This window comes from Eulemur rufifrons, chromosome 16 (assembly GCF_041146395.1).
Source record: "Eulemur rufifrons isolate Redbay chromosome 16, OSU_ERuf_1, whole genome shotgun sequence".
NCBI lineage: Eukaryota > Metazoa > Chordata > Mammalia > Primates > Lemuridae > Eulemur > Eulemur rufifrons.
In genome coordinates this window covers 38,930,866-38,992,007 of record NC_090998.1, presented here as the reverse complement: position 1 = coordinate 38,992,007, position 61,142 = coordinate 38,930,866, and the positions used below count along the sequence as shown (strand labels likewise).

Below are 61,142 nucleotides of genomic sequence, written 5' to 3'. Positions count from 1 at the left end.
CTAGCTCACAGAAACCTCAAACTCCTCGGCTCAGGCGATCCTCCTGCCCCAGCCTCCCGAGTAGCTGAGACTAGAGGAGTAGGCCACCACATCCAACTAATTTTTTCTATTTTTAGTAGAGATGGGATCTCGGTTTTGCTTAGGTGGGTCTCGAACTCCTGACCTCAAGCAATTCTCCCACCTTGGCCTCCCAGAGTGCTAGGATTACAACAGGCTTAACCCACCGTGCCTGGCCAGGAATCCCTAGGTTTATCCTATCCCTGTAATCTTGTTTGAAGGAACAGTCCCATGTTGCTTAATGAAAGGGATACATTCTGAGAAACACAATGTTAAGTGATTTCAATGTGTAAACATCAGAGCGTATTTATACAAACCTACTTGGTATAGTATAGCCTACTACACACCTAGGCTGTAGCCTATTGCTCCTAGGCTACAGACCTGTATAGACTGTTACTGTACTGAATACTGTAGGCAGTTTTAACACCATGGTAAGTATTTGTGTATCTAAACATAGAAAAGGTACAGTAAAAATATAGTATTATAATCTTACGGGACCACTGTTGTATATGGGATCCTTTGTTTACTGAAACATCATTTTGCGGTGCATGACTATACTTTAAACAAAAAACAAGTCTCTAGGGACCAGAATGATACAGATTAAAAAAAAAAAAAGAGTTTACATCTGGCTGCCTGACTGCCTGGAACATCTTTCACTGCTGGAAGTGACTCTGGAGTGAGCTGGGATGATTAACTGAGGGCACCTGCATTTGGAACTCTGAAGCTGGTGAACAGAATGTATCTGAGATTGAACGTAAACAGTTGCAGGCTTAATATGTAACCGTGGAGAGAGGAGGCAACCTACTGGCTTTTTTCCCAGGAGGGGGCAGCTCTCACAGCAGGGCCCATATGCCTCAGCAAATTGACAGAGGATGGGTCCCATACCCCCCTTCACACACATGCCTACTATGCTTTATTTTTTTAAACTCTGTCCTAGATGCTACCTCTTTTCTTGTCTTTGCAAACCTAGTGTTGGCCTGGTTCCATATTTGCTGTTCTGTAGTATCTCCCCAAGGTGCCTTTTAAGTCACTAGTGTAGAGGAAGCAAATGGATTGTGTAATGTTAGTGAAAGTAAGACTACCCTATGCAGGAACTGATGGTCTATTAACGAAAGGAAATGGTCCTTTGTGTGAAAAGTTGGCAGCCATTTGCTTAGTTTTTGGTCTAAGCCAAGAGACCTTAGCCATGAAAATAATTCCAATATTAGCAAAAGGAAATATGTACCCACCTTCAACTTCTTTAATAGTACTTCATGTGGTGGCTCATGCCTGTAATCCTAGCACTCTAGGAGGCCAAGGTGGGAGGATCGCTTGAGGTCAGGAGTTCAGACCAGCCTGAGCAAGAGTGAGACCCTGTCTCTACAAAACAAAGAAAAATGAGCTGCTTCCTGTAGGCCCAGCTACTCAGGAGGCTGAGGCAGGAGGATTGCTTGAGCCCAGGAATTTGAGGTTGCAGTGAGCTATGATGATTTCACTGCACTCTAGCTGGGGCAATAGAGTGAGACTGTGTCTCAAAAAAAAAAAAAAAAATAGATACTTCATGTGAAATAGCTTGACTTTCAATTATATTTCCTTGGTATGAAAGATATGGAAAGGGGTTCAGTGCTTTGGAGTGGCTGTCACCCCCATCTTTTACTCCTAACCCTTCTGACACTGCCTCTTACTCTGCCTTTAATGCAGTTTAGCTTTATTCCGTTTGCTAATAAATTGAATCTTTAGAATCTTTAAATTGTGGTGTTTACTTCCATTCTCCTCAATCTCTGTAGGAGTAACTATTTGGGTTTATTACTGGTGTATGATTTCACCTTCCTCAAGAAGGTAAAAAAAATTTTTTTTTGAGTCCTAGGTAGAATGCCGTGGTGTCATAATAGCTCACTGCAGGCTCAAACTCCTGGGCTCAAGCGATCCTCCTGCCTCAGCCTCCCAAGTACCTGGGACTATAGGCACATACCACCACACCTGGCTAATTTTTTCTATTTTTGGTAGAGACTGGGTCTCACTCATGCTCAGGCTGGTCTCCAACTCCTCACCTCAAGTGATCCTCCTGCTTTGGCCTCTTAGAGTGCTAGGATGACAACAGCCTTGAGCCAGCACGTCCGGCCAAGAAGGTGAATTCTTTGCTTGCAGAGACAGAAGGCAAGAATGCGTCTGAGTTTCACTTAGAGAACTTTTAGGGTACACAACTGATTAACAGGAGAAAGAATAGTCATTTTTGCCTGTGAACTGAACCTGTAGCATTGAAAGGGGTCTTGTATTAAATTCATGCCTAAATTTTTAGCACAAAATGACAAGGAAAGCTGACTGAGTACAGGGAGTAAAGATAGCAGGCTTGCTATTTTTTTTTTTTTTTTTTTTTTTTTTTTGTTGAGACAGAGTCTCACTTTGTTGCCCAGGCTAGAGTGAGTGCCGTGGCGTCAGCTTAGCTCACAGCAACCTCAGACTCCTGGGCTTAAGCGATCCTACTGCCTCAGCCTCCCAAGTAGCTGGGACTACAGGCATGCGCCACTATGCCCGGCTAATTTTTTCTATATAGATTTTTAGTTGTCCATATAATGTCTTTCTATTTTTAGTAGAGACGGGGTCTCGCTCAGGCTGGTCTCGAACTCCTGACCTTGAGCAATCCACCCGCCTCGGCCTCCCAGAGTGCTAGGATTACAGGCGTGAGCCACCGCGCCCGGCCTAGGCTTGCTATTTTTGTTTCATTATGGTAGGGCCTACCTGCTCACCTATCTAGCTTCAGATGGATAGATACATACATATACATACACATACTGTATGTGATTTCCTATTGGAAAAGCATTTGGGGACCCCACTGCTGTGCATGGCATGCCAAATGGTTCTTTCAGTCATGCATTACCTTTTCTTAGGCTCTCAGCGTGAGCAGGGAAAGAGCTGGTGTGGAAGCCCAGATCTGAGAAGTGAAAGTGGCTCAAGAGTTCGGTGTTCAGTTTGGCACAGCTCACACAGTAGGTTCTCAATCAGTATGCTGTGATGATAGTCTTGGTGATGATTCAGGTTTTTGCCACTGGTGTGAAAAGCTTTTAGCATGCAGAGTTGGGACATGTTAGCCATTGTGCTTTTAGTGTAAACAGGGTTTAGAGAACGGCCACTTAACCTAAGAACTTAGTAATTTTTTTTAATGTGTTCCTTGTGCCTGATGTATTTTGTAAATAAGTGAAGACGCCAGGCCAGGAGGTCCCTAACTTGTGTGATTTATTAGACACTGGTTCTCAAAGCTGTATTTGTTGATGGTTTCTATTCACGAAGTCAGGCAGAAGGCAGCTTGACGTCACCAGGAATAACCTTGTAATGTGTGGGAGCTTTGTCCTCAGCAGTCGTGTGGGTTGGGGAAGGAGGCCACTTTTCAGGGACTCATAGTTGGAAGCAGGAATTTTTCCTTTTGTCTACCTTCTCCCTCTGTAACTCTTGCCAGGCTTCATTTAGCTGCATTGTTTTTTATACAGCCTTCCTCGCATATCTCACACAGTTGGGCACCATCTGTGTGCTAGGCTCAGACACATGTAAATGGATATTTAGACTTCTAATAAAGCACTTGCCAGTTAATATCTTCTCTGGTCATCACTGAAGATGGAATTAAGAAGTGATTCCCCATAAAGCCTCTAGGAAATTTAATATGATAATTTACCATATACAGAGTGCTTTCATTTATCATCTTGCTGGATCTCACCTCACCCATGTGAGGTGGGTAGGAAAGGTGATGCTATCCCAATTGACATTCAGAAAGATGATTTGGCTCAAATTCCCAACTAATGTGTAGTTTTCCTGGGGTTAGAACCTGGGAATTACAGTTCTTAGCCTGGAGGTCAGTCATGGTGCTTGTTATTTCAGACTTCTATAGCTTTATAGACCTGTTAATGTGTTATTAGGTACCTAAATGCTAGTAAATGGCCTTTGCTTAGAGCCACTGTTACTTGTAGCCCATGCAAGGAAATGTCTTTTTCTTCTGCTAAGTGAGCAACTATAAAATAAGCAAAGCTGTGGAGAGAAATGATTGTTTATATTTCAGGAGTTCTCCCCGTTATTGTACTAACTTTTGTTAAGTCACACCCAGTATAGAGCTGTATATTCCACTGAGGATAGTACATATGTAGATGTAGTTACGCACTTTCAATAGATCACCCAGAAAGAGCAGGGAGGCCCAGACTCTTGTGGAAGGCATTTGGGACAGAATTTCCTAGTGGTTGGGTTATTGTCTGGCAGAATGGAAGTCCTGGGCTTGTGATCCAGGGCTGTTTTCTGTGTGGAAGGAGGAAGGTGAGCTGTGTGAGTGCTTGAGGTTGCTCCTAGTGGTAGTCTGTTCTCAGGCCATCCACCCATGTGCATTGTGTGTGCTCTGAAGCTTAAAGCCAAGGACAGGCAAGTCTCTGAGCCAAAGCCATCAGCCTGCTTCTAGAAATGTGTCAGCGGATTAACTTATTGGCTTCCCTCCTGAGTGGCATTAGCTCTCACCCTGTCTCATGTTCACCATCTGGCTTTTGAGTAAGAAGTCTTCAAGTGATCTCTCTTCAGCAGCCTGCTCAGTGCCAGGGCTTTCCGAGGGCTGTTCAGCTTTCTCCCTCATCAACCCTGGGGCACATTGCGCTCCAAAAAGAGGTAGTCTATGTGTTGTGTCCACACACAGCATACTTGGGATCAGAATACTTTATACCTCAGAGGAAAAAAAACAGCTCAAAGGTGAATGAGTCTGGGTGGTTAGTGGCCTGAAGTCTTTTTGTTGTCAAAACTAACAAGTGGATCTGTCCTTAGGTTACTTGTTTTTTTCCTCCCTAGGGCTAGAATCACAAGGAACTTAGGTTAGTTTTTGAAATCGAATTGCTTGTACCATAGAGAAAGCTCTTTCTGCCTGTGATAGTTTGTCCAGATTTTATTAGAGGGAAGGATTCAAAGGGGCTGAGATTTTTTTCCCTCATTGGAAAGTAAAGCCTAGGGGTGGAGGTGTTTAACTGAACTACCTCCCCTCCTCCTAGGGAGCTAGCTGCTTTCTCCTCCTGGGTTAATATACATTGAATGGGGCTAAATGCTTGATGCTTCTGGACAGAGTCCAGCCCCTCAGCAGAGCAGCCGCACTGTGGAGATACAGCTGCTGGCATTAAAGGGCTAAGCCCTTTCCAGCTGCTTTTCTCTAAAGGGAACTGCCTGCAGTCGGCAGCTTAAGGGAGCTGTCTTAGCCAGATTAGGAGGAAATGACTAATCTCTGCATCTTCTCATGACACTGCTCTGGAGGCTCTAGGGAAAATAACCCAGTGGGATGGGAAGTAGTTGGATAATGGTATTGGAGTGCTAGCCTATTATCTCCTCAAAATTGTGGTCCCAGCTTGGTGTGGTCTATGTTTTCTGTTTCCTCCATGAAAAAAGTGGGCTTTTCTCCCCTGGCACTGAGGGAGAGGAGATATTCACTCTGTGGGGTGGCCTGAGTAGTTAAAATCTGGTGTAGCAATAGATGTGTGGAGTTGACAGCATATGAGAGCAATGGTATACATTCCCCCTAAGAGGAAGGAAGGAGAGAAGACTTGAGACCCTCTAATATGGATCCTACTTTGGTCTTCCATTCCTCTTTTCATTAAAACTCAAAGGCCGGACACAGTGCCTCACGCCTATAATCCTAGCACTTTGGGAGGCTGAGGCGGGAGGATTGCTTGAGCTCAGGAGTTCAAGACCGGCCTGAGCAGGAGTGAGGCCCTGTCTCTACAAAAAAGTAGAAAACTTAGCCGGGCATGGTGGCACACGCCTGTAGTCCCACCTACTCTGGAGGCTGAGGCAGGAGGATCGCTTGAGCTCTGGAGTTTGAAGTTGCTGTGAGTTATCATGATGCCACTGCACTGTACCCCGGGCAACAGAGTGAGACCTTGTCTCAGAAAACAGAAAAAAAATTTTAAAAGTCAATTTAAAGAGCCAAGATTTAAGGGAGAAATGATTATTTCATTGATTACAACATGTGCTTTAAAAATATATTATTAATATCTCTGAGAACCGGGACATCTTATAATCAATGGCATCTTACAAATATAATACAGTGTTTTTTCTTTCTTAGTGGCTCATAAAGTAGTGGTGCATCTCATAACCAAGGTCTGGGTTTGAAGTGTTAACTATTCACATGAGAGGCTGTTGGCTGGACTATATGTGCAGGCCAAGGAACATGCTACTTTGCTGTGGTCAAAGAGGTATTAAAACAGGGAGTTCAGGTCTGGAGGGAAGCTGCAGTAAGGGAAAAGCAGAGAAAACAAGGCTCAGCCCAAGACACCTGGCATGAAGAAGCAGACAAGCAATGTGTAGGGATAGGATCAAAATCTGTCCCAGTCATGACCCCCGGGAGCTATTACATGTAAGTCCTGAATGAGGGGAGGAGGGAAAAAGGCATTGTGAATCAGTGGTGGTATGACCAAAACAACAGTACATCCTGATGGAGGTCAGAGTGCTTTAACACTGCAGTCCCCAACCCCTGGGCCGTGGCCTGTGAGGAAACAGGCTGTGTATCACCGCCTGAGCTCCGAACCACACCCTCACATCCATGACACCCGCCCCCCATCCCCAGTCTGTGGAAAAATTATCTTCCATGAAACCGGCCCCAGTGCCAAAAAGGTTGGGGACCATTGTGACACCTGAGAGATTAGAGGTGTTAGACATTCTGTTTGGGCAGGGGGTTGGGAATGTTTGTTGCAATCCTTTGTCCAATTTGCTCACCCAATCCAGAATATCAGAGGAAGGTCTTTCCTCCCTTTAAGGTAGAAGGCTGTGATTTGGGGACCAACCAAAAAAAGGAAGCCTATCTCACAGGACAGAGAATAAAGATAAGGAACCTACTGCCCTGAAATGAAAAGTAGACTAAAAAAAATACAGTTTTGCTTAAGAAGGTCTTCCTGTTCAGACAGGTGTTCAAATAACTGTGACGTAATGTGTTTGGTGTGAGGATAGAGGTGGGCACAGTGCTGTGAGAGGAACTCAGAGGATAGCGGGAGCTGAAGGCTTAGAGAGCCTCAGAGGTTATGACAAAGCTGGAGCGCAGGATGAGTACGGCAGCTAGGGGGAACCAGAAGTATATTCCCAGGCAGAGGAAGCATCTCCAGCCTGTTGCTCCAGAACTGGACACCCCAACTGCTGGCCTGGCCTCTTCTCTTATCGGTGGGCTGGTCCTTGTTCCATCTGTCCATGGGGGGAGAGTGCTAGTTATTGATCCCTGCCTCTGTCTCTGGCCTCCTCCACTTCAAGCTTGGGCTATAGCTGTTCCTTTATCTGCCTTAATCAGAGCTCTGAAACATTGTTTTTCAGTTCCCCCCTTTCTGCTAATTAACCACAGCCTATTAATTAGTGCCATTGGACTCCCCACTCCCATGAACCCCATTCACTAACCATGCCTCACCTCCCCAGCTTTTGCTAAATATGTGACTGTGCCTTAGTGTAGCTGCCTCTCCCTGAGAAGTGATTACAGATCTTGGCTGTACTGACCCCCTGCCACAGCTGCCCAGAGTGGCCACAGCTTGGCCGGATGCTTCATCTTGATTAGCCCTTAACTTCTTCCCTCCCTTCCTCCCTCCCTGTCTTCCTCTTTGACATTGCGGGGGCACAAAGCTGTATGCTAAAATCTCTCTTAATATCAAACATCAAGCTCTTTTTTCCTCAGACCTGTTTCCTGCATTCCCTGGTGCTGCTTGGGTCATGGAGACAGTGCTGTGGGGCCAGAGGGACTGAGGCGATCCCCTCCCCTGACCTAGTGGATTCTCCCACCAAAACCCAGATCAGCTTGTTCCTGATCACTTGACCTCATTATAGATCATGGTGATTTTGGTCTGTGGTACCCCTTTAACCCTCAGCCCTGATGTTAGTTCCCTTTTTGTTTACTTGGTTTTCATGTGAAATTCCAAGTCCTCAAGTCCCAAGTCCCCTGCTTCTTTTCACCCCGTTCCCACCCCAACCAGCCTTGTCACCCTTATTCCCTGAATCTCCCCAAACCAACTCTCCCAGCTGTGATCACTTCAGTGCTCCATTTCTCTGTTCTGAGGAGGCACTTATTTCTGTTCCTTGTGTTTTAATTCTTGATGACTCTTTCCTCTGGGATTCTCCTCTTTCCCCAAACACACACACTCTCCCCTTAGCTCAAGCTAAGCCTGGGGTATGTGAAAGAAGTGATCCCTTCTTTAGATAGCCCAGGCCTCTTTAGAAACTGCAGGGGAAGCAGCTAAGCTCGTGGTAGATATAATACATTCTACCTTGATGATGATGGTGGTAAAATTAGCTACCAATGATTGAGATCTGCCTATATGTCAGGCGTGGTACTAAACACATCTCACATAGCTCTTCCAGCACCCTGTTGATTATACTCCATTTTCCAGACGAGGAAGGTGAGGCTTAGGATCCCTAAGTAACTTGCTCAAGTTCACATAGGTAGTAAGTGCCTAACTTGTATTTGACGTATTATTACGTAGTATTCTACGTTTATCTAGGTTTTTCTTTCTTTTTTAAAAAACTTTAGTCCACAGAATCCTTTGGGTCAAAGTGATTTTCTTTGGAAAGTGAAAGTCTCTGGATCACTGTGTTGCTCCTCCTCCTCCCATAGTCCCAGGAGACCAAATGTGTCTCAGAGCCTGGCCCCTTCTGGGCTTTTCTCCTTGGCACAGTATGGTCCTATATCAGGTCTGTCCTCTTTATACCTGAGGTAGCAGGTTAAAGATGAGCAGTGGGGATGGGAAGCAGGGGAAGCGATCGCCTAGGCTCTGAGCTCAGCATCATCTGCTCCTGCTAAGACAATCATCAACATAAAAGGCTAATTGTATTAATCACCAAGGCACCAGTCCTGAGTCCCCCTCCCTTTCGGGAGAATTATGAATTGCAATTGCAGATGGCTCCACTGATTGAAGGCAGTGCTCAGCAGGGAGAAGGGTCAGATCAGATTACACACCATTAATTAAAAACTTCCCCTGACAAACGGGAGGAAGGGAATACACACCAAGAGCTGGCCTGGTTGGGTCTCTGTCCTCCCCATGCCCCCTGCCCTGCCACAAACCCAGGGGCTGTGATGATGAAGCCTGCTTCCCCTAGCTGGAACCACTGAGATTCAGCTCCCCAGAGGCCAGCCCTTCCCTCATCTAAACAGATGGCCTGCTGTCCTATTAAAGGGCTCCAGAGGAGGAAAAGCTAACCTTTGGTTACTTATTTCCACGTCTAACCTTCGATGCTCTGCAGGTTCTAACCTAATTCCTCACTTCTCAAGCTTATTTCCTCTTGCTCTATCCTGACAGAAAACAGCTTTAAAGAACTATTCATGAAAATGGCCCCCCAGTTTTCTCTTCAGGCAACCACCTTACCCTTTTGGCCCATAAGTTCCTGGGGCAGACGTCATGGAGCCTGCTTTGGGATAGTGGATGGAGACTCAAACGTCTGGCTCTGCACCCTCTTCTCAGCCTCTGCTTGGAAGCACAGGCTTCTCAGCTGCTGTCATTTTGGCTTATTTGGAGTTGTAACTCCTGAATTTTCATCCTTGATCTATTACTGCCTCATTTCCCTCCCCAGCTGCACAGCCTCAGTCATTCATTCATCAAACTTTTATTGAGCACCCAGTGTGTGCTTGGCTCTGGGGACGCAGAGATAATTTGTTAAGGAGCTTAAGAGCCTACTGTATTAGTTCCACCAGCCCCTCTTCAGCCCTCTAGTTCCTGCTTCCTTCCTTCCTGTGGCTGCAGCTTGTGTAAGCCCCCCTGGAGCTCTATTTTGGAAAATTCTAAGCTGGGGAACCCTTAAGGGTCCATGCTTCTGAGCTGGGTGACCTTTAGCAAGTCAGCAATATCCTCCACACACACCACACACACACACACACACACACACACACACACCCCCAGCTGTCCCTGCTCATAAAGGGCACAGGCAGCCCTGGGCTCTGAGAGATTGAAGATGGATGAGTGGGACCCATCTTAGAGAGATGTGAGTAGTATCTGGACTGATGATGTTACAGAACGCTGAGCACAGCTGCTGGGGCCACGAGCACCAGGGACTCAGTTACTGCACTGGCCACAGGCTAGGGCCGTTACCCTGCCTTTGGAAGACTTTGGCAGCCTTTCCCCATCCCCAGCCCCTTGGGAGGCATCATGAAAAAAGGACCTATCTTTTATATGGATTTGGTCACTGCATCTCAGGGGGTGACCACGGTGATGACCGCCATAGAAATGAAAACTGACTTTTATTGGCCTGTCTCTTCATTCCAGGGTCCCTCCCCCAAACCCCCATACCCACAAAGCTCCCAGGTCAGCAGACCCAAGAGAGGAGGCAGGGTCATGGGTAAGTAGATCCAATGAAATGAGAGAAAAGCCTACTCTTTCTTCCCTCCCTCTCAATCATCTTCCTCTCTGCCCTCTTCCCTCCATTACCAACAGCAATTGTATTCAAACCCAGTAATTACAGTAACAGCAACAATAATCATCCTTTATTGGAGTTGTTTTTCTAGCATTTTCACTTCCAAAAGCGTCTTCCAATTTCTTGTTTTCACAGCAGTCTCTGGGAGAGGACTGTGTCCATTTTGTACCTGGGGAAGCTGAGATCCAGACAGGACCCCAAGTCATGGGCAGAGTAGATATAGAACAGCCTTTAAATCTTAACCAATTTGGACTTCAGTAGACCTTCAGAGGCACTGAACTTCAAATCTTGGTTTCCTGGGTCATTCTTGGGTTCCCACCATCTTTGGGACTTACTTGACTGCATTTTTTTGGGATCCCGGTAATGCTGAGAAGGAAGCAGGAGATGGCTTCTTTGGCCCAGGTTAAGAACTGGGGGCTGGGGTGGGGGCTTCCCCTCTCAGGATTGTTCCCATGAATGGCTGTAGGGTGGAAGTCAGGGCAGACAACTGGGGAGAGCTTACCCTGGGAAAGCCCTTTCTGGCTCAAACCTCTCTTCCTATATTCTGCCCCTCTGCCAACCGGAGGAAAGTTTCCTCTCTCTGTCAGCTCTTTCTAAGGGTGGGGTCTTCTCCTGAGCATTTCGAGAAGTGAGGAATAAAGATCTTTTGGGAGTTGGTCTCTGTCCTCAGGAAGCCCCCAGTCTGAGAGAGGAGTCATAGCTCCCCAGCTATCCCCAAGGGCAGGGAAATCCCTCTCAGGAGCTCAGAGGCTGTTCCAGGACCTGATTCTTCCAGGAAGCCTGTCCGCTCCTCCCCAAGGATTTCCCAAGGTCCCTGTAGCTCTCAGTATCTAAGCAGGGTGGTTGCCTGGTCTCCAGTTTCCTTTTTCCCAAAGACACAGGGATCTGGAGGCTCAGAACTCCCACTGGTGTCTAGTTGGGTGAGGGAAGGGAGGTAAGAGTGATCATGAAGTCCCCTGCCCCCCTCTGCTCTGTCTCATTAAGAGATGGGGAGGGGACTGGACAGATTTGCTTCCAGATTCTTTCTATCTAGAAATGTAATGCCAGGGAGAAGAGCTGGCACCCCCTGGCCACCCTGTTAGGACAAGGGATCAAGCCTCCCCATTGACACCCCTCCCAGGAAAACCTCAAGTTAGGCCATTCAAGGCACATTGCCCACTTACAGGGCTCCTCTCTGAATCCTGAAGGCGGGGGGCAAAGTCTATGCCGTTTCACACAGTCTCCATTTCCGTGTCCTCTGAACTGGATTGGGATTCTTTCTTCTGGGGCTCCACCCCTACCACTCTCTCTCCCTCCACAGTGCCTGTGAGGATGGCCAGTCGCTGGGCCAGGGTCTTGGTGTCAGGGAACAGGATAAAGTTGTAGATCAGTGAAGCCAGTACAGCTCCTGTCAGAGGTCCCACCCAGAAGACCTGAGAAGAAAGTAGACACCTACCCATGAGCTATCAGGATCATAGGGTGGCTTTGTGGCCTCTGCCTGCTTCCCTAGGGCTGACATGGTCTCCCGTCTTCCTCAACTGTCTGCAAGGTGGTAAATTTGAGAACCACAAGTCCTGCCTCCACACAAGGTGAGGGCACCTTGCCGTCCATGGAGCTGGGTCCAGAGGGCCAGACTCCTCTCCCCTCATGTCTCTTTCCTCCTGCCTCCCCCATTTTAGCCATGAGTCCTAGCTATTGCCGTTTCTGTCTCTGCTGGCGTATCTGTCTGTTTCTGTTTTGTCTTTTTCTTTATCCAAGTTTGAGAATTAATCCAGCTGGAGAAAGTGAATAAGGAAACAGCCAGGACTTAAGGCTCGGGCCAAAGCCATAGCTTCTGTCCTGGCCCACTTCTTGCCAGTCTCCTGGATCCCCTGGGTTATCAATGCTGGAAAGGAAGGAAGTACAAGCTGGGACGCTTACTCTGGCCTTCTGAGCTTAGGGGACCTCCACTCTGGGGTCAAAATGGTTGGGGGTGGGGGTTGTCTCCCCAAGTCTCTGTGGACCCACTGCTGGTAAAACCCAATGTCTACTGTCCCTACTCCAGCCCTCTCCCTTCCCCATGGCTGCCAGTAGAGAGGGTCTCACCCAGTGGACTGTGAACTTCCCAATGATGACAGCAGGACCGAAGGAGCGGGCTGGGTTCATAGAGCAGCCGGTGAAGTAGATCTGGGGAGCAAATGCAGGGCCAGGGTGTGAGGAGGCTTATGGCAGGCCTAGAAGGGGAGAGTCCCTTCTGTCCTGGCCCCAGCCTTGGCATCAGGCAGCACCATATCCTGGCCTCAAGGGATGTGGGGCTCAGGGAGGGATACTTCCTGGCCTTCAGGGCCCTGCAGCTTCCCCAGGGAGGGACCCAGTGTATCCATGTGCATGGTGTCCCCTTTGCCCCTTACCCCAATGAGGTGGCCCAGTGCCACAGAGATCCCAATCATGGTGGCTGGGGAGCCCGATGTCTGACGGCTGTCGGTGGAAGCAAAGACACAGAGTACCAGCTGCAGGGTCAAAACCAGCTCCACTGCCACTGCTTGGCCAATCGAGACGCTGTTCTGGACCTGGGCAGAGGGTTATGTTGGAGCAGATGCATGCTCTGCCCATGGCACGGTGAACCCCCAGGCTTGTTCCCCTCAGCTGTAAGGGGGGTGACACCTCATCACTGCTCAGCTCCAGGACTTGAGGAGATCTGTGCAGTGGAGCTCACATCAGCCCTGGACACTTGCTCCCTGCAGAAGTGAGTAGCACCCCTCCCACCCCACCAATTGGTTGGTTGGGGCCAGTGGTTCAGGAGCAGGAGGCAGGAGCCCAGGACTGCTGGGGAAGGGAAGGCTTGAGAAGCTGGGGATGCTTGTTTGAGAGGAGACTGGCGGTAGGAGCAGAAGGAGGAGACCTGGGGAAGTAGGTGGAACATAGATGGTTAGGGGAATGGGGTGGGGGAGTAGGCAGTCCTTGAGGTGCTGGGGAGGGAGGAAGTTGGGGAAAATGGAGGAGCAGAGGACACGGGGTAGAGCTTGGAGAGGAAAATGAAGTGCTTGCAGGATCCCCTTCCTCTACCCATAGCCCCAGTCCTCCCTTGGCCACGTCTATCCTTTAAATGCCTGGTCCTTCTCTGACTCCTTCCCCTTTTGCCTTCAACATCTGTTCCTCACACCACAATCCCATTCTATTCTTCCTAGACTAAGGCCAAGCCTGATTCCTCTGGGACCCAGCACCCAGCCCAGAGCAGGTGCGGAGCATGTGGCTGAATTGTTTCTTCCTCTGTTCTCTCTCCTCGGGTCTGGCCCTCCACCCCTACCACCCATGTGGACTCCCTCCTCCTGGCCCTGCCTTGCATCCCTCCCTGCACCTACCATATTAATCCCAATGGTCTGTCGGATGTCTCCTGGTGTGACCCCGTAAAGCAGAGCAGCCCCTACGGTGGCCCCTGCCAGCTGGGCAGCCACATAGGCCACAGCACGGGGCAGAGAGATGTGGGAGCCCACGAGGAAGGCCAGCGTCACGGCAGGGTTGACGTGGGCCCCACTGGCCTTCCAGGTGACCTGCACAACCATAGCTGTGACCAGGTTGAAGGTGATGGCGATCTGCAGCACGGAGGGAAGTGCCGAGGGCCAGCGCAGGGCCGAGCCGACGCCAAAGAACACATACAGCCCCGTGGCCAGGAACTCTGCAAATAGTGCCCTGATGATGGCTGTCCAAGGCTCGCATGACAATATCCTAGCCCAGCCGTGCCCCCCTGGCTCCACAGCATCCATGTCCTGGTGCCTAGTGCCTTGGCTGTCACCTTTGCTCCAAGGGCCTCGCCTCTGTCCTCTTGTCCCTTGTCTCTGGCTGATTCTGGCTTTCACTCTCTGTGGAGCCTTCTCTGTCCCCCACCTGCAGTGCCTCTACCACGCTGCCGTCCCAAGGAATGTGCTGGTCAGACTGGCAGGGAGCAGGCAGATGGGGTTATGCACATGCCTGCCCCAGCCTGAGCTCACCTGACTGGGGCAGGGGAGGTGGCGGGGAGGGCCGTCCGCAGGGTGCTGAGCTGGAACCTCCCAGTTGGTTTTCCAGGGCTGGAAAGGTCTAACTTGTGCTGCAGGCAGAGGTCTAGCCTGAGGGTCGCAGGTGCAGGGCAGAGTGGTCATGTTATTCATGTCCTGATGTCAGCTTCAATCGAGCAAGATCACTCAGATCCCCAAGTCCAAGGCCTGTTTCAGGGGGTCCTATTCTCCTGGACCCCTCTATCTCTAGGCTCTGCCTCCAGATGGGCTGAAACTGCTGTGTCCCTTAAACCCAGATATGATATCAAGTGCTCTCCTCTATTCCCACTTGAAACCCCTCTCGCAGAATGCAGGTGTTAATAGAGTTGACTTTGCTAAGGACTTGGGCCTGTGGGGTCTGGGGGGGCAGGGAGGGGCAGATGGAGAAGGGGTTTATTCCACAAATAACCAAGCAGCATCAGGTCACACACGTGGCAGGGGCACCTCTGCTGTCTACCAGTGGGAATTTCCACTGGCCCTTCACTCATTCTTTCCTACCTCTCTGCCCTCCCTTCTCAGCCCATCCCTCTCAGGGCCAAACAGATTCCTCTCCTTTCTCACGCAGGGCAGCTTAACCATTTTTGTGACTATGTTGGCCCTAAGGTCACCCATGCTCCAGCCTCTCCCCTTTTACCCCCAGCAGCATATCAACATATTTTCTCAAGCAAAAGTGTTTCCTCCCTAAGAGGAATCTGCCAAGCTGTTGAAATAATAATCTTCACCTCTTAACCACGTCTGGGTGCCCAAGGACGTCCTCTGGTTGTTCTCGGGCTCCTGTATGTAATGCAATCTTTCTCAAAATGAGATCCTCATCTCTACCCCCAATGCACTCCTCTTGTTTCTTCCAGCTCAGTTGGTGGCACCTGGGAAACATCCTTGACCCTTCTCTCCTTCCTTCCCCCATGATAAAATAAAAATAAAACCATCAAGTCCTGCTGATTTTGAATCCTAAATATCTCCTGACTGTGCCCTCCGTTGCCACCCCTGCTGCCCCGCAGCCTTTAACCAGTCTCTCTGTCTGCTCCCTTGCTCTGCTCCAATCAATTCTCCACACTGCAGCCCGAGTGCTAAAATGCAAATCTGATCATGCTGCTCCCCTGCCAAAATCCCTTCAAAGCCTCCCTTCTTCTGGAAGCTCTGTGCCTGCCTTCAGGGACTCTGCTCCTCCTACCTCTCTCTCTCCACTGCTTACCTCATCCTTTACCCTCTGGCCCCACTAGATGAACACCCCTGCTGGTCTCTCTGGAGGATGCTCTCTTCTGAGAAAGCCCTTGTCACTCCCTTTGCTTGGGTAACTCCTAACCCATCCTAAGGCTCAGGTCACTTGCTCCATTCCTGGGTGAGGGCCCCTCTGTGTGCTCCCGCCACACTTAGGCATTTTTGTGTACTACAGTCACCACTCGATGTTGTCATGGTGTTAATGTGTTTCCCCAATGAGGCAAGGCGGTGAGCTCCTAGGGGATGGGAACCAAGTTTTGTTCATCACTACATATAGTGTCTTGCACAGAGATTGCCGTAGTCAGTGCTCAATAAATATTTGTTGAATGAATGAATAAAAACTTCTTGACCTCCTAGGGCAGATGACCTTCGCGTCTGCTTCGTTTCAGCCTTATACCTGTCCCCACCTGGGATTGAGCCCTCTGATATCTTTAAGTGAAATGGCCCAACTCTGGACCACAGGCTCTGTCCATCCTCCCTCCCCTGTCTGAGTCCCAGTAAAACCCCTCGCCCATCCCCGTCTGTTCTTCTTGCTGTCTTGGCTTCATCTGACCCTCTCCAGGGGACCCCTGGGCATCTCACCTCTAGCACACTCTTGCCAGTGCCCCACTGTCCTGGCTCCCTGTCCTCTCCATCCTGTCTGCTGCTTGTCTCCATTTTCATTTTCCTCCATGCCTCGCTGCCCCCCATCTGCGCTGCTGAGCACTGCTGGAGAAGCTCGTCCAGCCGTGCAGACTGCTGCCGTGACAAGTCCACGGTCTGGCCTCAGCAGGGGTGGCAGCTCTGCTCAGCAGTCCTTCCATGGCTCTCCCCCCTTCTTTAAATCTTCCCCACTCTTCAAGTACCCTACTCACTCTGGCTTTCTCTCAGCAGAGGACCGCCCCGTGCCTCCCATTCCACTTACAAAGCCAAGCTACCTACTAGGCAAGCCTTCTTCCCACCCTTCCTCCCCAGCCACAGCCTCACCGGCAGCTGCCCCAAGCCCCTGCCAGTGCCCTATGGCCTTGAAGAAGAGGCAGCCCTTCTCTTGTGTGCAAGTTGTGAGGGGGCTGGAGGGAGATCCTTTGTACTCTTGGCAAGAGGGCCCCTTTGAGCAACTGGGGCCCTCTCTTGGCAATTCCCAGTCTCACCTGTGGCTTTCACTCCTCCCTCTTTCCTGGCTTCTTCTCTTTAAATGTGCCTGGGTAATCTCAGAGAAGTGAAAAATCATGGTTTGGAGCCAAGGTTCCAGTCACCCGCTCACTGTACTAGAGCACCTGGCCCTCCGGTACTGAAACTGCTCTGGCAAAGGCCACCATGACCTCTCCAGCCCTCCTCACCCTTGGCCTTCTGTAGCACATGCACTGCTGGCCGTCTCCCTCCTGAAACCTCTTTTGTCCTGGCCTATGTGGCACAGTCATCTCCTGGCTCTCCTCCCACCTCTCTGAGGGTGCTTCCTTGGCCTCCATTGCTGGCTCCTCTTCTGCTGACCTTTAGACCCAGGCCCTGTCTGCTCCTGACCCACTCTCTTCTCACTCCTGGCGAGACTGTGCCTGGGTAGCCCTGTTGACATCTGTGGCCTCCATCCCCTTCACAGACTGTCAACTCACAACACTGCCTCCAGACCTCTCTCCTGAACTCCAGACCCACACGCCTCCCCGCTAGACCCTCCAGCCTGTGCCTTCTTGTCCCTCTCCCACTGGGTGGCTCCAGGTCAGAGCCCCAGAATCATCCAGATACCTCTCCTTCCTGCAGCCCACACCAAACAGGTGACCAGGTTCCTGGTAATTCTTTCTGACACCTCTTCCCATTCTCATTTGCCACTGTCCCAGTTCAGCACTTATTGTTTCTCCATGGATTACTGCGTTAACCTTACTAGACTCTCAGACTCCACTACATCCATGCCCTTCCTCACCACTCCCCTCTCCACTGCCAGAGAGATCCTTCCAAAATGCAAAGCTGATCACATTACTCCTCTGCTCAAAAACCTTCAATGACTACCCATTGCCTCAGGATCAAGTCTGAATATCCATGGATATTCAGGCTTCCTCCCACTGTCCACGCTACACCCTATACCCCAGCCAGGCTAAACATTTATACTTCCCCAAAATGAGCTTCAGAGCCCTCTGTATGCTGATTTATTTTTTTATTTTTCTTTTATTTTTTTTTGAGACAGAGTCTCACTCTGTTGCCTGGGCTAGAGTGCCATGGTGTCAGCCTAGCTCACAGCAACCTCAAACTCCTGGGCTCAAGCGATCCTTTTGCCTTAGCATCCTGAGTAGCTGGGACTACAGGCATGAGCCACCATACCCAGCTAATTTTTTCTATATATTTTTAGTTGTCCGGCTAATTTCTTTTTATTTTTAGTAGAGATGGGGTCTTGATTTTGCTCAGGCTGGTCTCGAACTCCTGAACTCGAACGATCCTCCCACCTCGGCCTCCCAGAGTGCTAGGTTTATAGGCATGAGCCACCATGCTCGGCCTGTATGCTGATTTTGAAATGCCTTTCCTCCTTGTTCCTCTTTCCAGACTTTGCACAAGTGCAGTTCCTCTAGGAAGCCTTCCCTGACTTCCCTTCCCAGCAGAGTCAGGGCAGGCAAGCTTCACAGAGAAGTAGGGCTCGAGCAAAGCCAGGGGCTAGTTGTGGCCTCTGCCTCCTCAATGCCTTCACTGTTCCAGTGCAAACTGCCTTCCCTGCCTGGCATAGAGGAGTCATTCAATAAATGCTCAAGGGAGGATGGATCGAGGCTGTGGGGGTAGCGTGGGTGCCGTTCCTCCCTGGCACAGTGGGTTCCCTGCCTGGGGGCTTCCCGGGGTAACTCAAGGGCACCTATCTCCTTGTTTCCCCTCAGATGGGGCCAGTAGAGGGCTTGGTGGACAGATGCTTACCAGTGCCTGCATCTGACCTCGCTTCAGTTTCTGCACTTGTAAAACTGGCACCAAATGGCAGCAATATTTATCGGTTGAGAGCTTTTGAAAAGACAAGTGAGAGCATTTTGAATATAGCCATGTATATTGCACCCCTAACCAATTGCTTAACTTCTGTGACCTCAGTATCCCCATTTATAAAATGGGGAAGACAATCCCCACCTCCCTGTGTGTTGTTAGGAGCAAATGTGCTGACACCCAGCAGAGTGCCTCCGAGTCAGAAAATGTTGGTTCTTAGGATTGCAACTCCCTCCCCTCTCCAGTGAGACAGCTGTGGGGACTGGGCAGGGGTGGCAGTCCCTGCTCTTGGCCCTGGAGCCTGAGACAGCTTTGTCCCCAGCTAGCCTAAAGCAGAGCCTCCTCGAGCCTTGCCTGGACCAGGACAAAGTCCTTCACCCACCGGACCCAGGTGGGTATTGCACAGGGCCTGCCCCAGCCAGCACCTTCCCAGCCCCAGCTAGTTCCGGGCTCTCATGCCAAGCTTTGAGCTCACTCATGCTCAGAGACCTTTTGCCAAGCCCCACCCCTGGCTGCCCAGTCTGCCTGTCCATGCGAGCTCTGACTGAGGTCCTCTCAGGGCTTGGGGAAGATAAGGAGAGCAAGAGGGAGGGGAAGGAGGGAGGTGCTTGGAAAGAAGAGAAGGAGAATGAAAACCTGACAAAGGGAAGGGATGCAAGGTGGCTTCCAGTGCCTCATCTCACTGATCCCCACAAAAACGTGCAAAGGTCAGGAGATCTGATATTCTCACCCGCGGATGAAGGTGGAGGAAGCTGAGGCTGAGAGGAGCCCAGAGATCTGATTCCCCCAGCAATGCCTCCTCCTGTCCACCCATCTAAACAGACAGCCCTCTGTGCATTCTCCACCTCTACCCCCAGTCCTCCTCCATCTCTCCGTCCACAGCACCATGTCCACCATCCACCTGGGGAAAACTGGCAGCCTCTGGGGAGGTGAAGGGGAGAGGAAGGAGAGGAGCCTTCTACTGGATAACCAGGCTTCTTCCTGGGTCCATCTTCAGGTGGGGCAGAGGGTCGGAGAGGTGACTGGGCACCTGTGTGCTTGGGTCTGTGTGCACGCATGTGCCTTTCTGAGAGCAAGTGGGGCCAGTTATCAGGTCCAGCTGAGCCGCCCTGTGACAGTGAACGGGGCTGGGGGGAGGGTATATGCGGATCGGTGTGCAGACACAGCCCCTTAGGTACAACTGAAGGTCCGTGTGACTCCGAGCCTGAGACGTGGAGTTTGTGTGTGTGTGCTCGCGGGGCACGGGTCTTTGTGAGCCCGCAGACCGGGCGGCTCCGCGGAGATCCAGCGCAAGGAGCGCAGCGCCCTCTGCTGGCCAGACGGGCCCGACCTCTGTAACTCGTCAGCACAAAGCCCCGGGGCCGGCCGGACGCCACCTGCAGGAAGCGCAAGGCCTGCAACTCGCTCTGACTGGGTGCCCCCCCACCGACGGTCTGTCTCTCAAGGGTCCACCACTCTGCCACACTCCCCCTTGGGGCCCGTCAGAGAAGGGAATGTAAACTGCTGGGTTGGAGGGAGAGGCCAGCCTCCCATTCATAGCTTGTACCTGAGTCTTCCAGAGACCGGCGGGGGACTCGGGGGGAAGGGCGCCCCTCTCTTCTGCACCCCCTCCAGGATAGTTGGGTGGGGTGGACTTGGGGTAGGCTGCTTCCTGGTGGCCTCAGGAGACCCAAGCCTGAGACTCCCTGTGTCCTCCATCCCCACCCCCCGTCTGGCCAGAGCCCAGACCCGGGGCTGGTGGACTAGGAGGCCGAGCGGCTGTGGATTCGGTGGACGAGGTCTCCCCCTGCTGGCCGGAGCTGGCACGTGCAGCCCGGCTAGCCCCGGCCCCGGCCCCGGCAGGTTGGAGGAGGTGGGAAGGTGAGCCTGGGGAAGACCGCGAAGGCTGCTCCTCCGCTGGGGCCGAGGCTCACACACACACACCCTGCCACGCCGTGTTGTCTGTGAGCCCACGAGGCGGACAGGGGCGGCTGCAGCCCCTGGGACTGACCCTCGCCAGCCAGGGTATACAGCTTGTCCTGCCCCTTCTCAGGCCATCTCCTGGACTGCTGCCCACCCCGCGCCCCCTTTCAGAGGCAAAACGAAGAGCAAGGGCAGAGGTTGCGATGTCAGAGAAGCAGGCGCTCTGGTCAGTCACTCCGGCGGGCGGAGGCGGTGGTTGCGGTTCCAGGGAGGCGCACGTGCGCACGTGCGCGCCGGTTTCCTTTCGCACCACCTTACCGAGTGAGCGGGCAGCTTCCCTCCGCCCATTGTCTCGTCTTCTCCTCACAACAACCCATGAGGTAGGTAAAAGTTTTCCTATTTTAGATGAGGTAATTAAAGCTCAGAGAGCTTATGGTGCCCAAAGTTGCGCAGCAAGGTTTGACCGTGGCATGGCTGGTTCCGGGCTGGCCTGCTCAGCTGCCGCCTAGCCGCTCACGTGTGACTCCCGCCTGCCTCCCAGAAAGCCCCCCACCCAGGCCTCTCCGCCTTCTCTCATCGAGTCCCAGCTGCCCTGTGAGGAAAGCAATTTTTATCTTCATTTTGCAGATTAAGAGATGGAGGCCCGGACAGTTTAAGCCGGTTTCCTAAGGAGTGTCAGTGGGGACACATGGGCAGAGGCAGGAGAGGAGACCTGGGAAAGGGCTGGGCCCATGTGGCTTCTGTGGGGGGCATGGGGGGAGCTGCTCTGGCTGAGCACAGGCTCCCAGCCTGGCACCTTTTTGAAAAATCAAGCTTTGGAGAAAGGGGCTGAGGGCTGTGCCTCCTCCTGGGGACAGAGCCTGGCTGGTCACCCCTTGGCATCTTGAGGGGCTGCGGTTGGTTCACTCCTCCTCTGCCCTGCCTGGCACACCCTGGCACTGCCCTCCTCAAGTGCCAGCCAGGCCTCCTCAAGTGGCAGGGACTTGACATAGCTGAGACCCCTCCTTCCTGGCCTCCAGGTCCATTTCCATATTTGGTCCTCTCTCTCCGTCTCTCCCTGCCCCCTCCCCAGCTCTGACTCTCTAGGCCTCCCCTGGCCTCAGCTGCCCTTTCTTTCCACAGAGGACTTGTCCTGAGTCCCCTGGCACCCCCTGTGGAGATCACTGTGTAAGATGTGGGAAGACAAGGGGACAGGTGATAGGCCAGACTGTCCCAAGGAGAGACTTGTGGGTAGAGGCAGAGGTGGAACCTGAATATCAGTGGTTTATTGGGAAGCCCCCACTCCAAACACCAGCAGCCCCACTTCATGCATGCTTGACTGGAAATAAATAAGGTGGCACTCAGTGAGCCAGTCCATCTTCCTCCTGAGGAGCTCTGGGGGAGGGTCCGCCTCTGCCCACCTGGGGGCTGGGATCCCTCTGGCTCTTGGGGAGGGGTTGGGGAGGGTGGGGGACACAGACTGCAGACCACCCCTTTCTGGCCTGGCCCTGGGGCAGCCTGTGAGCCTGGTGCTGCATTCATGATCTCTGAAGTCTGATCTCTGCCCTGTCCCAGAGAGACCCCTCCCCAAGAGACCCCAGCCCTGGGCCCCCACCCCGAGAGTCCCATCATGGGTTTCTGCTCCGATCTTTAGCCGTGTAGCCTGGGGAGCCAGCGCCTCCTCCTCAGCCAAGAGGATCAGCTGTGGGGAAGGAAGCTTTGCTGTCATATTTTTTTTCTTTTTTCCCCCCTGTGGTTCGGAGGATGAGGGCCTGGCCCCTGCCTGACACTGGTCAGCGGGCCGTCAGCTCCATGGTCTTCTTCCGCTCCTCCCGCTGCTCCTCCCAGTCCTCTTCAGGCTCATACGTGCCCTTGATGATGGCCACACGCTCACTCAGGCTCAGGGAATGAGGGAAGAGCAAGTAGAAGTAGAGGATGGCAGCCAGGGCAGCCCCCAGGATGGGCCCCACCCAGAAGACCTGGTGGAGATAGGGCCAGTGGTCAGGGGACTGAGCGCCAGGCCTGGGAGATCACACCTCCCCCTACCAGAGGACAGAGCCCTGGATCCTAAGAGGAGACTGGCATACAGACTTCCGGACCTGCAGAGGGAAAGCCTTCCTCCCACTTCCAGACAGATATACACCCCACTCTCCAGTGACAGAGACATGGGCCACAGACACTCAGATCCTCAAAGGAGGTAGACAGATCCCCAGAGGGCCAGGCTCCCTCCAGCTGCACCCTAACGAGAATCAAATGAACCTTTAAAGGGGACATATGGATCCTCAGAGAGACAGAAGAACAGGATTCCTCTCCCCTCAACATAGAGATAGAAACACAGACCCTGGAGAGTGACCATGAGCTCTCAAAGGAAGTGACAGAAAGATTGTCCAGAGAAATAGATGCACAGGAAGATTTCACCAACCCTCTTAATAGGGACAGATCAATAAAACATCAGAGAGGATGGACATATAGATGCCGAGAGGGACAGACACAAGATCCTCAGAGCAGATCAACACAGTTCTCCTCTGTTACCTCTAGGAAGGTACAGATCCCCTTTCCTAGGGAGACAGACACTCATAACCCCTGTCCCCAGGGGCTCAGACCATACAAACTCACCCTGCCCTTCTGGCCAAATCCCAAGTCCCCTCTTCTCTCCAGACACCGCTCTCCCACCCACTCCCAAGCTCTGGGCCAACAGCTTCCAGAAAGTCCCTTCAACTCTCAGCTGCCACTGCTGGGTCTCCAGGCCCTCGTGGCCAGGAAGCCAGGGGAGGGCCCAGACTCACCCAGTGCGAGGGGCTAAACCGATTCATGACCACTGCGGGGCCGAAAGAGCGAGCTGGGTTCATGGAGCAGCCGGTGAAGTAGATCTGGAGAGAGAGGGTGGTGGTGAGGAGGGCAATGTTCTTGTCCACTCCCACAGAACCTGGACTCTCCTAAGGTCACACAACAGTCCAGGGGCTCAGCCAGGTCTCAAACTCATGTCTCCCGATTCCTAGGTTGGCAACCTCTCCCTCCAGGATCCCAGCTGTCCAGTTAACAATGGTCTACTCTCTTCTCTGTCCTGAGCTTGGGCTTGATTCCCTGCCCCTACCTCACCTCCTACTTACTCCTCTCTTTCATCAGCCCAGAGAATGTTTTGGGGGAGGGGGGTTAAGTCTGGGGCCCAGTAGTGCCAGAGTCCAGAAGCTCTAAATCCAGGCCTTAAACTCAGCTGGACTCATTAGTCTGGTGGAGGTCTACTCTTGGGCTCCATTATTTGCCTGGAGTGTCTGCCCCCAACCCAGCCCCAGCTGAGTGTCGGCACTGCTCACCCCAACAAGGTGACCCAATGTGACAGATAGGCCAATGGACAGGGCCGGGGATCCCACAGGGCTGGTGCGGCGGGAGTCAGTAGAGGCGAAGACGCAGAGCCCCAGCTGGAAGGTCAGAATCAGCTCCACCACCATGGCCTTGCCCTGTGTCGTGTTGTTGTTGAGCTGCAAGGGGAGGGTGGGTTAGGAGCTCTTCGTCTTCTGGCTCTATAGCCCGGGGCTTGGGGAGAGGGGCTTTAGGTCTCCAAGGACACCTAGAGCACCTTGGCATCTGGAAGCCAAGCCCTGTGCATGTCACCTCAAAGAAACCATTTGTGGAAGCTTGAAGTTCCGGCCTGTGGCTAAGGGCAGAGTATCCTGGACACAGGCCTGTCAACGGCTCTGCCCAACCCCCAACTTCCACAAGCTGGCATTTACCCCCCTCCTGTGGGCAGCTGCCCAGTTTGCCTACTGCACCCCCAACCGGCCTCCTGCCCATGCCTGACCTGATGCTGGTGCCAACCTCAAACCCGTCTCTCCAGTGTGGCTGACTCACGGCTTGACAATGGCCGAGAAAATCCTCCTCTGTGTTTGATTAATGAACCCAGTTTGCATGGTGGGGGTGCTACTCAATCTGCGGCTACAGGAGTGGGGAGGCAGCAGTGAGCAGGAGCAGGGGGTGGGGAAAGGAGGAACCAATATTCAACAGAGCCCACTACGCATTGGCATGTTAGAGGGTTCATGTCCATGACATCTGCTATGGTAGATGTGACCATCCCCATGTAATGGATGAGAGAAATGAAGGACAGAGAGGCTAGGGTCACAAAAGCCAGGATGACAACCCACTTCTCTCCGAGGGTTCCACAAAACCACACCACTGATGAGCAGGCAGGGGAGGTGAGGGACCCAAGAGGAAAGCAGAGTTCAAAGGCGAGACAGGAGCAAAGGCAGAAGTTTTGGGCAAGAAAGGAGGTGCGGGAGGCACCTGGAGAGAGGCCAGGATGAGCCAGCATGAGGAGGGGGCAGAGGAGGTGGATATGAGCAAGGGAGAGGGGACACACATCGGCCCGGAGATTTATGGTCTTGGCCTTAGGAGGCTCTCACCTTCCTGGCAAGGGCATGGGCTGGCCCACCCTGTTGCACCCATTTTCCAGATAGGGCCTGGAGGCCTGGTCCTGAGCCCACCCAGGGTCCCTGCTCCCTCGCCCAGCCTGGTGGGCACTCACCGCGTTGACTGCCAGATTGCCCCGGGCATTGAGTGGTGCCAGCCAGTAAAGGGTGCCTGCCCCGGCAATGGCACCCACCAGCTGGGCCACCACGTAGAAGACAGCCCGGAGCAGCGAGATCTGGTTGCCCAATAAGAGGGCCAGGGTGATGGCGGGGTTGATGTGGCCGCCACTGACGGGCCCCAGGGCCTGGGCCATGGTGCCTATGGCGAGGCCAAAGGCCAGCGAGATCTGCAGAATGGAGGGCAGCGCCGACGGCCACTTGAGGGCTGAGCCGAGGCCAAAGAAGACAAAGATGAGAGTGGCTAAGAACTCCGCGAACACGGCCTTGAGGAAGGCCACGGAGCACACCTCCTTCTTCATGGTGGCCGCCGGGGCCGGGCAGCGGTGGCGGCAGCGGCTGGGGGCGCCCGTCGAGGCAGTGGCGGTGGCGGCAACGGCGGTGGCGGTGGGGGCAGAGGGCTGGCTGCGGGGCGCTGGGCGCTGTCCAGTACCCACTCCGCGGCTGGCGGCCTGGCGCGGGCCCGGCAGGGGCGCGCTATATAGAGGGCGGGCGGCCGGGAGCGGGGCGAGCGCGGGGGGGCAGTGGGCGGCTCCAGCGCTCGGGGGCCCGCGCGCCGCCCGGGGAGGAAAGTTGGCGGCTGCCACCGGCTCGTAGCTGCCCGCGGCCCCGCGCGCCCCCAGCCGGGCGACCGCCCCCCTGCCCGGCCAGCGGCCGACCCGCCCGGGCCACGTGACCCAGGCGGTGGTGTAGACGGGACCCGCGGCCGGGGACCGGCGCATGGTGCGCTCTAGGCGGCTCCTGCGCTCTTCTTACTGCTGCGCGTTCCGGGTTCCCTGGAAGACTTGGTTCGGTCCCGGCGCCCCGGTGCGACAGACCTCTGAGTGTCTACCTCCGCCAGGCCTTTACCTCGGTCCGCGGTCTTCCCCTTTTCTTCTCTTCGGGCCCTTGGTCCAGCTCCTCCTTTTCCTCCTGCGACCGGAGCATCCTGACCCGGCCTCACCCCTGGCTGGGCCTGAGTGATGTTATTCCCCGAGGACAGCGCCACTCAGCTCCCTGTCCGCCAGGGGCGGGCGGGCCGGCCGGCCGGGCTGGGCCGTGCAGGGCGGTGTGGCCGTCGTGGGCCGCTCCTGGGCCGGGCCGGGCTGGCTTCTAGCTAGGAGCGGGGGCGTTTGAGGAAAAGTGGGCGCAGTGCCAGCCTACCTCGATGCCTCATCGCCGGGCAATACCTGGACTAGGCAGCTGCCCCCAGGAAGGCGCCCTCTCAGGGCAGTCATCCCAGCCCCTCCGGGCATAGCCCCCTTGGGGATCCCTGCGAGTCCGCAGAAGGTGAGGCCGGGAGTTCCCTTTGTCAATAGGACCGGAGGGGGCACGTCTCTTCCTCTCTCTACCTCTCTTTCTCAGTCTCTTACTCAATCTCTTTCAGTCTGTCTCTTAAGCGCTGTGCCTCTCTCTGTCTCTCTCACACGTTCTCATTTTCTTTTTTTCCTTCCTGCCTTTTACTGTCTTAGTCTGTCTCTATTCATCTCTCTCATCTCAGTTTCTGTCTCCTATTTTAACCTTCCCTCTGGGTCTTTTACTTGCTGTGCTTTTCTTTGTTTCTGTCGGTCTCTATTTCATTTTCCATGTCCGTCTCTCTTACACGTGGTCTTTTTCAGTCCCCCCAAAGTCAAGTCCTTCTACCCCTGGCCTGGGCCACACTTTCTGCCACCCCCACCCCCCAGCCGGGTCCTTGCCTCCTTCCCTCTGAGCAGCCCCTCTCTGACCTGCGGCCTCTGCACCCCTCCCTCTTCCCATCCCCAGGTTTGGCATGTGGGGAATGAGGCTGGAGGGCTCTCCAGGGCTTGGAGGAAGGGCAGGGACGTCCCCCCAGGATCCTGCCCTAAAGACCTCCACCGCATGGGTGCTTGAGAAGCACTTAGCACAGTGCCTGGCACAGTGTCAGTCTCAGTAAAGTCTCCTTATGTTGTGACTATTAATTTTTAAAGCCCTCTGAGGGTATGGTGTGTAGCTAAGCTAGAGGGAAGGCACCCAGCGCGAGTGCAGCGGGAGGCGAGAACAGGTGCCTCTGTCAGTTTGTCAGGCAGGGGCTGAGAGGAGGAGCCTACAGGAAAGCAGGACCTGGAGGAGTAAACTCTGCTGGGCTCTCTGGCAGCTAAGAGGCCAAGGAAAACAGGGGCCAAAGAAACCCCGCTATTGTTCCCACTCTGCTCTGGCATTTCCTGCTGTGGCAACTCCTCCTCCAAGTCTCGCCTCTTAAGGCAGGTCTGTCTGTCCTTTTTTCCATGGGTCTCAAGCCTCTGTCCCCAGCACAGCACGCCAGCTGTATACAGGATTTTCTTCTGTGCCTGGGGCTCAGACTGGACAATGACCCTGATGACGCCAGAGGCCCTTGGAGGCCAGGCTCCTTCCCTGCTGAACTTGCCTCCAGTCTGCACCCTTCTACCTTCTTTCTCATCCTCTGTCCCCAGGCACTGTCTTCATGAACCCACAGGTCTCAAACTCCAGCATCTCCTCCAGGAGTAGAAGGACTCAGAAATGCTTACGGGAGGCTGGGCCACCAAGGGAAGCTCCTACCTGGGGATTTGAGCTTAGTGCTTTGCGGCTAACCACAGACTATGAAGGCCGAGACCTCGTCCTTGCCATTTTATAGATTCAGAATATAATCTATAAAATTATAGATTATAATTAGCCCCATTGTGTGATTTAATTCCAGCCTACCGGTGGGGAGACCCAGACTCAGAGGTTACTTGCCCAGGGTCACACAGTGACCTGAGATGGGAACCACAGGGTGCCACACAGATTGGTCACCTGATGTGGAACTGGTCAGGCCAAAGGAGACTCGATCTGTCAAGGTTACTCACAAGGGGCAGCTGATTCTGTTTCCTAGGCCTGTGCCTGAGGCCCTTCCATCTCTCTAACCATCAGGGTTACTCTGTCCCCAGGTTGTCACAAGAAACTACTGGAGGTATTACGTCTTGGAATTGTCTTTGCCTTGAGCACTCAGGCCCTGCCCTGCCAGCTCCAGAGAAATGCTTCCCTGGGACCTTTCCAGGCTGGGACATGGGTCTCCCCATTTGTGGCAGAGGGAATTAGAATCTCTCAGGGAGAGCCCCATCCTCTCTTCCCCTGATATAGGGAGCTCTGGATTCCTGGGGAGAAGCCAACGGCTGGGGGCAGAGTGGTAGGGAGCTCAATCTGTCTTCTGGTACCTTGGACTGTAATGACCATTTCCTAGTTGTGGAAGAAACAGCACGTGTTGGCAAATGAGCATTTATTGAGTGCTTACTATATGCAGAGCACTGTGCTAGACAAGACAGATGAAGGAAGGTAGATGGGGGAATGTCATCCAAGAACTACAAGGAGCCCTGCCCCCATAGGGCTTATAATCTAGCTAGGAGGCATTGTAGATATATACAAAATCACAACTTAAAGATACAAAACAACATCAAAGCAACATTTGTAGGTGCGAAGTCATTTGGTGCAAAGTGGGAATGTGGGAATGGCTGCTTCTGAGACCCAGTGGTCAGCCACCTCCTCCTCTCAACTCAGAGCCTTCTCTGTCCCCAGCTTGGGGACCTAGAGCTCTGTCCACGTGCCTCCATGCTGCCCTGACTCTGTCTGGTTTGGGGTGTGTCTGACCTTCACCTTTCTCCAGACGAGGTGCTCTTTAGGGGCAGAAACCTGCTTCACGTTCTTTGTCATGTCTTCCCTACCCTGCCACTGCACTCTCCAAGGCTCTGTGTTCCCCACAAGACAGTGAGCTGGGCTGGACAGGCCCAGTGTTCTGGTTTCTGCCAGGGGCTCCAAGGAGGAGTCTAGGACTTGACTCAGTGGAAAGATCATAGGATTTTGCATAAGAAGACCTGAGTTCACGTCTTGGCTCCTATATATTAATACAATCCGTGTGACTTTAGACTCATTTCTTAGCCTTGGTTTCTGAATGTATAAAATGGGAAGAATAGCATTTGTTCTGCCTATCCCACAGGGTTGGGCGATAATCACAGGGGATGATAAGGGAGAGATTTGGAAATGGTAAAACCCTTCATGGCTGCTGGCCTTTGTCCTTCCCTAACCTGTCTGAAATTTTAGGAGGATAGGCTGGGCTAATGCATGTAAGGCACCCAGCACAGCGGCTGGTACACAAGAGGTGCTCCCTCCACCTCATCACTTGGAATCCTGCTTTGACCTCTGACCCCAATTTGGGCAATAGGGGCTGGAAGTGGTGGGGATCTCACATTTAGTTTTTGGGGAGATGCAATCCAGGAAGTGGAATAGACCTAGAGAGAAATTCTTGGTACTTTCTAGAGGGGTGTGTTGCAGTGAGACAGGGTGGGGATGAGGGGCCTGAGACACATCCAGGCTGGGCTCCCAGCTTAGTGCCTTTCTGCCTTTTAACTTCTAGAGCAAGGACAGTCAGCTACCAGGAGGACAGCCCCGGAGGTCACCTTGGGTTCTGGCTCTAGCCCTCCCCCAGCAGTGAGGCCAGGTGGCTGTCACTAGCTGTTGGGGGTTTGAGAGAGTGCTCCCTATAGCACCTATGGCCCAGGGAAGCCTTTTTCTGACCCCGAAGAGAGCTTTGGTCAAGGAAGACAGACCTGAGCCTAGATGAGAGGAGGTACAATTACAGAGATGTTCTATGCACAGTCCATTTTTGAAGGGGGTGGAAGGGAGGAAGAGGCTAGACATAGTGCCTGGTTCACAGGGGATGCAGGTACAATGTGGGACAGACACAGACAGAAGCCTTGAAAGCACAGGGGCCATGGAGAACATGGAGAGGGGGCCTCTAGGTGTGACCCTTAGGTTAGTTATGTAGCAGTCCAGACAGAGAGAATGGATGGGGCTGGGCAGAGGGAAGAAGGAAGTGGGAGAACAACCAGGGTGCACTCTGGGTAAGGACAGGTTAAAAGGCTGGACCAGGATGGGGCCAGCCCAAACCCATCTCCTTCTAATTGGACCTTGGGGCTCCCAGGACTCTCCTTTGCTTTGACCACCGACTAAAGGAGGTAAAGGAGGCGGAGGGTCAGGCCCCTTCTGCCTTCTTCCCCCAGGAAGAAGAAATAATGAAATGATCCTAGTAATGCGTGATAATGGTATTAAGAATTACAGTTCACACAACCTCTTTACATGTATCATCTCACTTAATCCCAGTTAATCTCATTTGAGAACCTTTGCACTGGCCTGGAAATTTAGAAGCCTGGATTCTAGACTCAGACTCGCCTCTGCCTGGACAAGTCATTTCCCTTCTCTGGTGCTGAGCAGCAGGCTGCTCTGTCCACAGTAACTGTCCAGGGCTGGGAGCCAGAAAGGGGTGAGCATGGGATGAGGGGAGGAAGGGAGGGAAGGAACAGGGGTTCCTGGGAAGGAGGAGCTGCTGCCTGGAGGCGGGGTTGGGGGTGCTAAGAGTGGAACCCGTGGTGCAGGGGCGTTGCCTGGTGCTGGTGGTTGCATGCCTGAGCACCTTGCCCAGCCAGCCATAGGTGTGTGCTGGGTGAGAGGCTCACTTGCGAAACAGAGTGTCTCCTTTCAAGAAGTGTCTAGTTGCAAATCTCCCCCTCCCCCAAGACAAAGGCTAGGGGCCCACAAAGGGCTGTTGTTTTCTCTGCTGAAGTGGGAGGCTAATCTCTGTGTGTGTGGGGGGGGGGCGGGCTGGAGATGAGGGTCCTCTGCACACACAGCATACACACACACACATACACACGTACACACACATATGCCTGCTTCCCCCTTTGGAGAGGTCCTTCCTCAGGGCAAAAAGGAAATCCTTAGCCACCCAGCCCTCTTTTTTCCAAAGGCCATTTCTAGAGGAGTTGTTCTCTGATTGACACCTCTCTGCTTTCAGCAATGGGTCCTGGCAAGACTTGGGGCCCAGTGCTGCAGCTGGGGAGGGGGAAGGAGGGGCAAGGTAGGGGTTGGAAATCAGGACCCTCCCTTCACCTCTCTCAAAGTGGCCTTCAGATCCTCTCCTCCCCTTCTCCTGGCGATGATTGGCATCCAGGACTCATCCACTACAGAGGAAGTGGATTGATCACAGGTCGGGGAGGAAGGGATCCTAGGGGAGTGAGAATTCCCCAGCTGTGCACACTTGCACCACCAGCGGCACTCGGGGCACACACAACCCTGCATGTGAGGACAGAGAGGCATGGGGGATGTACACACACTTGCACAACTAGCAAAATTGGATGCACTATTCCCAGATCCCCCAAAGCCAGGGTCTGTACACTCCCCACCCAGTATCTGGGTTCTGGCTCTTAAGAACTTTCCTCTTCCCGCCTACGTGTGTGAATCCTTCCTCCCCAGCTCTGTCCCCAGACCCCCAGTTCCATGCAAGAGGCCAGAGCCTGGGGCAGGGGATCTGCCAGGCTCACCGCTACCGCGCAGCCCCCTTCCCGCCCGCTACCCGCTCAGCCCCCGCGGCCCTGCACGTCCTGCAAGTAGCTGCTCTGCTCGGGCGTCGGTCAGGGCCGGGGCGTCGAGGCCGGCGGACGCTCAGGCCTTGCTGCCCCGCGGCAGGCTCTGCGGCGAGTGCAGCTCGACCGACTGCCGCCGCCGCACCTCGCGCTCCTCCCAGTCGGTGTCCGGCTCCAGACCCTTCAGCACGGCCAGGCGCTCCGACAGGCTCTTGGCCGGGGGGAACAGCACGTAGTTGTAGAGCAGGGAGCCCAGGACGGCGCCAACCAGGGGTCCAATCCAGAAGACCTGGGGGCGAACGGAGAGGGCGGCTCGCACCGTGTCGGGCACACCCTGGGGCCGCACCCCTCTCCCCGCGCCAGTCCTCTCTTCACTTCCTGTGGGAAAGGGGTCTCATGTGCCATTAATATAGTAAAATGCTTACTCATGTAATTAGCAACGGCAGGAGCTGTTGGGGAAGACTTGTTAGCAGGGGCGTTAAGGGTGCAAATTCCCAAGCAATTGCTCAGGTGTGAATCCTGATTGCACCACTTACTTGCTGTGTGAACTTTGAGAAGTTACTTACGCTCTCTGTGCCTCAGCTTCTTTTCATTATAATAAAGCCTAACTGCTAGGGCTGTTGTGAAAATGAAATGAGTTTATATTTGCAAAGCACTTAGAACTAGGTTCTAAGAACTCTTAGAACTATAAGCACTAGATAAGTGCTAAATAATAACAATTATGTAAGTGTTAGGTAGTATAAACATTACCATTTGCTGAGCTCTAAGTGCCAGGCACTGTGTTGTCTGTTTTACATGGGGGACCTCACTTAATATTCCCAAGAAGCCAATGCGGTAAGAACCGTTGTTATCTTCATTTACAGATGTGCAAACTGAACCTCTGGCATCAGACCTGAGCGTGGAACCCAAGGCTCTCCAGGGCCCAGGAGGAGGAGTGTGGAGGGTTTGGGGCACAATTGCTGAGGCCCCCGCCCTACTCTATTCCAGCCCTTGTTCTCCCTCTGTATTGGGTTTCTAGGGAAGGGGAAGGTAGGGGGGTTTCAGCCATTACCCAGTGGTCATCAAACTTGCCGGTGATGACAGCTGGAGCCAGGGAGCGGGCAGGATTCATGGAGCAGCCAGTGTAGTAGATCTACAAAGGGAGGTGGGGGGCAAGGGAGAAGAGAGGTGAGGACAGTGCAGGGAGTCTTTGTCCCCTCTCCAATGCTGACCCTCAGCCTGAAGGGAATTTATGCAATGGACAGTTAACGCCATGTTTTAGTTACGGGAGTCTGCATTCATTTGGGGCTGGAATGATATCCGTCCTTATGGGGTATCTGGGAGTCAAGCCCTCCAGGGTGTCTGTCTCTCTTGGGAGTTCTGTGTATCTGTCCCTCTGAGGGTCTTTGGGGGTCTTTTGGGGGTTCTATGTATCTGTCTCTGGAATGGTCTGTGTATTTCTTTGGGGAAGGTCTATGTGTCTGTCCCTCTAGGGAGGCTGGAACCTGTGGCCATGACCTACCCCAAAGAGGTGGCCCAGGGCCACAGAGAAGCCGATGGAGAGGGCAGGGGCGCCCAGGTTGTCTCCACGGCGTTCGTCGGTGGAGGCAAAGATGCAGAGCACCAGCTGCAGGGTCAGGAAGAGCTCCACAGTCACCGCCTGGCCAGGTGTCGTGTTGTTGCCGAGCTGGGGACAGAGAGGAGGTGGGTGGGGAGTGCTGAGCACTGCTCTGGTTCTGCCTCCCTGCCCATCTGCAGTTGAGGCACCGCAGAGGCCACTGGGCTGGGAGTCAGAACACTTGGGCTCGCCAGACACCTTAGCTGGAACTACTGACACCTTATTCCTGCGCCCCGGCCCAAAGGCAGGGAGGGGTTGGACTCCCCAGGGCCTCCCAGCCAGAGGTCGGAAAACTGACTCCATGGCCCATTAGATTTGGGGGCTGAGGTTGTGTGCCTACAGCATGAGAGGAAAAGGATGCTGAGATCCAGAAATTCTGTTTCCTGCAGAGCAAAAAGGGAAGAGGTTTCAACTGCAGCAGGGAGCTTTGGGCCCGCTGACAGGAAGGCCTTCCTCTCTCTGGGCCCTAAGACACTGGTGTGACGACGAGAGGCCTGTGCCCTTTTTTCCTGTGGTCAAATGGCTCTTGGAGACAGGCTCTAGGGACTTGGGTCTGTGGGATGTGTGCCCCCTCCTCCCACGAGTCCAGCATAACCTTTGCCTGTTCCCCATTGTGTTTCAGGCCTCCGTTTTGCCCTGTGGGTTTGCTCCCCACACATTCTGTGGAGATTGGGGTGGGGACACAGAGCTCTGTCCTGCAATGCCTCCACACCCATGTGGGGTGGCCATGGCCCCAGCAGACCCTGCCTTGGGTAAGGAGAGAACCTGGGGCTGAGCAAAGAGGCTATTTTATAACTGGGCCACACCCAGCGCTGGATTTGTCTCTGGGTTTTGTCATCCTGTACCCTACGCCCTGCCTTCTGGGGCTGGGCACTGCACTGGGTGGAGCTCTGACAGTTCTCAGCCCCCACACTTCTCCAGGGTCTGAACCCCCACCCCTGGGTCCTAGCCATCAGGCTGGTACACTTGGGTCTGTCTAGGGTCTAACCTCAATCCCTCCTGTTGTCTAGTATCAGAGCCTCTGGGGAACAGTGAAAAGAGCTTTGGAAGCAGACGCTATGGAGGCCTCTGACTTGCTGTTGGACCCTGGCCTCAGTTTCTCCTTCTGTAAAGTGGGGATGATAAAACAGATTCTGGAGGACTGTGCAAGGACTAGAAATGATTTGGGTCAATTTACCACTCAGGAGGGGGACCACAGAATTTACCCCACAGTGTTGTATCAAGGATGAGATGATATCTGGCCTGACACGGGGCAGGTGCACAACAATGGTTACTTCCTGGTGGCCAGGTTAGTTCTTAATGTCCACAGAGGACACCTTGGACAGGCTTGATGCTCATCTGGCTCTCCCTAGCCCCATTCCAGCCAGGCAGGGTTCTCCCCAGTTCTTCAAGAAGGTAAATGCGGAGCAATAGCTTGGAGGAGCCTTCCCAGACCCTTCTGAGGGCCCCAGTCAGCTGTAACATGAGGGAGGAGGACGACTGAGTGTTCTCCATGGCTCCTTAGTGCTTCCAAAGCCCCATTATTAAAGAAGGACTTTCTTGGTCATGCTTTCAGGAAGTTCTTCTCTCCGTTTGCACCTCTTATTATGCAAACTGAACTCATTTCATTCTCAATGGAGACGGGCACATTCCTCAGTCTGTCCACCACTTTGGCCACTCTAGCCTTTTCTTGGCCCTGGACCCCCAGCCTCATTATATTTTCCATTAGGAAGAACAGAGAAGTTCCACAATTGGGATACCTCTGTCCCTTGCATGAGGAAGAGCCACCAGTGCAGAGGAGGGGTTGGCCATGGAGACCTTACAGGACTCTTCAAGGACGTCAAGACTCTTATCCACTAGCCCAGGAGAGGAGCAGGCCAAGAAATGCTGGAGACGGGGGCACGAAAGAGGCACTTATTGTTCTGGCTTGGGATGGGGGGATGGAGTGAGAGTTGTTCTGAGGAGGGCACAGGAGACAGGGTAGTAGGAGCAATAACGTCAGCAGAGGCAGGATACAAATGTCTACTGGTACCATCTGCCCCGAGCCCCGTGAAGGAAGAGTAGCATCAGGTTTCTGTTGGACTTGATGCTTCATTACAGTAAGAACTGGGCTAGACCTCAGCAGGGGACAGGGTCCCAAAGCAAACATGCTTTCTGAGCTGGGGGGAACCTCAGAGTTCTGTCTTCAGCATCTCCTGGTGCAGGCCCATGGCGGGTGCTGCTTTCAAGCCACGCATCGACACCTCACCACAGCCCTGCGAGTAGGGATGGGCGTGCTCACGTCTCCAAACCCTGGAGAAGGTCCCCAGAGCCCGTGGGCTAGCTGCTGATTACGTGACCCAGTGGCTAACTGGGCATCTTGGGCATTTGGGAGCTGAGGGTGATGCTGCGGCCCCTCCCTGCCACATCTCACCCCCTTCGCCTTTCCTGGGTCTGTGTAGGGACCTGGAAATCCAAGGGGCATGGGTGGGGACCAATGACCTGTGCCCTCCTCAGAACAACTCTCACTCCATCCCTCCATCCCAAGCCAGGACACGTGCCTCTTTCTTGCCCCCATCTCCAGCCTCTCTCTGTCTCTGTGTCACTGTCTCTCTTCTTTCCCAGACCCTCACCCAGCGCCAGTCCCTCCCAACTCATCCTTTGCTAGGGATTCCCCAGGATCTGCCCTTGTGGGAGGACCGAAGTTCTGGCTACTCACAGTGTTGACACCCAGGTCCCCGCGGATGTCCACTGGCGTGATCTCATGGAGCAGAGCAGCCCCTGCCACAGCCCCTAGCACCTGGGCGGCCACATAGAAGGCAGCTCGGAGGAAGGAGACATGGCAGCCCACCAGGCAGGCCACGGTCACAGCAGGGTTGATGTGGGCCCCGCTGATGTGGCCCAGAGCCTGCACCAGGGTGCTGATGAGTAGGCCGAAGGCCATGGAGATCTGCAGCACAGAGGGCAGGGCCTGCGGCCACTTGAGGGCCGAGCCAAGGCCAAAGAAGACAAAGAGGAGCGTGGCCAGGAACTCTGCAAACACGGCCCTGGAGAAGGCTATGGACCGCAACTCCCACATGCTGCGGAGCCTTCTGGGGGCCCGCCCAGCGGTCTCAGGACCAGGAGGCTTGTGGTGCTATCTCTCGATCTCTCTTTCTCAAGGCCTCTGGAGAGGCTGGGCCACGGGCATTTATAGGGGCCGTCCACCCTGAGTCTGGGTACGTGGGATGGAGGTGGAGGCATTCAGGCCAGTACCTCTTCTCCCCCGTGGCCGCCCCTGCCCACCAGCATGCCTATCACCCCATCTTGGCCTTCACAGCTGACTAATGTTCCCCATTAATGAACTCCAGATAAGGACTGACGTCCCCTGCTTTTCCGTGTTTGTTCCCTTGGTTACCCCAAGGCTGCTGCCCCAGGGCCTTCCCCACCCCCACGGGCTTCTGTGAATGGGAACCTCGGTGGGGGACGCGTCCAATGCCCCCCTCTCTGACTGAACTGTTGGCCAAGGCAGAGGCAGCACCTCACCCAAGACTGACTATGAGAGGACGTCAACACCACCTCTTCTAGTGATCAGGAATTTCTTCCCTATGTCGGACCTCCAATTTTTCCTTCTCAAAGGGGATGGAAAACAACTGGTTGACTTGTGACAAATTTCCAGGGCATGAAGATTTTGTATCTCTTCTGTGCTTGCTTTCTTGTAGTTAATCACCCATAAGTCATTAAGCTTCTCTTTCTCTCTGCAATCCCAGCCAAACAGCAGCTCCCATAGCCTGGAGGCAGGGGATGGTCTCAGTGGCATCGGGACCCTGGCCCTGGGTGATGGAGTCAACTTGGGGTTGATGGAGGAAGCCGAGGGCTTCCACTCCACCTCCTCCATCACCCTGTTCCATCTCTGTGACCTAACCTTTCTTGTCTTTCTCTGTAAAATCAGGATAATAAGACTGACCTTATGGGATTGGGGTTTGGATTGAGTGAAACACTGTATGTAAAGTGCTCAGAGAAGCACCTGGCCCACAGTAAGTGATCAATTAATACCGGCCATTACTCATAGTGTTATTTATACTCTGAGGAGAGCAGTTGCCCCCAAATGCGCATGTCAGGGTCCCAGAAGATGTGACAGGCCCTAGGAACCCCCTGGAGCTCGGGGCCCCACCAGCCACAGGGGGAAGACATTTCTGTGGGGCAGTGAGCTGTGTTGGCTCAGGGAGGCTGTGATGCCTGGTAAGCAGCTCTCTGGCCTTGGTGTCCACTCGGCCCAGCATCTGGGCAATGCCACCTCCTGCTATTAATGTGCTGTGACCACTGAGGTCCTAGAGATGTTCAGGTCTCCACTTGCTGACTCTTCCCTAATCCCTCTAGCCCTGCTCCCTCTCTTGGGAGCTGAGCTTAGGTGGGGCTGAGCTCAGAGTGGGGTCAGGAGGAAGGATGGCTTCTGGACCCTGCTCTACCTCTTGTCCCACAGATCCCTGGGCAAGTCACAGTCCCATGAATGGAAACCTGGGAGGATTTGGAGACTTTTGAGTGAGACCTTTGTGTTATATCACCGGGAAACTGATGCCCAAGGAGGGCAAATGACTTGTCCAGGGCGGTCCAGCAAGTCAGTGGCTGGGCTGGGACTGGAACCTGGTCTGGAGAGCTCCCACCATGTCGTGCACTGGTGAGCCACAGTCCAGCTGAGCCTCAGCTTCCTTGTCTGGACAACAGGAGTAATGATGCCTGCCCCACAGTTGTTTTGAGAATGCGGTAAGATAATGAATGGGCATCTTGGGAGCCAAGACAGGAGGATCATTTGGGGCTAGGAGTTCAAGACCAGCCTGGGCAACATAGCGAGACTCCATCTCTAAAAAAAAAAAAAAAAATTAGCAAGGTGGGGTGGCGCATGATGCTTGTAGTCCCAGGCACTCAGGAGGCTGAGGCAGGAGACCGCTTGAATCCAGGAGTTAAGGCTGCGGTGAGCTATGATCAGGCCACTGTACTCCAGCCTGGGCAATAGAGTGAGACTCTGTCTCTTAAAAAAACAAAAAACAAAACATAATGAATGGGAAGGTATTTTGCAACTGAGAACATATCATATGCATATATATCAGAACTCATGACTCCTGCTATTAAGGAGGAAGAGGAGAGGGATGAGGAGAGGGAGGAAGAAAGAAAAAAATGGCCCAAATAGAAGGGAGCTCTGAAAGAGCGGGGATGCTTATGGGTTTTGTTCTCTAATGTGTTTCCAAAGCCTAGAACAGTGCCTGACACACAGGTACCTGGCACCCTGGCATCTACCCTCAGCCATTCCTCCCAACCTCGAGCATTCTAAATGCTCTAGGAAGAGATTCAGAGGGAGCAGGGGGCCCCCAACCCTGTGTTATGAAGGGTATCTGGGACCCACCTCTAAACTCAGCACATAGGAAGAGACAAGGATCCTGAGGAGTCTGGGTTGGCTGTGTCTCTGATCCCACCCAGGGGATGCCTTCCGCACTCCTTTCTTTTGTGGCTTCCTGTACCACTTCTGATCCTTGGCCATACTGTCTACCTCAACTGGCCAAGTTCAGGCCTGAGCCTGGAAAACCTTCCCCTGAGGACTCATATGAGCTGGAGTTGTGACAATCGTTCCCAAATCCACCTCCAACCATTGAGTTGCTGTGTACCCTTGGATGGGCCACACACCCTTTCTGTTCTCTCCTCTTTGGTCAAGGTGTTCATTATCTTGAGAGAGTGGCCCACTAGCCCTTGATTCTGGGAAGTACCGCTCCTATCCCAGTTGGATAAAAATCTCCTACCTCCTGGCAAACCCAGAGTAGGTGTCATGGCTTCTCTTTGCAGCCCACAAAGCCCCAACCCAAATTTGTATGTTTGTGGTGCCTGTGTCTGGTCACTCAGTCACATAATCATAAGTTTAGAACCTGATGGAATCATAGAGATCATCTAGCCTGCGGATCTCATTTTACATGATTAGAACATCAAGTCCGAGCCAGGTGTGATGGTGCGCACCTGTTGTCCCAGCTACTCAGGAAGCTGAGGTGGGAGGACTGCTTGAGCCCAGGAGTTCAAGTCCAGCCTGGGCAACATAGCAAGACCTGATCTCAAAAGATAAGCAAAACCAGAAACCCTTTCTTCTCCAGGTTGGGATACAAAAAAAAAAAAAAAAAGATCGTGAAGTCCGGAGAGATTGTGACTTGCAGGTCACACAGCTTAGGCAGGACTCAAGCCCACATTGTGATCTGGCCCCAAGTCTGGGAGGAGGGGAAGGGCCAATGATGACTGAGCTTCTGCTCATGCCCATGTTTGCACTTGACTTTCCCTTCATGCCAGAGAGGAACAAGGTGTTCCTGGCAAAGCCAGCCAGGTTCTTGCTATGCTTCTGAGAGGACAGCTGTGCTCTCACGAGAGGACGGCTGCATTTTGTCCACGACAAGCACTACGCTATGTCTCAGGAAACCTATGCATCTATGTTGCACTACTAGTTAGAATATGACAAAATGTTTTCTTGGAGATGGATGCACAACAATGTGAATGTACTTAATGCCACCGAACTGTGCGCTTAAAAATGGTTAAGATGGTTAGTTTTATGTTATGTGTATTTTACTATGATTAAAACTAATGTATATATTTTTAAAGTCAGAGAAAGAAAATGACCAAAAAAATGTTTTCTTACCACTAGGCAATTTTTATTATATTTATTAAAATAAGTCTTCTAGATTTATTTAGATATCAGTTTTTAAAGCCAAAATTACTCTTGTGCATGCATAAAAAAGGAAATTATAGGCAAAACAAATTGGCTAAAATAATCCTAAAATTTCTTCACATTCAGAGTCCAGGTTTCCTGAATTCCTCTTTGATTCAGAGTCCGTGATGTTTTTCTACACATCATCACCTTCTGTGCCATCAGGAGCATGCGTGACGTACCATTGTTTAAACAATTGTCCACTATTGTTTCTAGAATTTCTTTCCAAGCCTCAGATACTCATTCTGTAAGCTTCATGGCAGGTGTTTTCTTGCTTCACGTGAGACCAGTAATAACAGCACAACGCAGTTTTGTCTATTTGGGTCCCTTCCTTTCTTAGATCTCATAAAACACTTGACTGTTTTTCGAGAAAATATGAAATTATGGTCACTCTTCAATGATAACTACTTCACTAATATCAAATTCTTGCTACGCTCCTCTGTTTCCTGGCCTTTCTGTTTACACAATAACTTTGTTTAAATGCTAAACCACAGTGTAACCTTTTCGAAGACATTTTAAACAGCAATTAGATGGGGCACACCTGTAATCCCAGCACTTTGGGAGGGTGAGCCAGAAGGATCACTCGAGCCCAGGAGTTGGAGGGTGCTGTGAGCTATGATTGTGCCACTGTACTCTAGCCTGGGAAACAGAGTGAGACCCTGTCTCCAAAAACAAACAAACAAACAAACAAACAATTACATTGAACATATGCAGGAAGGAGAAGGTGAAGAACTCACCTGACCAAATTTAGGTATGCCAGGACAACCACTCCCAGCTGTCTCACGCACAATTGTAAAAGATCTTACAATGAGAAAACAAGATACTTAGAACTGATGAAATATGGCAGTTATAATATTAAACCCACATTTAGTGCCCACTCTGTCATGTGCTGTTCTAGACAATCTTGCATGTATTTGCTCTGTTAAATCCTTGTAGCAATTCTATGAACTAAATATTACCATCCCGGTTTTTAAAGAGGAGGAAAACGAGACAGAGAAGTTAAGTGACTTTCCTGAGGTCACACAGCTAGTAAGTGGGAAGGCAGAATTAGAACTCCAGTAGTCTGGCTCCAAGGGGTCTTTTTGGATTATAAAAGTGAATCCCTACCTCGCTCCCTGAAATAACCAAGGTGGGAGGGAAGTGAGAACCAGCGCTAAGGTCTTTGAATAATAAAGAAATGGATTAGGGTGTTGTTTACTGGTGGCTTGAAAGAGGGGGCTGGGACCATGCACGAGAAGGGGGTGGGCCTATGTGGAGCAGGGCCAGTGAGGACGCCCCCTGCTGGAGCATAGCGACAGTTGTCATGACGTGTGTCTACTGCTCTGAGCTGAGCTTCCTACAGACGCTCTCCCTTCTCCCCACAAGGTCGGTACAAGCGGGTCACACACCAAGATTGTGAGGCTGGTTCTTTGGGGACTGAGAGAGAAGGGACAGGACAGACCCACATTTGGGGCAAAGCGGGACTGAGTGAAGAGGGCAGCCCCAGGCGGGGCTGGCAGGAGGGGCAGAGCGCGCGTGTTCACCGAAAAGCCTCGGCAGAATCAGAGGGTGTGGGACCCACGCAGGGCTGGGCCAGAGCGAGAGCCATGTGAAATACAGGATATCCAGGCAAATTTGAATTTCACATAAACAACCGATGATTTTGTTAGTATAAGCATGTTCCAAGAAATATTTGGGCCGTACTTATAAAAAAAAAAAAAAAATCCTTCGTTTTACTGAAGGCTGGAGACAGCTGGGTTACAAGCTAAATCCGCACAAGGACTTTCGCAGATGAATCTTATTAGCTCCACTTTACACAGGAGGAAACTGAGGCACAGAGAGACTATAAAAGTTGCTCAAGATGACAAGGCTGGTAAGTGGCGAGGAGGAGCTGTGACTGTGGGAAGTCAGGCTTTCTCCCAGTGACAGGGTGACTTCAGGTGGTCTGACAGCCGAGGCCCAGGCAGAGGCAGGGTGGGTTGCAGGTCCAGGCTCCTGGGGAGACACAAAGACAGCTTCCTGCAGTCTCCCTTCTGCCCATGGGGTGGGGCTCAGGGCTGAAGAAGATGGGATCTCACCTAACCTCCCATGGCTCCCCAGTGCCCCCTAGACAAGGCCAGACCTTGGACTTGTGTGTCCCTTTCTGTCCCCTTCATCTCTGAGCCCTGATACGGGTTCCCTCTCCCTGGAACATTTGTCATCACTATTCTTGTGGCCAACTCTCCCTCCAACTCTAGGCCTGTGGCTTTCAAACCTTTTTAACTGAGACCTGTAGTGATAAATACATTTGATATCCTGACTCATGAACATTCTCTCTCAGACAGACAGATAACTGAAACCAACATTTCACTAACCAGTGCTCCCTAAGTGGGATGTTTTAAATTTTACTCCATTTCACTAAAAAGTAATTCAGGTCACAATTACTAAATTGATTTGAAGACACACTAATGGGTTGCCACTCACAGTCTGAAGAACACTGCTCGAGATCACGGCCGAAACATCACTTTCTGCCTGGGAGAGGCTGTCGGTAGTCCCAGGAACACACAGTCCCGGGCCATCCACTCACTGGTCCGTCTTGCCTGCTGTGTTGCTGAGACTTGCGATTGTCTGTTCAGGGTCTGGCTTCTCCTGTGGGCTGTGAACTCCTAGGGGACAGGGACTGCATCGGGGTTCGCTCACCGTTGCACCCCCAGTGCCTAGCGCGGGGCCCGGCACATTAGAGGTGTTCCACACTTGTCAAGTGGATGAATGGGCCAACTGCCAGCCCTCGTCCCCCAAGCCCACCTGCACCCTGCTCTGCACTGTCTATGTTGCAGCCACAGGGTGGTCCTCAGGAGCCTGATTCAGGGGAGAAGCTGATTCTTGGAGCGTGGATGGAGAGAGGGAGTGTGTGCATTTGTGCATTGGTGGGATGAGGTGGGACCAGGAATAAGTTTGCCCACGTTTGACAAGGATTAGAGGGAGTAAGGGGCTAGGGGCAGGGAGAGCTTTCTAATAACTCTGCTTTGTGAAATAATGAGTTCCTAGTTGCTTGGAGGGGTCCAAACAGGATGAGCAAATGCCAGAGAAGCTTGGCAGGAGTTTGTGCACTAGGAGAAGGATTGAACGAACTGACTAATGGGGTCCCAAAGAGCCCTGCAGCAATGGAGGAGCACAGGCTGCAGGCAAATAAAGCCTCCTTACAGGAGGGCAGCTGGGAGCCATTGTGGGCACTAGCAGGAGGGGAGACCAGCTGGGAGGAGAAGGCTGCGGGAGGGCATATCTCCTTGACTGCTCCGAATTCCCTTGACTGCTCTGAACTCTCCCTAGTCCCTGGCTTCCTGCCCACTACATCTGGGGAGGCCAAGCTGGAGGCCCCAGAGCTGATGGTGCCATGGTGGCCTTGTGGCTCCCTAGGCTTCCATGCAACCAGGGTCTAGGGCGTGCATGGAAGCCTCCTCTCGGGGCTGAAGGTCAGGGGAAAGGTATTTGCCAGCTGGCCTAGGAAAGCGGGTGTCTCTACCCTATAGGGAGAGAGAGGAGCTGTGAATGCCAGGCCAGGCCACATCGGGTCATTACCTGCGAAGAGGGTGGTAATGAGTGACGCCCCATGACCTTGCTTGCAAAGGTCACCTAAACCTGTTTGACTCCCCACTCAGAACAGCTGCAGCCGAACCGCCCTAGCTCCCTGGTGCCTGCCTCCAGCATCCACGGGCTCACGTGACTGGGTGACCTGCAGGACCTTGTTCAGACTCTGCCCAGGGCCCCTCTGCCTCCCACCCTGCACCACACCCCCTCCTGCCCCTCCTTAGCCTCAGCCTCTGACAGCCTCACGCCTCTCCCAAGGCCTGCCTGCCCTTCCTCTTGACTGTGTGGCGAAATGGGTACAAATCCCATTGCATGGATTGTTATAGGGAGGCTCAAGGACATTTAGCTGACCAGCACTTCCTCTGACCCCGCCCCACAGCCACATTCCTGCATCACAGCATGGACCATGCTCCTAGATGATTCGTTTCAGCTCTGAGGACGGGAGCCGTATCTAATTTGTGTTAGTTGTCCCAGCAGACATTCAAAAATATGTTGGTAGGATGAACAAAATGTTTGCCTGAGGCCAAACAGCTAGGGAGCAGCCAAGCCATAATTTAAACCCAGATCTTCCTATATCCCAGCCGGGTGTGGGCACCCTTCACCCTCCTCCAGGAAGCCTTCCCTGACTGAGTCAAGGCAGCTTCCCCTTCCCTACCCCCAGAATCCTAGGGGATTGGGTGTGCTCCTATCTCCATTGCCCCTGCATTCCCTGAAGGCAGGGACTTGGGATGAGGTCTCAGCCTGGCTCGGATCCCCCCAACTCTGCCCCCAAGAGCCCAGGAGGAGCTCTGTGAATGCAGATGCCCAGGCCTCAGCCATATCAATGATGTCTTCCTGCTTGTGGGCCCACCCGCCCCGCCTCATTGCCCCTGCTCATTGGGCCATGATTCTACCTGGTACTGGGCCTCCCAGCTTCTCACAAGGGCTGGCCCTGGCCTTGGTATTCTCTTGGGGTGGGTCTAGGTGGGGCACCTAATCCCTTGCTCATTCTGCTGCAATTCAATATCGGCCTCCAATGTGCATGCTCTGCTGCCCTCCTCCCTTCCTCTTCCTGCTTCTACCAGGGGGAAGGGAGACTGTGTCTTCCCCACAGCTCTTCTGAGGGCCCCTTGGGCTGCCCTCACCCCAGCCCTGCCCCAGAATGAGCATTGGCCTTGAGATGGAGGGACCACTGTCCCCTCTGAGGGAGCAAGGCTGGGTGACCGGCAGCCTGGGAACTCTGGTTCCCCCTTCTAGGCTGCCCTGCTGTGGAATCCAAAGCCACTCAGGGTCTCTGAGCCTCCGTGTGAACATAAGTAAAAGCACCTGCACATAGCAGGTGTTAAAGAATAAGAGTTGAGGCTGCCCCAAGGGCTGAGGGTGCTGTGGCTCTGGGAAGTCCTTTACCGTATCTAACCACCCACCTTCTGGCTGCAATGTCAGCTCATTCTCTTTGGTTCTAGTTGATGGATGGCTGCTTTCTTGGGGTTTTAGGGCACTTGAAATAGTTCATTGTATTTATTTATTCATGCAACAGTTATTTATTGGGCACCAACCATGTGCCAAGCACTGGTCTAAACTTTTGAGATATGTCAGGGGTCAAAACTGACAAAGCTTCCTGGCCAGGTAGGGCCGGCGGCACAGAGTAGTCTAACAAGTCTGTAGGGCGGTTTATTAGATGGCCCATTGCAGCGTGTTCTTCTCCACTTTAAACAACCCGAGCAAAAAGAGATGAAATTGCAAATATTGAAAAATAACAATATGTACTCTCAGATGTCATCTTCACCCCGTCTTACCACCACTGTGTGAATTTAAGTAATGCAATTAAAAGTGTGTGCTGTTGCTTAAAAAGTCAAACACAGAGTTACATATGACCCCACAATTTTACTCCTAGACTCAAAATCAAATGCTCAAACCGTAAGTTGTACACTCATGTTCATAGCAACGTTACTCGCACTAGCCAAAAGGTAGAAAAAAAACAAATGCCCACCAATAGATGACTGGATAAACAAACTGCTCGATCCACACGGTGAAATATTACTCAGCCATAACAAGGAATGACGTGCTGATACACAGTACAGTGTTGATGAACCTTGAAAGCGTTACACTAAGTGAAAGAAGCCAGACACAAAAGGCCACATACTGTGTGATTCCTTTTAGATGAAATGTCCAAAATAGGCAAATCCATAGAGACAGAAAATAGATGAGTGGTCAGAGCGGGGGAGGGAGGAATGAGGAGGGAGTGCCTCATGGGCACAGGGTTTGGTTTTGGGATGATGAAACTATCCAAAGCAAGTAGTGTTGATGGTTGTAAAACATTGTGAATTTACTAAATGCCACCAAGCTGTATGCTGTGAGAAGGTTGAAATGGTAAGTTTCGTGTTATGTTACTTTATAATTTAAAAAAGTGTGTGCAGTGTGGTCCTTGATCACACTGGATTTCCTGTCCTGTGTGTTGTCCCTGCTTCCCCACAGGGCCTTTGCACATGCTGCTCCTGGGGTACAGGACCCGTCTCTCCTCTCTTAGTTGACACATCTTTGTCCTTCAGATCTCAGCTTAACCATCACTTCCTCAGAGAGGACCAAGTCCCTGCTCACATGCTCAGAGTGTAGGGTTGGACCCTGGTGGAGCACTTGTCTTGGTCATAATTGTGACATTTATATGGTGAACGTCTCCATCACTGAACTGTAAACTCTGTGTATGTTTTTGTTCCTTGAGCCTAGCTCAGTGCCCAGCACCTTTTAGGTGCTCAATAAATATTTATTGAGTGCATTAATTAATAAATGTCCCTAAGGGAATTGCAACAGAGTCACTACTCCCACCAGCCCCATCTCAAACATTTCCCCATCACTGCTGCCGTGGAGCCCTCACAACTGCACTGACCAACCCCACCGACAGGCCGGGCTGGGGCCGACGGAGGCCGAGATGGCACCGGGAGGAGCAGCGAACTCACAGGTGGGTGGGAGGCAAGACAGAGTGGAAGGGTGAAGTCCGGATGGATGACAGGTGTTAGGATGGGAGACATCAAGTGTCAAGGGGAGCAGTTGTCCGAGATGGAATCGGGAATGTGAGTCACGCCCATGCTGCACGGTGGGCTCTCCAGGAAATGCTTGCTGAGTGAATGCATGAGCGGATGACGTACCAGAACTTGCAGGCTAAGTGCCTGGCCCACAGCAGAAGCAGAAGGATGGATTCTGGGCATATTGAAGAGGAACCTTGAGGGGGCTCGAGCTTGGGGGGAGGCGGGGCACAGAATGACTCCAGGTGTGCAGCTGGGCCCTGCTGCCCTCTGCTGAGCTGGGAGCACTGCAGGAGGAGCAGGCTGGGGAGAAATGGTAGGACGACCTCTGGATGTTCTGGTGTCGAGGTGCTTCTGGGACAGGCCAGAGAAGGCTCTGGGGAGCTGCAGAGGCCAGAAGGTAGTGGGTGGGAAGGAAGGGGAGGGAGGCAGAAGGGGAGGGTGGGGGTTCCTGTGATTACGGGTGGGCTGAGGAAGGCAAGGGTGGAGAGAGGCAAGAGGAGGATAACAGATGGCGCCCAGGGAGGAGGGAGGAGCTGGGCTGCACACCACAGGCTCGGCCCAGCCAGGAGGAGGGCCATGCTCCATGAGGAAGGAGGGGAAGTGGGAGTGTGTGATGCTGAGATTTGTAAAGGGGGCGGCAGGCGGCTGCGGGAATTCCCATCTTGTGCTTGTGCCTTCTTTGTGAATGAGGAGGAGGGTCAGCTGCTGGGAGTGGGACTGGGGTCGCTTGCAATAGCTGCAGTGGAGGACAGAGAGGGCGGGCAGGGGTCATGGGGACAGCCTGTTTGAGGACAGATGCCAGGACCTGCAGGCGCCTTGCCGTTTTCCAGGGGTACACGGCCCAGGCTGCAGCCATCCCTCGGCCTGGGGGTGCCGGTGGGTGTGATGGCAACTGGGCCAGGGTGGCTGAGGGGAAGGGAGTGAAAGGGGTGAAGGCCGGGTTGGGGGGAGAAGTTGGGGGGCCTGGAGGCCCAGGTGAGGCAGACTCCGGGACAGGTGGGCAGGAATGAGGAAGCAGAGGCAGAGGCACAGAGGGATGTGGCCAGAGAGCAGAGGGTTTAATTTGAGCTTTGAGATGTGCAGGCATTTTAGGAAAGACGAGCTCCAGGATGTGGCAGAGGGAAGACCTGGCTGAGATGGGGCAGGGGTGGCCTCTGGAGCTGAGAAGGCGAAGGAGCAGAGCAGAGCTGGGCTCGAGGGTGGCCAGGAGGTAGAGTGGGGGTTTGAGGATGATGCTGAGGCTGCCCAAGGATTCTGCAAAGAGTGTGGAGGGACAGAGGGAAGAGGATGCAGAGAGAGGAAGTAGAGCAGGGAAAGGCTAGATGGCCACACGGGCCCACACCTTAGATGGTGTAGCTAGACACAAGGTTTCCAGAACAATCCCCTCAGCAGACCCCGGTGCCTGGGTACACGGGCCTCTCAGAAGGGGTTGGCCACAGCAGGGTTGTGTTTCTGAGGAATCCAGCCTTGGTCTCTGGCCCCAAGGATGCTCTTTTTGTTCAGGCCTTCAGCATCTCTTGGTAAGATCCCCAGAGCAGCCAACCCATCCATCCCCTGATCGCCGGGCCCTCTCCCCAGGCTGGTATGTTCCCCAGGCTGCAGCCGGAGTAAGGGCAGCACCCCAGCCTCCCTCAGATAAACCCCAGCCCCCTGGTCTCTCAGCCTCCTCTGCACACAGGCCACACCTGGATTCCTCCACCTCCCCTGCTGTCCCTGCACCCTCTCACCTCCAGGCTGTACACAGGTGGCTGCTACTTCCTGAAAGGCCTTCTCCACCCTCCTGGCTGGCTCCTGGCCCCCACCTACTCTTCCTCCGGGAAGCCTTCCCTGATGAACCAAGACTGCCCCTCCCGAGTGTTCCTAGAGTACTCTTGGCTTCCTTATCACAGAGGTGTCACAGCACTGTGATCGTCTCCGCCCTGGCTGCCTTCCCCACCGTGGGTACAGAGCTGGGTCTTGGGTCTCCAATGCCTGGCCCATGTGGATGCTCAATAAAAATGTGTTGAGGCACGGTGGCTCACGCCTATAATCCCAGCACTTTGGGAGGCCGAGGCAGGAGGATCACTTGAGGTCTGCAATTTGAGGTTGCAGTGAGCTATGGTCACACCACTGTACTCTAGCCTAGGTGACAGAGCGAGACCCTGCCTGCCCCAACACATTCAATAAAAAATGTGTTAAATGAATAGGCTAGTGTGTTTGAACTGGGTTGGGCTGAGCTGCAGGGGGTCTATTTAGTTCAGAGGAACAGTGTCTTGTTCCTTTTCTTCAATGATCTTCCTGGATAGTTGCTCTGGGGCAGAAAGACAAAGTGTCAGGGAGGGATCAGAATTCCCTGGAGGGCTTTTGGCAATATGACTGTCACCTCCCTGGAAGCCACATTGTCTCAAGTAGGGGTGGGAGTGTGGAGGGGGCACACACTCTGAGAAAGCTCCCTGGGTGACACTGACCCTGCCCTCCCCACAGGCCCCCAGCGGGTTCCCACTATTGAAGGCTGAGCTCCTGGCTGCCCTTGTGATAACAACCATCCTGGGATGCAGACCAAGGACTCCTGGGCTCTGAAGCCCCTGCACCTCACCACCCCGCCGTGCTGTCCACACTGCCCACCACGACCACCACTGCCAGCGCCACCTGCATGAGTCAGACTGCCACCACCTACATCGCAGGTGTCCCACCACCCTCACCCTCCTCACAGGGCCTTTTACTCCACGGCCACCAGGGCCACACACGGTCAGAAACTGCTCCTGCTGAAGCCCACCCCCTCTCCCACCAGGGGGCTGGCCAGACATGCTTTCACATCCACAGCCATGCTGCTGCCCGAGGGGAGGCTGTGCCCTGGCTGGGCTCTTGTCCTTGGGATTCATCTTTGTCCCAGAGATCAGTGTCAATATCCATGCTCATGGCCGCTCTTTTTTGTTGTTTGTTTTGAGACAGAGTCTTGCTTTGTTGCCCGGGCTAGAGTGAGTGCCGTGGAGTCAGCCTAGCTCACAGCAACCTCACACTCCTGAGCTCCAGCGATCCTCCTGCCTCAGTCTCCCAAGTAGCTGGGACTACAGGTATGTACCACCATGCCCTGCTAATTTTTTTCTACATATTTTTAGTTGTCCGCATACTTTCTTTCTATTTTTAGTAGAGACAGGGTCTCCCTCTTGCTCAGGCTGGTCTCGAACTCCTGAGCTCAAACGATCCACCTGCCTCGGCCTCCCAGAGTGCTAGGATTACAGGCGTGAGCCACCGCGCCCGGCCTATGGCCACTCTTGATGGCCTCAGGGCCTTTTATTGGGATCCCACTGTAAGGACCATACGGAGTGTGTGTGTGTGTGTGTGTGTGTGTGTGTGTGTTTCTGAGAAAGGGTCCATAACTGTCACCAGTTTCTCCCAGGAATGTCGTGGGCATGTGCCCACTTCACCCCTCAGAGAACTCCTACTTATCCATCAAAACACAATTCCCACAATTCCGACATAGCTGACTTAGATACTTTCCCACCCTTCCCCACACCCCAGCACAGCCTTTCTCAAGTGCTTTATCTTTACTGTGCTGGGGTTTCCATCATCAGCCGGCTCTGCTGGAATGTCAGCTCCCTGAGGGCAGGGCCACAACCACTCACCCTATTTTCTAGAGCTGCACTGGCCCATAGCACGTGCTCAAAACCTGTTTTCTATAACCAAACCATCTGTCCCGTCTGTCACATTGTTCCAGAAATCGCTCCTCTTTCAAGAAGCCCACCCAGATGGGTGAGCAGGCAAGCATTTCTTCATCCTAAGGTGAGAGCCTGGGGGCCTCACCCCTCAATCCCCTTCACACCTCCCTGTGTGAAGGCCCCTCGCTATGCCTTGAAAGCAGGGAAAATGGCCCAAACTGATGGGCCTTCGTCATCGACATCCAGTTATCTGCCCCAGGCACATCTAAATATCCAGCCAAGGCTTCTGGGTGTTTTGATATCAAGTTCCAAAGTCTCAGCTGGGCCAAGTGGCTCCCACCTATAATCCTAGCACTCTGGGAGGCCGAGGCGGGAGGATTGCCTGAGCTCAGGAGTTGGAGACCAGCCTGAGCAAGAGTGAGATCCCATCTCTACTATTTAAAAAAAAAAAAAAAAGCCAAAACCACAAGTTCCAAAGTCTCAGCAGGCTCATTGCATACCACCCCTCACCCCAGACCAGCTGTATCCCTCTCCCGTCCCACCGCATCACCCTAGGGAATTTCTGGCCACTTCATCCCTCCGGAGGTGATCACTTGGGTCCCCTGCACACCTCATACCGCCCAGAATACCGCATGGGGACTGTCCAAGCTGCATTGCCCTCTCCTTCCACATCCATGTGTGAGTCCCTTTTTCTAAGAAGCTCTCCTTGACCAAGTCCTTCTCCTCCCCTGAGGTGTCCCCCTCCCTGCCCCTGACTTATTCTGAATGTGGTGCTGGCTCCCCATCAGGGGTACAATTCCTGTCCTTAAGCGGACTTCACCCGATCCTAGGATCATGGACAGAACTGGGGATGGGCTAGAAAGCAGAGAGCTCTTGGGGTGCATCGAAGGGAGTGGGGTCTGGAGCTGAGCTCTGGGCAGCCAGGACTGCAGGAGGAGCCAGTCCCTGGGGGCCAGGCCACGTTCCTGAAGTGCCCCCTGAGGTTCTGTCTCTGGACATGGAGTTGCCTGGAGCTGTAGGGAGCAATTATCACAGCGTTTTGGGAACTAAATTTCCATCAGAATTTTCCCAATAGTCCCCTGGAGCAACATGGGATAGCCCCGGGCCCTGGGGACTCCAGCACTAGGCTGGGCAGGGGGCCTGCTGGGGTACAGGGCACTGGGTGGGGGGAGGCTGAGGTCAGAGGAGGGAGTCCACACCCCACAACTCTGAAGTCAATTCCAGGGAGAGCCGGGGAACCCCCAGACCCTTGGCTTATGAGAGCTGGAAGGAAAGTGAGTGATTGTCTCATCTATGGTTCCTGGACCCAGCTGCACAAAGGCTGGGATGAGCATTTTCAAACTATTCGCTGTATTTCACGGGGTCCACCAGGCTTTGACTATTTCCCTGACATGAGGCTGCAGTCAAGTAACTCAGCCACAACGAGCCTGTGCTTTCGGCTGGAATCTATCAAGCCGGGGTGGCACTGCCTGCCGTCTGCTGCATATCCGCGCCTGCTTCATATGTCTTCCAGTGAACAAGAGATGGGGAAGCAAATCAATCACCGCTTACATGCAGTCTGCCCAGTCAGCGACATTTTTCAAAGCATGACGTCCATGGCAGCAGTGGGGGCGGGGATAGGTAACAGCAGGTGTCTTTGGTGGTGAAAAGGTAGGAAATTATTATCCACTCCAGCCCTTCAGAGGATGCAACAGAGGTCCAGAGAGGGAAAGAGATTTTCTCAAAGTTGCACAGGAAACTGTGGGTAGATATAAAATTTGAACACAAGTCCCAGACTCCTGGACCACAGCACTTTCCACCAGGCTGCCTAACCTCTCTACCCTCCCGGGGGCCACACACACACACAGGATTAACTCCATTTTACATTTGTAGGTCCCTAGTCCTCATGAGAGCCAGTCTTTCAAACACCCTCTCACTTTCCCTCTTCAGAGTCTTTAATCAACCTATTTGTTCAAGAGTAAGTGCCAAGAGAGTCCATACTGTACGATTCCATTTCTATAGAGTACAAACCCGGGTGAAACTGATCTCCTCTGTTACAAGCCAGGACAGTGGTTACCCCTGGGGGAGGTGGTGACTGGAAGGGGAACAAGAGTCTGGGGTGCTGGCCATGCCCTGCTTCTCGATCTGGGTTCTGGTTACACAGGTATGTTCAGTCGGTGAAAATGCATCAGGTTGCACTCTAATGCCAGGTGCATTTTAGTGTATGTTTGTATACTTCAAGTGAAAATTTTTAAAATTTAAGTGATCAAGAAATACTTGTCTTCTTTTAAGAAGAAAGCTCATGAGGACTGTTACTAGGCAATGCATTAAACATGGGACACAGTTACACCACAGTCATCCGTCCGCAGTGCTACGCAGGCCCTCCCTGCCCCCACAGCTCGGCCGGTCAGCCGAAGGCCCCAGCAGGCGCAGGTGGAAAATTCTGTATCTTGCAACACCCAAGCTTCATCAGGGCCAGTAACCTCTGGCTCAGTTCACGCAGAGCCTCCTGGGACTTGAGCCACAGGTGCAGTGAGTAAGGACCCTGCGGGGAATGACCAGCCTGGTGACCAGGAGAGGGGCTGTGCCAACGGTAAGGCAGCCTGGGGGCAGCAGACTTTAAATGCCCTCCTGAGGAAAGGAAAGCTGCAACCCAGGGCCTGGGGGGCCTTTGAGCTTGGGCTGACTCCGGTGGACACAGTAACATCTTTCAGGCAGTTTCTGACCGGCCCAGTGCTTGGGAGAAGAGTGCACTTGAGCTAATGAGTGTGTATTGGTACAAGCACGTGCCTCTGAACATGCCTTTGCTCTGCCCTTTGCTCTGCCCTTTCCTTCTGCCTGGAACCCCTTGCCCACTGTCCCAAACCCTCCAGCCCTCGTCTCTACCTGGCCAAATCCTAGGCGTGCTGCAAGCTGGGTTCAAATGTGTGATGTGGCTCGACACCTCCCTGCCCCCGGGCAGAGCAAATCCTTCCTTCCTCCTCTGGACCCACCACTCGACCTGGCACCCGCCCCACTGACTCAAAAGAGCAGTGTGTTCTGTCCCCACTCTGGACTGTGCACTCCTCAAGGGCAGGGGCTTTGCAGCCCCAGCCCTCCACTCGGGATTGTTTAAGGGACGAATAGGTACGTAAAGCTCTGGAAGCATATATTAGAACTGAATAGGTCTAATCCCTCTAAACAAAGAAAATCATTAGAAGATTAATTAAGAGCTCTACTTGGAGAGCTAATTCAAAGGTTAATAATCTTTTAGTTTCAGCAAGATCCAATGCTTTGATAAGACCTGTCATCAGCCCTGGCTGTGGAATGCCTGAGTATGCACTTCACACATAATACCTCAAGTAATTTGGGGAACATTTTTCTCATATTGACAAGCATTATAATGACTATAATAAACTAAGTAAACCTCCAGTGAAACAACACATGACTACGCTTGTCAATAGAGGTGTAACCAAGAATTTAATGACTGCATTTCCCAAGTGCTTCTTTGTTGAGAATGTTTGTTCCGGTTTTGATCAGAATATGAACTGCGTGAATGACTCAACAGCGCTCATTTGTTTCTCCACTCGTTCCTCCATTTGGCACATCCTCTGCCCCACCATAGTCCCGGGCTCTATGCCAGGGCCATGGGAAATGCTTTTAAGTGAAAAGACATTACCCCTGCCCTCAACGAGCTCATCTTCCAGAAAGATTTGTGATCCCAGCAAACCTCACTTGAATACAAGACGTTACAAGAGAAACGCTAACAAAATGCCCGGAGGAAGGCAGACCCTGAGTGGTGAGTCTGGGGAAAGTTCCCTAGAGGAGATGGCATTTGGGTTGGAATGAGTTGAATATGTAGAATTTTGTTAATAGCAATAACTTTTTTCCTTCGATGAAAATAATTCATGCTTCAGAACGGCCAAAGCAATCTTGAGTTAAAAGAACAAAGTTGTAGAAGTCATGCTTCCTAATTTTAAAACTTATTACAAAGCTCCAGTGGTACTCTGTATTGAGTATCAAGACTGTGTGGTACTGGCTTGAGGAAGGATGTAATAGATCAACGGAATAGAATTGATATTCAGAAATAAACCCACATATTTATGCACAATTGATTTTCCACAAAGGTGCCAGGGCAATGGAGAAATGGGAAAATAATAGACATTTCAACAAATGATGCTGGGAAAACTGGATATCTACATGCAAAAGAATGAATCTGGACCTCCAAATGAAAATTAACTAGGCCAGACACAGTGGCTCACGCCTGTAATACTAGCACTCTGGGAGGCCAAGGCGGGAGGATCGCTTGAGGCCAGGAGTTCAAGACCAGCCTGAGCAGGGCAAGACCCTGTCTCTACAAAAGGATAGAAGAATTAGCTGGGTGTGGTGGCTTGCACTTGTAGTCCCAGCTACTTGGGAGGCTGAGGCAGGAGGATCGCTTGAGCCCAGGAGTTTGAGGTTGTGTGAGCTGTGATGCTGCATTCCCACCTAGGTGACAGAGCGAGACTCTGTGTCAAAAACAAACAAAAAAAAGTGAATTTTTAAGTGGTATGAATTATAACCCAATAAAAATAGATAACTCATGCTTATCATGATAAACTTGGAAACAAGTATTTTTAAAAAGAAGAGAAAGCAATCCTCACACTGTCAGTGGAGGATGTTCCAGGCAGGAGGATGCCACCAGCAAAGGAGGGGTGAGGATGGCATGCCTGCAGCCGCTGGCCAGGGAGGCTGGTGCCGACACGCAGAGGGCCTGAATGCCAGTTTGGAACACATGCAGGACAAGGAGGAGCCATGAAGAGCTCTGGGGCCATCAGGCTGGCCCTGGGCAGGAGGCCATTACTGAAAGAATCCGAGCAAGAGATAGTCCTTGCCCTTGCCAAGCCAGGAGTTGATTTATAACAAATCTATCTAAAAGTGAACTTGCCAGCCCAGTAGTGTAAATAATAGTTAACATTTGTCGAATGTCTTCTATGTGTCATGCGTTAAGTGCTTTACATACATTATCCTGTTGAATCCTCTGAACGGCCCTAGGAGGTAGGTACCAGTGTTATTCGTCCCTTAGGCAGGTTAACAACTTGCCTAGGTGTCTTGGTCTGGAAGGGGTGGAGCTTCCACCCCAGGAGAAAAGACTTCTGAGCTGACATTACGAAGTGCCTGCCTTTGTCAGCTCAGCCACGAGGCACACTCTCGCCTCCGGACTGGGCTCCTAGACACAGGGTGGCTAGGGCAGGGCCTGCCCTCCAGCAGTGCACAGAACTAAGGTGGGAAGTATAGATGGATGCTATCCTCTTTGCACAAAAGAGAAAACCAAAGCTTTGAGAAGTTGAGAGGCATTGCTGAATTTTACACGAGATTAAGCACATCCGAGGCTTAGAACAGTGCCCGATGACATAGCAAAGCTCAACAAACGGCAGCTGTTGTTGTTATTTCCGAGGCCACGCAGCTCGTCTGTAGCAAAGCTGGGGCTCAAATCCAGCTCTTCCATCCCAAAATTCAATGTTCCTTCAAGAGAAGTGCGACAGGGAAGAGCCCCACCGTGCGGAGGTGGATCCAGGTTGTGTGGCTCCCGAAGCTTATACAATTTGGGGTGAGCTCTTTAAGAAAAAGATAAAAATTACAAAATTTATAGAAATATATGACCATGTGAATGCATTGCTGGGACTCTTCCAAGGTCCTAAAAGGGCCCTGAAGCTCAAGCATCATCAGCTTTGTGGCACGTCCGCCTCTGCCACCACATGTGGAGGATTTGCTGCCTGGGCGGTGGCCCGGCTGGCTGGCCGCCAAGGTCCCTTCTCAGACCAAGATCTGGTGATTCTGTGTCCTAAGGTCTGTGCAGGTGTAACGGAGCAGGCGCCCCTCTTCCCACAGACGTGGAAGCATAACTTTGAGAGTGGGGAATGTGTAACAGACAGAATGGCCTGAAAAAAATGGCAAAAATATTTTCGGTCTCTTTAAAACTTCCCCCACTCTTTTTGAGAACCATGGCCTGGCCTGCACCCCTGAGGCAGGGAGGAGACTTTTTGTTCTTTGTGTTACAGGAGAGGGTTCAGCCATCCCAGGTGGGCCTAGGGGGGGGATTTGTCTTTGGCAGACATGGAATGATTAGAATCATTAACACCGTAGCCGTAGCCGTAGCCGAGAACTGAGGGCCCTCCCTTTAGAAGCTCGGTGTTTCTGCTTATGTTCAGGAAATGTGGATTTTGAGATGAGAAGGTCTACCATTTTTCCTCCTTTGCTGGCAAAGTGGTAACCTTCTCTTTCCTTCTCAAACCACTTGTTCTCGTTCTTCTAATGCGGCCTCGAGGACAAGTGCCGCGCTTTCGGTAACACAGGAGCACTGCAGGCAGACCAGGCCAGCGGCTCCTGCTCTGGCCCAGTGCTTGAGAGGGCCCTGTCCTGCCACGTACAGCCACAAAATGGATTTATTAAGGATCTCTGACTCTCAGGACACAGCATGGCCTGGCGCCTAAGCATCCACTCTCGTGACCAACACCGGCCAGGCCCCAGGGAGATACTCCTCTACATCTCTTAACTTGTGTCCTTGAAGCCCAAATCTATGGAATCCTGATGCTAGGAGGTCTGTGCGCTGTGCTGCTGCCCCGTGGGAGATGGACACTGCTTTCAGGGCAGAGCACAGGAAGGATTTGGGAGAAGTGATTTTAATAAAAAGACTAGGCTGGGTGTGGTGGCTCACACCTGTGATCCCAGTCTCTTAAACAACAATAACAACAACAACAAACCTGATCAACTCATCCAAACCTTCTCAGATCCAGTGAATGTAACAGACTCTTACCTAACAAAGTATCATTTCCTAGAAATGCCAAGTGTCCAGTGTCCATATTCTTGCTTCTCTTCATGTTCCAATTCTTGGTCCTGGATGTACTTATGAATTAGTGCAGTATTCACAAAAGTTGCACGTGGCAGTTGAGGGATGTTTTGTAAGACTAATTCTCTACCTACCTTCCTTCCTTCCTTTCTTTCTTTCTTTTTTTTGAGACAGGGTCTCGCTCTGTTGCCCAGGCATGAGTGCAGTAGTGTGACCGTAGCTCACTGCAACCTCAAACTCTTGGGCTCAAGCGATCCTCCTGCCTCAGCCTCCCAAAGTGCTAGCATTACAGGCATGAGCCACCGTGCTAGACCCTCAATAACCTTTAAGAGTGGAAAGGAGTTTTGACCTCAAAAAGTTGGAGAATTGCTGGTCTATAGACCTAGATATTACTTTAAAAAAATTTCATGATGTATAGGATAGCAGTTTATATAATGAAATAAAAACACTTTTGTAATCTTTTTTATGACAGCAATAATTTATCATATGCCATCCTGTTATTTTGTTTGTACATGATACACAAAATTCATGGTTTTGTCCTGCATCCAAGAATTGCTTTGAGAATTACACTGATAATTTCCAGCCTTGGCAGAGTGAAGTTTCTCCAAATTGAAATTAACAAAAAACTATCTAAGAACAATAATGACCCAAGAAAGGTTGTCCAATTTGGCATGACTGTCAACAGAACATAAATTATATAAAAATATTGATTATAACTATATAATTGGTGTTTTTGCTATGACAAAGGCTAGAAAAATAAATTTTATTGACTAAACATGTAATAATTTATAAAGTATATATTTATTATTCAACCAAACATTGCTAGCCCATCATGTGCAATAATAATTAAATTTAGTCTTTTGATGTTTTGCCAACTCTCAGCTATATAGAAACCATAGTTTTACATATTTTTTAAGTTTTGTCATTATGAAAGTATATTGTCAAGGTAGGCAGACAATATATTTTATTTAACACTTTGTTAGTGTGACTGATACCTTTTCTTTTTTTTTTTTTTTTTTTTTTTGAGACAGAGTCTCACTCTGGTGCCCAGGCTAGAGTGAGTGCCGTGGCGTCAGCCTAGCTCACAGCAACCTCAAACTCCTGGGCTTAAGCGATCCTCCTGCCTCAGCCTCCCGAGTAGCTGGGACTACAGGCATGCACCACCATGCCCGGCTAATTTTTTGTATATATATATTTTAGTTGTCCATATAATTTCTTTCTATTTTTAGTAGAGACGGGGTCTCACTCTTGCTCAGGCTGGTCTCGAACTCCTGACCTCGAGCGATCCACCCGCCTCGGCCTCCCAGAGTGCTAGGATTACAGGCGTGAGCCACCGCGCCCGGCCCCTTTTCAATATTAATTGAACTATTATGAGAACTTGCCTGGGTCCTACAAAAGTTAAGGGCGGGCCTGGTACTACAAATTGGGCCATCATTTCTCACAGAAGTGGGCAAGAGTTTCCAGAATGTTCAGATCCTGCGTCAGGCACATCTTAATCTGGTAGTTCTGCCACCAAGAGAGAGGAAGGTGCGAATCCACCGTGATCAGCTTGAATTGTGGTGCTCACTGCCTTTCCCGTGGCCTGAGCAGTGTGGAAAGCCACCCTCTGTACACACGGGAACCTCTTGGAGCATGCTGTGTAAGGCAAACACTTGACCCCTGCAGAGACCAGGGCAGGGAGACCACACTGAGACCACTCCTCCTGTCTGACAGCATTGCCACGTGATTGCAAAGATGAGTATGAAGTCCTGGGAGAGAAGGAAGGGCAAAGCGTCTCACTTGGACAAAATTGCCCTTGAGGGTGGCTGACCCAACTCCTCGCAGGAGGTTGAAGTCTCAGCTCTGACTGACTCAGGGGAGCTCCAGGCTGAATTTCCCTGTGGCTTGGCTGGTGTGTCCAATGAAGCTTGGCTTGCCCAGTCCAGTTTCTCAACACAGATTGCCTGTTAGGCCAGGAAATCTGGGTCAAATGGCCTTGCCCAGACCTCAGCAATTTTCTATAGGCTGCTCAGAAGAGCCAGGTGGAGAGGCAGGGGCAGAGGATGTGGGGCAGCCAATAGGAAGCCAGCTCCGTGCCCAGCATTGTAGGAGGAGCAGGGCAGAGGCAAACTGTCTCTGTCACCTTGCCGTGTGGTCCAGCTCAACTTCCCTGTCTGTCTCCTTCTCTCCCAGTACAGAAGAAAGGACAGGAAGAGTGACCTCACCAACCTCTGCTGTCCCCTCTGCCCAACCAGGAGTATGGGGACACATACCAGTTGAGGGTTACAAGGACAGAGAGAGCCATGACTGTGGGTTCCCCTCCTCTTCCTCATCCCCAGTTACCACTAATGAGCAGCCCAAACTGGGTGCTGCACATGGTTCAAAAGGTGATGCCATGCCCTACCCTGCAGGCATCTCAGGGCCTGGAGACGTGGAGGACATGGGTGCCAGTCTTCACCCAGGGTGAAACTCAAAAATATTTGGAAACTAATTGGACTAGGCAAGAACGCCAAGGTAGAAGGGTGTAGACAAAGGCAGAGAGAGGGTGTAAGGCAGACTGATTGCACTGGGCCAGGCCCTGAGAGTCCTGGATGATGGAGGTGCTAGGGTGTGGTGGGGCAAGGCCAGAGGCTGGGGCCATGCCCTGCTGCTAATCAAGTTCTCATGAGCACCTACTATGTGCCAGACATTATTCCATGCAAAAGTGTCCTTTTCTTCACAGCACTTACAATATTTTCAATCAACATGTATCTGTTGAACATCTGCCATGTGCCTGGTTCAAAGCTGGTCTCCAGTGTCTCAGAGACAAATATAATTCTAAGGAGCTTATAATAGAGTAGGAGTCACGTGTGCACACAGATAGGTACTAATTAACAGATTGGAGTAAGTCATTTAATTTCTAGAGGACTTGAGTTTTCTCATCTATAAAATAAGGGAGCTTGACTATCTATTTATAACTTATATCCCACCTACTTCCAAAAGATTTTGAGATAGCTTCTAAAAAGCATATATTGACAATAATTTTGTTAAACTAGAATTAGAAAACTAAAAAGCAAGTGGAAGGAGAGAAGCCAATTGAAGGGGAGAGGGGAAAAAAGGAAAAAAGAGAGCTAAGATGAGGAGTCAGGTGCCAACCACACTAGTTATGTTGTTACTATGGTGAACCATGAAATATGGCTTTGAGCTTCCTGGAAGTTAAGAAGAAAAGAGAAACAGAGTGGTTTACATAATTACCATTATGTGATAAAATGAAATATGTCAGGTCTTCAGGAGAGTAAATTTCATGGTAGTAAATACCAATTTACTGTTTGGGTCCTTTTCTTTATGTAAGTAACATAGATTACCATAGTAGACAATGCCTTTAGTAGTAGCTTTTCCAGGACAAAAGAAATGCAGTTTTTCATGTGATCATTTCTTCTGCCAGCCAACAACAGACACCAAGGGTATAACATTAAAATGGAACTTGGCTGAAGGCATTTTTGCCTGGGCAGCTAAGCTAACACGGTTCAAATGTATAGTTTTCTGGTGACATAACCGATACCAGGATAGAACTCAGACTATGTAGAGGAACAGTTATATTAACTAGGTTGTTTCCACACACCATTACCAGCCCTGGGTATTGGCAAATGTTTTCATTTTTGCCAATCATAGAATAGAGGTGGAAAAGTGATGTCTAAATTCTATTAATAGCTTTAGGTGGGCACAGAGGCTCACACCTGTAATCCCAGCATTTTGGGAGGCTGAGACAGGAGGATGGCTTTAGCCCAGGAGTTTGAGACCAGCCTGGGCAACATGGTGAGATCCCATCTCTACAAAAAATAACAAAATTAGCTGGGCTGGGCCTGGGCCAGTGGCTCACGCCTGTAATCTTAGCACTCTAGGAGGCCGAGGTGAGAGGATTGCTTGATCTCAGGAGTTCAAGACCAGCCTGAGCAAGAGTGAGACCCTGTTTCTTTAAAAAAATAAAAAATTATCCGGGTGTGGTGGCACATGCCTGTAGTTCTAGCTACTCAGGAGGCTGAGGCAGGATCACTTGAGCCCAGGAGTTCGAAGTTGTAGTGAGCTATGACTATGCCAGTGCACTCCAGCCTGGGCAACAGAAGAAGACCCTGTCTCTAAAAAAATAAATAAATAAATAAATTCTAGCTTTACTTTGCATTTCTTGAATTATGAGTGATATCAAATATCTTTCTATATGTTTATTGGTCATTGATATGTTTTTCTTCAATCTATTTGTATATATTATTTGACTGTTTTTAAAAAAACTGCCTCAGTGTACTCATCTATAAAATGGAGATGATAATAATAGCACCTATCTCATGGGGATACTTACTATGAGAATTACGTAATCTATGTACTTAAAATAGTATCTAGCACATAGTAAATGATCATTAAGTGTTAGCAATTAAAATGATTAGACTTCTTTTTTCTTATTCATTAGTTTCAGTTTCTTTGTAAATTAAGGAAATATCCCTTTGTCGTCTGTTTTCTCAGTTATTAGAAACATACTTTTATGGTAGTTTTCCATAGAGAAATTTTAAAAATAATTGTTATG

General features: G+C 51.9%; 3 protein-coding genes across 3 annotated transcripts; all 3 read right to left on the bottom strand.

Moving 5' to 3' along the window:
- Nucleotides 1-11,630: 11,630 nt before the first annotated feature.
- On the bottom strand, nucleotides 11,631-14,141 carry AQP6 (aquaporin 6). The gene is made up of 4 exons (XM_069491540.1): nucleotides 13,740-14,141; nucleotides 12,789-12,947; nucleotides 12,484-12,564; nucleotides 11,631-11,831 (listed from the first exon to the last, which is right to left on the bottom strand). The coding sequence occupies exons 1-4, from the start codon at nucleotides 14,139-14,141 to the stop codon at nucleotides 11,631-11,633; spliced, it is 843 nt and encodes a 280-aa protein (XP_069347641.1).
- Nucleotides 14,142-21,706: 7,565 nt separating this feature from the next.
- Nucleotides 21,707-25,469, bottom strand: AQP5 (aquaporin 5). The gene is made up of 4 exons (XM_069491130.1): nucleotides 24,955-25,469; nucleotides 23,750-23,914; nucleotides 23,222-23,305; nucleotides 21,707-22,414 (listed from the first exon to the last, which is right to left on the bottom strand). Exons 1-4 carry the CDS (start codon nucleotides 25,315-25,317, stop codon nucleotides 22,229-22,231), a joined length of 798 nt encoding a protein of 265 aa, XP_069347231.1. The 5' UTR covers nucleotides 25,318-25,469; the 3' UTR covers nucleotides 21,707-22,228.
- Nucleotides 25,470-31,444: 5,975 nt separating this feature from the next.
- Nucleotides 31,445-35,999, bottom strand: AQP2 (aquaporin 2). Its single transcript, XM_069490905.1, has 4 exons — nucleotides 35,640-35,999; nucleotides 32,867-33,031; nucleotides 32,417-32,497; nucleotides 31,445-31,654 (listed from the first exon to the last, which is right to left on the bottom strand). The coding sequence occupies exons 1-4, from the start codon at nucleotides 35,997-35,999 to the stop codon at nucleotides 31,445-31,447; spliced, it is 816 nt and encodes a 271-aa protein (XP_069347006.1).
- Between the last annotated feature and the right edge of the window lie 25,143 nt (nucleotides 36,000-61,142).

What these genes read in the sequence shown, in the direction of transcription:
- AQP5 (XM_069491130.1), bottom strand. Translation starts at nt 25,317, where the DNA reads ATGAAGAAGGAGGTGTGCTCCGTGGCCTTCCTCAAGGCCGTGTTCGCG. An exon ending in GCAATCTGGCAGTCAACGCG is followed by an intron (nt 23,915 to 24,954) that starts GTGAGTGCCCAC and finishes CTCCCCTTGCAG; the next exon opens with CTCAACAACAACACGACACA. An exon ending in CATTGGGTCACCTTGTTGGG is followed by an intron (nt 23,306 to 23,749) that starts GTGAGCAGTGCC and finishes CTCTCTCTCCAG; the next exon opens with ATCTACTTCACCGGCTGCTC.
- AQP2 (XM_069490905.1), bottom strand. Translation starts at nt 35,999, where the DNA reads ATGTGGGAGTTGCGGTCCATAGCCTTCTCCAGGGCCGTGTTTGCAGAG. An exon ending in CCCTGGGCCACCTCTTTGGG is followed by an intron (nt 32,498 to 32,866) that starts GTAGGTCATGGC and finishes CTCCCTTTGTAG; the next exon opens with ATCTACTACACTGGCTGCTC. An exon ending in GCAAGTTTGATGACCACTGG is followed by an intron (nt 31,655 to 32,416) that starts GTAATGGCTGAA and finishes GTTCGCCCCCAG; the next exon opens with GTCTTCTGGATTGGACCCCT.
- AQP6 (XM_069491540.1), bottom strand. Translation starts at nt 14,141, where the DNA reads ATGGATGCTGTGGAGCCAGGGGGGCACGGCTGGGCTAGGATATTGTCA. An exon ending in CACTGGGCCACCTCATTGGG is followed by an intron (nt 12,565 to 12,788) that starts GTAAGGGGCAAA and finishes TTTGCTCCCCAG; the next exon opens with ATCTACTTCACCGGCTGCTC. An exon ending in GGAAGTTCACAGTCCACTGG is followed by an intron (nt 11,832 to 12,483) that starts GTGAGACCCTCT and finishes CTTTCTTCTCAG; the next exon opens with GTCTTCTGGGTGGGACCTCT.